Source organism: Paroedura picta, chromosome 13, assembly GCF_049243985.1.
Source record: "Paroedura picta isolate Pp20150507F chromosome 13, Ppicta_v3.0, whole genome shotgun sequence".
Classification (NCBI taxonomy): Eukaryota; Metazoa; Chordata; class Lepidosauria; order Squamata; family Gekkonidae; genus Paroedura; species Paroedura picta.
The window spans coordinates 38,744,421-38,815,579 of record NC_135381.1 but is presented as its reverse complement, the minus strand read 5'-3'; the positions used below and the strand labels follow the sequence as shown (position 1 = coordinate 38,815,579).

Here is a 71,159-nt window from a genome sequence, read left to right as displayed (position 1 = left end):
GGGTTAGGGTTACCGAAATGACGTAACACTAAAAAATAACATACCTCTGGCAATTCCTCACCTTCTGGCTCTCTCGCCTTCTCATGCTTCTTAGGAATCCACATGCCTGCTTGAAATGGTGGAAGAGAACAACACTCCACGGCTGCATGTGTGTGCCGAATTACACACCGGCGGCCGCGCCTCCCCCCCCCCCCCATATCGCAGCACTGGCTGCGTCAGCCTGGAACATCTGATTCGGACACTGCCTCACACAGCCCTCACACATCACTACAGACTAACATGTCTAACATGTATAAACTAGTAATCAAGCCCGCTGTATGACCAATACAGCGGGCGCTAGATACTCACAGTATTGCGGGGCCTCCCCCGGGCGGCAGTCTGATGGTGGCGGCTCCCTCGGGCGGTGGGCTGACACAGCGAGGGGCGCGGCCCCCGGGCAGGGAGCCCCCAGCAGCCGCACTCCGCTTTGCGCCTCCACGCGTCAGGCCGCCGGCAAAGGAGCAACTGTGCGCGGCTCGGAGTTGCTCGGGGCTTGGAATCGGAGGGACCAATCGGCAGGCGCTTTGCGCCTGCCGATTGGTCCCTCCGATTGTCTGTCCGGAGGAAGGGTCCAATCCAGACCTTTCCTCATCCCGGACACATCCCGCCCCAGAACCCCTTACCGCTTTATTTAGTCTGCAGTGCCCACGGCATCGCGGGCAGTGTTGAGATAGTGAGATGTATTAGTCTAAGAAATAGCTGGTCAGACAGTAAGCATTGTGGCTGAAACAGAGTTTGAACCTGGGTCTCCTTAATCTGAGTCCAACTCTCTGGGCATTTCTGTACCCAATAAAAATAGTGAAATGCTTACCTTTGGTTGTCATTATATTCCATCCCCTCCATATGACGTTGCCAGCATGCACTGTCTGGGCAGGAAATGGCTGGCTACATCCTTCATTTTAAAGCACTAATTGGTGAATCCCAAAAAGTGGATTCACCAATTTATGTAGCACTATCTAATGGAGAGCAACCAGCAGCCCAGCAGCCAAAGAAAGGTATGGAGGCAATTAAGCACTATTTCCGCCTCCAATGTCCTGCCCTTACACCTGCCTCCCTCTCTTTTTTCCCCGGGGACAGGAGGCTTTTTTTTTTAAGCAAACTGTCTGGAGCAATGAATAGAGATACAAGCATGCAGGCAAAGACAAAAATAGTTTTCTCCCAAAATTGTAACACAAAGCATGCCTCTCTAAAGTCTCCCCCCCCCCAAAAAAAATCAGGAACAATTTTTTTAAATCTTAAGTTTCAAGACTCATGATTCCATAATGGGTGGCATTAAAAAAAACATTACGCATCTATGATTAGATGCATAGGCATTTCAAAGGAAAAGAATTTAATTTTTAAAAAATTAGCGGGCTTCGTGGACCCTTTAAAACGTTGAGAAAGGGGATTGGTTGCCTGACTTGATTGACAGGCAGAAGAGAGTCATGTATAAAACATGTTGTTCTCTTCTTCCCTTTAAAGCAACGCTTGTGGAGGGTGAGAAGCGCAAAAAGGTGGCAGAGATGAGCAAGACAGGAAAAAGGGGAGGAGGGGCCGAGAGGCATGATTATATTTAGCGTTATGCCATTTGGCTAGAATAATGCTATTTTTACTGCTTTGCAGAAATGACCTCTATCTCCCACACCACACAGCTGCTAAGAGCCTCTGTAGGGAGCAAAATAGGGCATTAATACCTAGATGGGCTAGATATTACAGAAAGTAAAACTCAGAGCTGGGCTGCTTCTTTAATGGCAAGCGTATTGATACGATGTCATCATTGGCTTTGCTTCCACTTCAGAAGCTGCGGTTGAGAGTATTTTCAGAAGGGAAGAGAAACGGAATACAGGGTTTCCTTTTGTCCAGTCTCGGGCTGTCGTCGCATTTCGGAAGACTTCCTCAAGACGGTTTGAAAATCTGTATTATTGTCAAGAGTTTGCCAGGAAGCCCTCTCCTCAGACCTGGGGGGATATTCGACAGTCAGAAGAGGCTCGTTTCATTTCTAAACGTACTCATGACTTCCTGTGGTTGTTGGCATTTCAAAGAATGGAAATTGTGGTGAGGTAAGGTTTTGTCTTCTGTGCATATTTGTTGGGGATGAAAAGCTTGTTAACTGAACGTGTTTGTTTGCTGCATGCTTAGGACCAGAGACTTGGTCCTTAAGATAATTGCCAGGAAATCAGTGGAGCTTACATCTGAGTAAGCACGTAAGGGTCAGCTAGACTACGCGCATTGAATGTGACAGGAGTCGCAGTCTAGCTGAGGCATTGTTCTGGAAAAGATCGCCACTTTTCACCATCAATTCATCTAAACTTTTATTCATTTACAGTTTTGCAATCAGCAACTTCTAACCTTTTCTTCTTATGCAGCATATCCATGGGGGTTCTTGGAAAGAAAGAAAAGAAACAGAATAGGAGATTATATCGGCTAGGGGGAAAGAAAGGATTGTATTCATTTGGTATTAAAAATAATAGTTTACTGAAACATTTAAAGTTCTTGACATTTTTTCTGACCAAGGCATGCTAATAACTGCTAATCATTATATTATATATATATATATAAGACTGGGTATTTTTCACCCAAACAATTTAGGAAACAATTTTGAGGCAGCAGTGGAACTTTCTTTCAGCTCTCTCCCCAAATTTGCAAAGCCTGGCATTCAATTGACACATAACTCATCTCAAATCTTGAAGCTCCTTCACTTGGCTGTGGTTGACAAAAGGCTTGGAAAAACAGCGTTTTCACGCCTCGTTGAGGGAGTTGCCCAGGCTTCGGAGTTTGTGAGTTGGCGCTGCTGTGAACAGGAAAGTTCTTGGACCACAGAAACTCGAGCCATGAAAACTGCTGTGTTTTCTGCCCTAAGGGGAAAACAGCACCCTGTTATGCCCCACTGGTTAATGCAGTCATATTGCAAGGTTTGACTTATGACTTGTACTTGGACCAAAATGGTGGGGTTAACTTTTTAAAAACCTAAATGGCATATCTGTTTTGGCACTTCAACTTTTCCTCCTTTCGTCACCCATCAGGGCACAGTCACTTGTTTCTGATGCACACTTTGATTCTCCACATCTGTTGGTTGTGGGACGTGGCTGGTGGAAGGGATCGGTGGGAAAGGATGTCCCCTGAGGGGCATATCTCTGCATACTCTGCCAAGTTGTTCAAAGGGGTGGTGCGACCCATGCTGAAACCTACAATATCTCGACCATTTAAGAACAAGGAAATATAACTAGAGGATCGGGGTAATGGGGAATCTCTATGGTGGTTGGGAGCAAACTGTAATGTTACTGCGTTAAAGAGGCAAAAACTTTCCTGAGATTGGCAAGGGGAACAGAAAGGGGATGTAGCTCAGTGGCAGAGAATCTGCATGGCATACAGAAGGTCCCAGGTTCAATCTCTGGAATCACCAGTTTAAAGGATCAGGTAACAGGTTAAATACCCAGCCAGTGTAAGTACATAAGACTGGCCTTAATGGGCCAATGTTCTGTTTCTGCAGAAGGCAGCTTCTTGTGTTCATGTACAAGGGCATCTTAGGTTCGTTGTATCCTATCTTTTCTGTGTGCTCAAGACAAAACGTATCTTGGGATGCAATTTCAAAAGCAAAGAAAATCAGGCGATCCACAAATTTCATTTTTTCATATATACATATTGCAATTTCATTCAATTATGTATGTATGCATGTATGTATGTATGTATGTATGTATGTATGTATGTATGTATGTATGTATGTATGTATTATATTTATTGATATACCTCCCTTGCTTGCAGCTCAGGGCAGTTTACATTGAACATGGGGAAACATATGCATAAGTACAGTGTAATTCATAATAAGTACAATTCATAATAGCGTCAAATGAAACAACAGCAATAATATGAATAAATAAATAACAGTGATTACAATAACATTCCAGTAACTAGTGGTAACGACATTAAAATATTAAGTGTAATCTCGTGGTTGGTCAGTTCATGGGCATGGATTCTGGGGGGCTCAGTAGATGTTGCTGGTCCGGTCGAACTCAACCAAATGCCTGGCAGAAGAGCTCCTTTTTGGCGGCCTTATGGAATTGTAAAGGTAAAGGTAAAGGTCTCCCCTGTGCAAGCACCAGGTCATGTCTGACCCTTGGGGTGAGGCCCTCTAGCGTTTTCATGGCAGACTCAATACGGGGTGGTTTGCCAGTGCCTTCCCCAGTCATTACCGTTTACCCCCCAGCAAGCTGGGTACTCATTTTACCCACCTCAGAAGGATGGAAGGCTGAGTCAACCTTGAGCCGGCTGCTGGGATCGAACTCCCAGCCTTATGGGCAAAGCTTTCAGACAGCATGTCGCTGCCTTACCATTCTGCGCCACAAGAGGCTCATTATGGAACTGTACTAGCTTACAATTGAAGTGGTGTGTTGATGCAGCTGTCTGTACATATAGAACTGTACTAATATATTTTCATTTCCTCTCATGCATTGCTAGATCCAAGTCGGTGGGGGAGGGCTGCATACTGCACACAGCCCTGAGTTTTCTATTGGTGGGAGGAAGTAAATCTTGGGCCCACATCCTCTCCACCCATGCATATCGAATATTTTGTGTAAACAGATGCGTTCATGCACATCATCATACATATACTTCCTTTGATCACTGTCCCCAGCAAATTGCTGCCTGAAAGTTTATGTTTCAGATGTTTTATTCTGAAATGTATTTAACATGTTTTTTTTTCTAGGATGTCATTAACCAAAAAGGGAAGGGAAGTGCTTTCTTGCTTTTTAAAAAAGCACAAGGTGGGGTATTCCAGCATGTAACAGATGAAGAAGAGGGGATTTGAACAGAGGTCCCTTAGAGGTCCTTCAGTGGTCATTAGCTACAAGCTACAGATGGAACACTATATTTAGAAAACAGCAAAATTTGAGTCCAGCGGCACCCTTAAGACCAACAAAGATTTATTCAAGGTGTGAGCTTTCATGTGCAGGCACTCTTCCTCAGACACTTCCTCATGTGTGTTGGTCTTAAAGGTGCCATTGGAGTCAAATTTTGTTGTGCTACTTCTGTTCAACATGGCTACCCATTTGGAAAAGTGATGTTCTGTATTCTTGGTACTTGAGGGGCAAGCGTGGGAGGGCTTCTGGAGTTCTGGACCTGCTAGTAGTCTTCCTGAGGGATGTGGGTTTTGGCCACTCCATGACACAGAGTGTTGGACTGGCTGGGCTTGATCCAACAGGGCTCCCCTAGTGCTCTAATGTAAGTTCTCTGGAAATATGTTACTATGGAAAGGGATTCTTCATCACTGGGCTTTAGTATCAGAATGATGCTGGGAAATGCTGGAGCAGAGGTCCTCAACCCTTTGAACCAATGGACACCTTTGTTATTCTGACACAACATGTTGCAGGAGATGGAGCCAAAAACAAAATGGTAGCTGCCACTTACCTTCAGTCACACAGTAAAAATCCTTGAGCTGCCAATCAATTTTCCAATGGCCAATCAGAAGCTTCACCGAGCAAAAGCCCATCAGGCCTCATTCATTTTCTAAAATCGCTTGGTAAACACCATCCCTTGGTAGACCATGGGGGGAGGGGGGGAGGTTCTGTACTGGAATATGTCCTGCATGTGTTGCGAGTTGGTTCTAGGTTTGGGGAGGGTCCTTGGCCAGTCAGCCAGAGATCTCTTGCAAGTCTGGTGTCTCTAGCTTTCACAGGATCCGTGCTATGACAGATAGTCCTTTTGACAGATGCAGGTTCTGGAGGTTCAGGAATGTATAAAATTAATCTTGTGGAAGTTAGAGATAGCAGAGTCACATGTGACCCCCCCCCCCAGTTGCTTCCCTAACATGCTGTCCAAATTCTGCCCCACCCTCCTGTTGCGCTGAAACTTGGAAGCTTGAGCGGAGACAGTTCATTTGGAAATGTATCTGTTCACAAGGGAGCACAAATCTCCATCAAGAGCTCGAACGTTCATGGGAAAGGAAAGCTTGTGGAAAGTTCATGACTGGTGACCTGTCACGAATTTCGTTTTGCGAACCAGCCAAAATTGGTCAGTAGTGTTAGTTTGTGAGCTGGTTCATGCCCATCCTTAGTCACAGCCACATGTTGTGGGTTCCATTAACACGGACCATTTAGGAAAACAGGGCAGGGGAGAATCCAGATCAGGAGAATGTAAACCATGTGGAAAAAGGTAAAGGAATGTGTTCCGGCATTTCTCCCCCACAGTTCATTTAGGCTGCGTGTAAATCTCCTAGAACACGGGTAGTCAAACTGCGGCCCTCCAGATGCCCATGGAATACAATTCCCAGGAGCCCTTGCCAGCATTCGCCGGCGAATGCTGGCAAGGGCTCCTGGGAATTGTAGTCCATGGACATCTGGAGGGCCGCAGTTTGACTACCCCTGTCCTAGAAGGAACGAGGCACTCTTTTGCACAACTATGCCAGGCTGTAACCAAAGTCAATTCCTCCACTCCCAGAGCTTTATAGAGGTTGACACCCTTGGCATGGGAAATGACTCCACAATTTCTGAGTCACCAGACCCAAAGGAGCACTCCTCAGATGAACTTGTGGAACATCTGAGGGTGCATGAAAATGTTTCTGGTTATGAATGAGCACCCTTCCTAATAACACCTAGGCGCCTGGGTGCTAATTCATCTCTCTCCTCCAGAGAAAGCAGAGAGAGCACAGATACCCCAATACCAGTCAAGAAAAAGGGAACATAACCATGTATTTTATTTTAAACAGGTCATTTGACTTTGCAAAACAATCCTTCCTCTCTAAGCTTCTCAAGACACTTTTCTCCCCCTCATTTGTTGAGATGTTTCTCAGGGGCCAATAGGAACGCAGAGACTCCTTTGCAAGGGCCGGGGGTTGTGGTGGGGAAAGGGCCAGACTGGGATCCAGAAGTGGCTTGAATCCTCCACTCATGGAAACTGGCTGGGAGGCCTTGGGAAAGCCACACACACACAACACAAGCCACCTCACAGCGTTGCTGTGAGGATAAAATGAAGGTGAGTAGAATTATGTAAGCTGCTTTGGATCCTCCTAGGGGAGAAAGTATGCTGAAATGTTTCAAATAAATAATACTTTACAAGAAAAAAAGTAGTTATCTTTGCATGAACACTCCAGGAGAATAATTCTAGGGGGCCCCACTAAGTAGGGTCAATTCTTTGTGGAATCCACAAATTGTTGTTCTGTTTTCAAACTGTTCGAACTTCCATTTTGGTTTTGTCTTTCCAGTCCATCAGAGGAACCATCACATGCCAGTTAACCACAACCAGTACCCTCTAGGCAGGGGTAGTCAAATTGCGGCCCTCCAGATGTCCACGGACCACAATTCCCAGAAGCCCCTGCCAGCGAATGCTGGCAGGGGCTCCTGGGAATTGTTGTCCGTGGACATCTGGAGGGCCGCAGTTTGACTACTCCTGCCTCTAGGCATCCTACCCTTTTCTCTCCCTTCCAGTTCTTGTTCTTTAACATCCAGCCTGTACGGTCAACTGCGTTACTTTGGTTGGTCTTAATAAAATGCATTGTGTAGTTCTTGATGTCAGATTTTACTATGGATCAGTCAGGGTCTGACATCCTGTTTTCTAATGTCTTCTGACCAGGGTACTTCCAGCCAGCCTGACCTGCCTTCTGAGGGTGCCTCCCTGGAATCGCAATGCCCAACACGAGTTGGTCACCGAACTGCACCGATCCCCCAACAAATTTCCACACCTCCCTCTACGCAGCCACCTACACGGTCCTCTTCGTCCCGGGACTCCTCGCCAACGGCCTTGCCCTTTGGGTGTTGTGCTGCCTCATCAGTAAGAAGACCAAAGCTGTCGTGTTCATGATCAACTTGGCTGCTGCCGACTTAGCGCACGTCTTCTCCTTGCCTTTGCGCATGTACTACTACTTCAACCGTGTATGGCCTTTCGGGAGCTTCCTCTGCCAGGTGTGCTTCTACCTCAAATACCTCAACATGTACGCAAGCATCTTCTTCCTTACCTGCATCAGCATCCAGAGGTACCTCTTCCTGCTCCACCCTTTCAAAGCCAAGGACTGGAAGCGCAGGTACGACATTGCCATCAGCGCTGCCGTATGGACCGGGGTGGGGGCCGCTTGCCTGCCCCTCCCAATTCTCAGGAGTTCTGACTTATCCAATGACACCAACACCTGCTTTGCAGACCTTGGGATGAAGAGGGTGTCCATGGGAGCCTCGGTCACTATGGTGGTTGTTGCCGAATTCGCTGGGTTCGTGGTCCCCCTGGCCCTGATTCTTTACTGCACGTGGAAAATGCGGCAATCCTTGCAGGAGCTCCGCACCCCTCTGCAACCCACCAGTGAGAAGCGGAAAGCTTTGCGCATGATCTTGGCATGCGCAGCCGTTTTCTTCATATGCTTCACACCCTACCACGTGAACTTCCCCATATTTATGATGGTGAAGAGGGAAGCCATCCTGGACTGCACAGTGCGGCACAGAGCTTTGTACTTTCACCCCGTTTCTTTGTGCCTTGCAAGCCTGAACTGCTGCCTCGACCCGATTCTCTATTACTTCACAACGTCGGAGTTCCAGGAACGGCTTCCCTGTTGCAGCAAAGTGACCCTCTTTAGCCGCTTTACCAACCACGACAGCAACAGCGTGGCCTCCTCAGGTGGGGAGAATTGTGAAGAGGGTCAGAGGAACAGGAACATTTTAATGGCCTATTTTTGGACTCGGAGGCCACAGAGGTGCGAAAGAGATAGCATGGAGTCCCCTCTGTCTTGTTAACTGAGGCCTGGCTCTCTCTTGCGTGTACTTGGCTTGCTCTCACATTGTTTACTTGACGTGTAATAACCCTCAGCTCAGTGTGTGAACACAGTGATGTGGGAGTTGGCCCCCACAAGTCATCGTTGAGTGCTACAACCAGCGAGGGAGGCCCACAGACATGTGAACCACCCTTAAGATTATGTTGAGAAACCAATGTATCCTTTTCTTCCTCCATCCCTGATAACCTAGGCCAGGGGTAGTCAAACTGCGGCCCTCCAGATGTCCATGGACTACAATTCCCAGGAGCCCCTGCCAGCATTCGTTGGCAGCATTTGTTGGCAGGGGCTCCTGGGAATTGTAGTCCATGGACATCTGGAGGGCCGCAGTTTGACTACCCCTGACCTAGGCTCTGCACCAAAGTTTGGTTGAAAGGATATCCTTTCTAGATGTTTTTGTACAATGTTTTAATGCTGCATTGCAGCGCTGGGTTCTACCACTAGATGTTGGTGTTGTATTGTTTCCTTTGGCATTAGGGAGAGCACATAGCATTTAAGGATTACAGGGTGCTAGTCCTCATGCAATAGAGGTCTATCTGCATGGCAAAGAGAATGGCATAAAACAGAAGCCACTTTTGTTGTCATGGACAGCTTGTGTGGGGCAAAAGGACTGTAAGAGGCTCAACGAGTGTCAAAGAAAACACTCTAATTTCAGGCTTTGGTCAGCTTGGCTGGACTTCCATTAAGGCAGCTGTCCCCAACCCGCGGTCTGGGGACCGGTACCGGACCATGGATCAGTCGGTACTGGGCCGTGGCTCCTCCTTGTCCTCCCCGGCTGCTGCTTCGCGGCCTGCCCTGCTCACCTTTAGTGTTCTCCGGCAGCCACCATAGCTGGGGCGCCCCCTCGGCCTGGCTCTGTGCATCTGCTGCTGGCAGCGCCCCCCAGTGGGCAGTGGGAAGTCAGGGGCACCAGTGGGAAAGCAAGCGGAGCAGGGGCTCAGGCAGTGGTGGCAACGTCCCTCGGCAAAAGACTCCACTCCCCCGGGCCTCAGTAAAATTGTCAAGCGTTGACCGGTCCCCGGTCATAAAAAGGTTGGGGACCACTGCATTAAGGGACCAATGAAAGTGCAACTGCTGGATGGAAACCATGGGACAATACGGTGTTATACAGCAGCGAGAACAGTAGAGTATATCAGAACTATGTGTCGCCCACCTGCCAGGAAGTGCTAAGGCCAGGCCTGCTAGCTCTGGGTTGGGAAATACCTGGAGATTTTAGAGGTGGAGGTGAGAAGGGAAGGGTTTAGGGAAAGACCTCAGCAGTGTATAAAGCATACAGTCCACCCTGCAAAGCAGTCGTTTTCTCCAGGGGAATTGCTCTTGGTTGCCTGGAGATCCATTTGTACCAGCAGGAGATCTCTCTGGGTCAGATCCCTGGATGGAGGAGCAGTAGAGAAAGGGGAGCCCTGTCTCATGGCATTCCTGATCCCTAAAAGGCCTAAAAACAATGTGAAACAGAGGAGAGAGGGGTGGAGAGAACAGAGAGCCCTGAACATAGAGGGGGTGGAGAAGAGAAGGGAGCTGCTGCAGAGAGAGGCACATGCACATTAAAGGCCCATTGAAACCAGCTGCTCATTCTGACCCCTCCAAAACCCTGGAGGAACCTTTCTTTAAAAAACCCATGAGAGTATTTGTGCTGACTGACACATAAAAGAACACATTCAGATTTAAACTCCTAACTGATGGGAAAGCCTAATAGTGGTCCCTGGCCTGAAAGAACGGCATCTGGACATGACTCCGACCTTGTGGAAACAGTTGCCAGCCGAGACCAGGGTCCTGACGGAACTACCCAAGTTCTTCCACCAGGCGTTTGGTTGAGCCCAGGACAAGCCGATACATTCACATGGGCCGCCCACCTTCCCTCTCCAAAACAAAACCCCACGTCCGAAATACGCGGAGAAGTAGCGGGACAACGGAGCACTCGGCATATTTATTGTTTTACTGTTTTTATTGTATTTTAAACAGCATTTTTAACATGCTGTAAACATCTCAGAGTCTGTTTGCAGGGAAGGGCAGTCTATAAATTGAATAATATAATGAAAATAAATAGCCCACAGTCTCCTGATCTCATCAGATCTCAGAAGGTAAGCAGGGTCAACCCCGGTTCGCCGTTGTATGGGAGACAGCCAGGAAAACCACTCCAGGGTCACTCCGTAGAGGTAGGCGATGGCCGACCACCCCTGAACAGCTCTTGCCTTGACAACCGTACAAGGTTCTCCTAAGCTGGCTTTTTGCGTTGCTTCTATTGTAACCCTGACCGCTTATGGTATTCCTTTTTCTAAGTAGGGTTATTTCGTGATGGGTTCTCCATGTTTAGAAATTGTTAAGCAGAGGCTGGAGAGCCATCTGACGGAGAGGCTGATTCTGGGAAGGCTCAAGGGTGTGGCAGGTGACAGTGGATGAGCGTTTTGGATGTGAGTGTCCTGCATAGTGCAGGGGGTCAGACTAGATGACCCAGGAGGTCCCTTCTAACCTTATGATTCCAAGATTCTAAATTCCATCTCAAAATCCGGAAGAAGTTCCTGACAGTTAGAGCGGTTTCTCGGTGGAACAGGCTTCCTCGGGAGTTGGTGGGTTCTCCATGTTTGGAAAATTTTAAGCAGAGGTTCGATCTGACGGAGAGGCTGATTCTGTGAAGGTTCAAAGGGCGTGGCAGGTGACAATGGACGAGGGGTAGGGTTGTGAGTGTCCTGCATAGTGCAGGGGGTTGGACTAGATGAACCAGGAGGTCCCTTCCAACTCTATGATTCTATGATTCGATGATCGTTCCTTTTCTAAAAATTGGCAGATGTGTGGCTGCAGAAAGATAGATGTCCCTTTTTCATCCCAGGCAGTGACAGAATATACTGTATACTGCCGCCAAGCATGGCCACAATTGCTGGGCATTATGGTGTGTGTTAGAGACGGAAGCATCTTATGGCCACAGCTCTCCCTCCCTACTTCTAGCTACAGGCGACTGTTCCCTGTTGGATGAATGACTTCCTTTCACCGACAATAAGCGCTTCCCTCTCGGAAACGGGCCCCAGCAATAACAAATGGGGCAGACCAGATGGCCTTCCTCAGAGCTGCCATCCTCGCTTCCAGGCAGAGAGGACATGGCTGAAACAGGCCTATTCTTGGACCAAGGCGCTGTGAACCCCACACCTTCCGCTGCTGCACACGGCAGGAAAAGGATCTTTTCTTCTTGCCTGCTGAATGCTAAACTCATTCTGGCTGCAATAGCCTATCCTGAACTGTTTCATAAAAGGAGGAGGCATTTGTTCTTAGGGAAGAACCTCTTGACGGTCAGCATGTAAAGGACCGAGAACATGTTGTCCATGCAGTTCAAAGTACGCAGCGTGAGTTACAGTATGTGAAATGGGAAGGTGTAGAAAAGGAACAGGTGGTTTTTATACCCAGCGTTTCACTACCCAAAGGAGTCTCAAAGCATCTTACAATCGCCTTCCCTTTCCTCTCCCTACAACAGACACCCTGTGAGGGAGGAGAGGCTGAGAGAGCCCTGATATTACTGCTCGGTCAAAACAGCTCTACCAGGAGTCTCAAAGGGGCTGACAATCTCCTTCCCTTTCCTCTCCCCATCACTTTGTCCCCCCACCACAGACACACTGTGAGGGAGGTGAGGTTGAGAGAGCTCTGAGAGAAAGTAGAGTGACCCAAGGTCACCCAGCTGGCTGCATGGGGAGGAGGTGTGGGGAATCAAACCTGGCTCCCCAGATGTGAGGCTGCCACTCTTAACCACTAGGCCACTCTGCCACTACCCAGTGCTCCACTGTTCATGCATGAGCATGGACATGGATAGTTATTAGAGTCTAGATGCAGCCAGTCCCTACTTTGAAAACCAATGTGTGTGGCATGTTGGACTAAGACTAGGGAACAGGCTTGCCAGCTATGGGCTGGGGGATTCCTGAACGCTTTGAGGGTCGACTCTGGAGAAGGGAGGGGCTGCAGTGGGGAACAATGTCATAAAGTAGATCTGAGTCCATCTGCCAAAACAGCCATTTTCTCCAGGGCAGGGGTAGTCAAACTGCGGCCCTCCAGATGTCCATGGACTACAATTCCCATGATCTCCTGCCAGTGAATGCTAGCAGGGGCTCCTGGGAATTGTAGTCCATGGACATCTGGAGGGCCGCAGTTTGACTACCCCTGGTCCAGGGGAACTGATCTTCAACTCCTGGAGATCAGTAGCAATCCAAGGAGATTGCCATCAGCTGGAGCCTGGCGATTCTAGCTGGGATCCCTGGCTTCAAATACTCACTCAGCATGCCAAGGAGAAAAGTTTTGAGGCTAGTTTGTTTCACTGATGTGTTCGTTGTAGATGTATTGGTAAGAATCAGTGTTCTGTAGAAATCAGAGGAGTGGATCAGGATCCAGGAGACTTGAGTTGGAATCCTGTCCCCCTACTTTGGTAAGCTTACTAGGTGACTTACTAGGTGACACAAGATGTCATAGTCCCATTGTATACGGCACGGGTCAGACCACACCTGGAGTACTGTGTGCAGTTCTGGAGGCCTCATTTCAAGAAGGATGTAGATAAAATCGAAAGGGTACAGAGGAGAGCGACGAGGATGATCTGGGTCCAAGGGACCAAGCCCTATGAAGATAGGTTGAGGGACTTGGGAATGTTCAGCCTGGAGAAAAGGAGGTTGAGAGGGGATATGATAGCCCTCTTTAAGTATGTGAAAGGTTGTCATTTGGAGGAGGGCAGGATGCTGTTTCCGTTGGCTGCAGAGGAAAGGACACGCAGTAATGGGTTTAAACTACAAGTACAACGATATAGGCTAGATATCAAGAAAAAAAATTTCACAGTCAGAGTAGTTCAGCAGTGGAAGGGGCTGCCTAAGGAGGTGGTGAGCTCCCCCTCACTGACAGTCTTCAAGCAAAGGTTGGATACCCACTTTTCTTGGATGCTTTAGGATGCTTTGGGCTGATCCTGCGTTGAGCAGGGGGTTGGACTAGATGGCCTGCATGGCCCCTTCCAACTCTATGATTCTATGATTCTATGACTTTGCTCTAGACATACACTCCATCCTAAGCTACTTAGAATCATGGAATCATAGAATCATAGAGTTGGAGGGGACCTCCAGGGTCATCTAGTCCAATCCCCTGCTGAATGCAGGAAATTCACAACTATCTCACAGGGTTGTTGTGAGGATAAAATGGAGAAAAGAACAATGCAGGCTGTTTTGGGTGCCAACTAGGGGAAAAGGTGGGTAAAAAAGGACGCAAATACAAGTATTTTACATAACAGATCTTCCATATTAAATCTATCACTTGACGTCTGAAAAGCTACAGATAATCATTTTGGCTGTCAATCAGATGTACAATCTATGAAAAACAGGTGCAAACATCAATGCAAGAAAAGAGATACACAACTGCTGTGCATCCTGACTCTCTTGGTTTATTTTAATTTCCATTCTCTTTGGAATAATCGCACAAATACAACATCATTAATGCCATTGCTGCATACTTAGCATTCAGCAAATCTTACTGAAATCTGATATCCCACAACCAGAACACAATTAGGAGGGGGAAATGGAATTTGGGAAACTGATATTCATGGAAAAACACAAAAATCATTATCTCCCATATATCGCACCGTCTTGGCTGTTGCAGGAAATATGCATGTCTAAATGGAAGAAAATAGAGCCACTTGTGGCGCAGAGTGGTAAGGCAGCCGTCTGAAAGCTTTGCCCATAAGGCTGGGAGTTCAATCCCAGCAGCCGGCTCAAGGTTGACTCAGCCTTCCATCCTTCCGAGGTCGGTAAAATGAGTACCCAGCTTGCTGGGGGGTAAACGGTCATGACTGGGGAAGGCACTGGCAAACCACCCCGTATTGAGTCTGCCATGAAAACGCTAGAGGGCGTCACCCCAAGGGTCAGACATGACTCGGTGCTTGCACAGGGGATACCTTTACCTTTTAAATGGAAGAAAATATTTTCACATGAGGTTTGTTTAAAGAAAGGTCCCCAGTTTTGTACATGGTCACCTATGCAAGATCAAAAAGTAAATAAAAGACACCACGGAATGTTTATCTGCTGTTAAAATACAAGGAATCGGGATTCTACTACTTCCAAAAATGTTTAGTGCAACTATTGAAGGACAATGCTTAAAGAATATCAAACAGAGGCCAAAGCAGAACAAGTAGTACATCTAGGAAGTAGAATCGGAATTAACCTGATCCTGGGGGAAAAAAATAGAATTTAACATTTTGTACTTCTAGAAGACACGAAAGACCCAGGATAGAGTTCAGACCCTATAGTGCTATTGAGTCCAATAAATAAATAATTATAATTATAAGAGAGTCCTTCTGGGGTCCATAGGTTTCTAAATGTTTTGTTTAAATGTATGAATCTCAAAATAACTCAGATCATTTATTTCATGTATTTTTTCCATCCAATGTTGCATCGATGGAGCTTCTATCATCTTATACCATATATGCAAACAATGCTCTGAAATTCTAATTTTGATAAGTCTTACTGTATATATCAGTGAGCAGGGACATACAATGATATAAATAGTTTGCTTCGAATTACAGTTTGACAGGTATGTGAATTTCTTGTAGGGTGCAGTCTTAACCCAGCTGAATTCTTGTAACTCCAGTGTTAAATGACAAATAGAACAACATCCACATTTAAAGTACCCAGAAGCAGATCAGGAATTTCCTGGTCTGTTCCTAGAAAAGTCAGGATGGATTAAATGGTCTCTCAAAGAACTGGTTCTGCTAAGAACAAATATAGGGAGGGCATCACAACCTGGCAAACTCTGAATATATGCCAGTGTTTTCTAATAGAATTTCTTATTGCTGAGGAGATGTGTGCAGACTCCCAAGGAACATACAATTCTGACAGTGCTAGAAGATGAGTCCTCTAGTCTAAGAGAATCTTCTGCGGCATATTCTGAGCTGAAAAATGCCAAGCCAGAGCATCGACAGGGACTTTGTGTGTCTCTCCTTTGAAGAAATTCTTCAAAACAGTCTCGAAAAATAGAATTGGTAAGTTTCTTTTAGGTATTTCATTCTAATATTTCATTCTAATTCTCCCCTGAGCCTTCGGGGAGGGCGGTATATAAATCTAAATAAATAAATAAATAAATAATAGCATTCTTACGATGAGCTGTTATTATAAATATTATTTCTATTACTTTCATTTCAAAAAGAAATCATTTTTGTGAATGTAGGAAGGTGAGTCATGGTTTTGAACCTTTCATTAAGAAAACAAACTCCTTTTGCTTTGTACTCCCTGGAGGTTGGCAATGCATCCCTAGCTATGAAGCTCATTGGGTTACGTGAACCAAAGTCCGTAGCCATCGTAATGGAATCCATTAATAAAAGCGGAGCCAGCTCATGTCAAGTCTGTGTCTCCCATCTGCCCTTTTCATTTCAGGAGACACAGAATTGGGTTAACTGTTGGATTTGTAACAAGATCGCTCCGATTAGGAACACTCAACCCTGCTGTTGTCTTCATCCTCCTCTGGCTTGTTTTTGATCTCTAGACTGAATAGGAGCAGTGCATCAACATGATCATAGAATCACAGAATCATAGAGTTGGAAGGGACATCCTGGGTCATCTAGACCAACCCCCTGCACTATACAGGACAGTCACTGACCTATCACTCATCCACTGTAACCTGCCACCCCCTTGAGCCTTCACAGAATCAGCCTCTCCGTCAGATGGCTCTCCAGCCTCTGCTTTAAAATCTCCAAAGTTGGAGAATCCACCACCTCCCGAGGAAGCCTGTTCCACTGAGAAACCACTCTAACTGTCAGGAACTTCTTCAGGATGTTGAGATGGAATTTATTTTGAATTAATTTCATCCCGTTGGTTCTGGTCCGTCCCTCCGGGGCAAGAGAGAACAATTCTGCTCCATCCTCCATATGGCACCCTTTTAAATACTTGAAGATGGTTACCAGATCCCCTCTCAGTCTTCTTGTTGTTCTCATCATGTTTGTTCCATTCCTATATTGTTCTTCTGTTATGTCCTTCTGTCACTATGGGCCTGATGCATGCACATCTGCCTGGTTATTATTGTTATGTACGTGGACATTGTGCGGTACAAAGCAGGGTTCACAATTGTGGCAATCACTGACTATTTCAAGACTATGGGAATGGACCAATGAACTGCTCCTGTTAAGGGCCAATCAGGTTCTTTGTTGGGCAAGCCCAAGTGTATATAGGTTTATGTTGGGCCCATGTTCCTCATTCAGTGTTGGGAGTTGGTGTCAGATTGAATAAATTGCTCATTAATTTCGAAGAACTTTGTGGCCTGTTGTCTACCAAACCTGCAGACCTATCAATTACCTCTGGAAAGCGGGGTAGGGAGACAGAAGATGGGCAAAGAGAGGAAGTGAGACTTTGGGGCTATCTGTCTAAAATCAATAAGAGTAAAGAAGCAGAGAGCAGGTCCGTTTTGAGTGAGGAAACAACCGTGCCCCAATTGGCTCTGAAAACCTTTAAAAAGATAGCCAGCCTAAGTGTAGTTGTGGTAGTCAAACTGCGGCCCTCCAGATGTCCATGGACCACAATTCCCAGAAGCCCCTGCCAGCGAATGCTGGCAGGGGCTTCTGGAAATTGTGGTCCATGGACTTCTGGAGGGCCGCAGTTTGACTACCCCTGGGTTAGACTCTCAGGCTGGAATCTTGGATCATGGCTCTGCCATGGGAACGTTTTGGTCAGTCACTCCCTCTCTGCCGAACCGACCTCACAGGATTGTTGTTGTAATGATCAAATGAAAGAGGAAATTCTGCTTAGGGCCTCCAGTTGAGAGAAGGCAAGGTATAAATAAACAGGTGAGTGAATGAGCCTGTAATTGGTGCACTTACAATTCCTCATTTGCACAGAGCTCAAGATTAGCACTATTGAGTCCGACTACATAACAAAGGGGAGAGTAGCGGGAGGCCTGAAGTGGTGATCCTTGGCACGTGGTGGTATTGGGGTGTCCCTCTTTTCAGTGGGGCAATGTTGGAAGGCATGCCCAACCCACTGGGTCTCAGTAAGAGTTGGGCTGAGCCTCCTCCGCAATCCCGTTATCCTCTCATGTTATTCGCTCATGTTATCATCATGTTAATGTTGTTGTTATAATGTTATTGTTATTATCACCTATTGTTACCATATGTTATCTGTATCTCCCCCCCCCCCCGTTTCCTGTAAACTGCCCTGAGCCTTCGGGGAGGGCGGTATATAAATAGAATAAATAAAAATAGAATAAATAAATGCTATTACCAGTGATACGGATCTGCCAATCGCTGTGGTTAACCAGCCTGGGTCAATGTGGAATAACAAACCCCCGTTATCTACTCCCACCAAGAGAGACCTCACTCATAAACCAAGACACTGACCTCTCCGTAGAAACGTCTTCCGGTGAGCAATGAACCTCGGAAGACGGTGTGCAGAGGGACCAATGCCGTCCACCACAAATGGCCACATCCCATCATCAATCACAAGGTGTGCTGCCTCTTGGAAAAAGTTAATGCATTATGGGCCAACGAGCCTGCGCTTTTCAGAAGCGCTCTGACAGTTTTTACCACCAGTGCTTTTGCTCCCAGCTGCGCTTTGAAAGCTGTGAGCGGTTGCAGTTTTGTTTTCTATATTAAGCTGGAAATGAGCAATTGAACATCTTTGTCGAGAGACAAGGGCTCTCAGGGTTCAGTTGAGAAGCTGCAAAGGTAGGAGGCTTCCTTATTTCATTCTCTAAAATGTTCTTTTACCTAAATGTGGGGGTTTTTTTGGTGGTGGTGGTGGTGGGGTCTTATTAAAAGATGCAGATGAGTCTTATCTAGATGTAAACTACTTTCCATCCCAGGAGGTTCACGTTGTACTTATGGGATTAGCAGGATGGGATCCTTCTTCTCCCAAAGAAAATGAGTCCTGGTTAGTTTTCAGTGAAAGAAATGAAAGGGTGTGTGTGTGTGGGGGGGGAGTACCCAAACAACACAACATCAAGAGATGTAACTGGAGGACAATACACAACACACAAGCAGAAAGAGCTGCCAGAAGGCAATTCTGGTTATTGTGAACCACACACACACACACACACAAAAACCCACACATGGGATTTAGTCCACTATCTATAGAAAGGACAAGACAAAATGTTACACGTCCCTTAAAACGTTAGAATATTTTTCAGAAACATGGCTGCAATTCACAGCCTCATCGTGCCTGTGGTCTTTGTTTCCATTGCATTTTGAGTGTAAGGAACACATGAACAATGTACTAAAAGAGAACTGTGTTGATACCTACCTGGCCCTTTTCTTTCAGTATGAACTTGGGGCCAATTTCAGTAACGGAGGTGTCTGTGAGAAAAACAGACCCATAATGCTACCCTATATACTTGTCAGAGAGCTTCTTGTGGCACAGAGTGGTAAGGCAGCAGACATGCAGTCTGAAAGCTCTGCCCATGAGGCTGGGAGTTCAATCCCAGCAGCCGGCTCAAGGTTGATTCAGCCTTCCATCCTTCCGAGGTCGGTAAAATGAGTAACCAGCTTGCTTGCTGGGGGGTAAACGGTAATGACTGGGGAAGGCACTGGCAAACCACCCGGTGTTGAGTCTGCCAAGAAAACACTAGAGGGCGTCACCCCAAGGGTCAGACATGACCCGGTGCTTGCACAGGGGATACCTTTACCTTTATATACTTGTCATGATGCTGGTCCAAAGATGAGCTTTTTCAGAGCTCCCTCAGCCCCACCTCCCTCACAGGGCGTCTGTTGTAGGGAGAGGAAGGGAAGGTGGTTGTAAGCTGCTTAGAGATTCCTTCGGGCAGTGAAAAGTGGGATACAAATCCCCCCCTCTTCTTCCTCTTCTTTTTCTCCTCAAGAGTGTCAGGGGTCACCATAGAGTCAAGTGGGTAGCCAGCCGCATTAGCCTGAAGTAGCACAACAAAAATAGAGCCCAAGAGCACCTTTAAGACCCACAAAGATTTCTTCAGGTGCAGGCACTCTTCCTCAGAGGTCACCATAGATGAGCACTGCCAATCTGGAGATATTGTAAGCAATTTGGACTGTAAACCATAGAGGGGGAAGCTTTTAAATGTGACACTCTCACAGGGTTGCCGTCTGTTAGCCTTCACGTTTCTGTGTGTGTAGCTAAACATAACCTCATGCAAACAATTGTGGAATTCCTGTAATTGTGAAATAGCTTTTACATGCTAATTGTGGTTATTCTCTTAAGGCTCCGATTTGCCTAGTAAAGCTCCTGTATCTTCAACTGCTGTAGGGCAGCCAACAGTTCAACTGATGCAGTCTTCCATGTCCTTGCATCATTCTACTGGAGATCCTCCCCTTGTTGAATTTCTGTCTGTTCCACAATGGTTAAAGCGTTTCCTTCTTTACCCCACAGGGGATTTCACCTTAGGTTTACCTCTGCAAGTCTTAAGAGATACCACTGAGACTTATTAAGCAACTGCTTTGGGTGACTCATGGACTAAGCAGCTATAAATTCTGCATTTTTCTATTGCTCGTGTTTTTAAGAGCCAAACTGCTCCCATCTCGTGGCTTTTACCAAGCCCTAAACTGCAGATGTCAATATCTATTTGGCAACATGACATTCAGAGAGCACGAATTACAGCAAATCGGCTCTCACAAAAAACAGCAAAATTTAACAACTGCCACATAGAATACAAGAGCAGCTGTTCTGGATTAGTCCAAACCAGAGCTACCTTGGTGTAGTAGTTAGGAGTGCAGACTTCTAATCTGGCGAGCCCCACCCCCCCACCACCACCAATGCAGCCAGCTGGGTGACCTTGGGCTCACCACAGCACTGGTAAAGCTCTTCTGACGGAGCAGTGATATCAGGGCTCTCTCAGCCTCACCCACCTCACAGGGTGTCTGTTGCGGGGAGAGGAAGGGAAGGCGATTGGAAGCCGCTTTGAGACTCCTGGTAGAGCTGTTCTGACTGAGCAGTAATATCAGGGCTCTCTCAGCCCCACCTCCCTAACAGGGTGTCTGTGGTGGGGAGAGGAAAGGGAAGGCGAATGTAAGCCGCTTTGAGCCTCCTAGTAGAGAAAAGTAGCATCTAAGAACCAACTCTTCTTCTTCTTCTTCTTCTTCTTCTTCTTCTTCTTCTTCTTCTGATCTATCTAGTCTAGCATCCTGTTTCACATTGAAGGCTTTGTGCTGGGCCCCAGGCTGGAGTTTGAGTTGGGGCAGATTGCCCCGCCTCTTCCTGTTCCTGCATGAGGGAGCATTTCGCCCAGTGCACCATCCTGGATGTGTGCTCCCGCATGGGAGTCAGGGCAATGAGGTTTGCAGTGCAGAAACGGTCACAAGAGGCAACAAGGGGCTGGCAGGCTGGCAACGCTCTGCCTCCCTGCCAGTGCCATTTTGAAAGCGGACCTTCGCTCCAACCCCACTTAGCTTACGGCCACTTCACAGTTTCACCATTAAAGGGGAAGATATATGGTTTGAATCCTCCACCGTCCCTCTGAATTAAAGCATGGAAGATGGATTGTTTGGATACTCCTGGTTTCGTGGGGAGGCTGGTGAACTTGCAGAGGGGAAATCCCATGTGAAGCAGCTTTACTCATTGGCGACAGTCTCTGTAATACTCAGCATCAACAAAAATAAGCTTAAAGAATGCTGAATAATTTTTAAAAATTCCCATCAGATGTTTCCTACAGCACTCGCTGGAGTTTCCACCGTCTCTTGGTCTATAATGCCTGTATTTTATTTATAACTTCAAGAGTTATTGTTTAAAATTTCCAGACTGGCAACTGTTAATAGGGTTCCCTGTTCCAATCGTGGACTGCAGTTTCATGAGACACAGGCTGGCTTCACAGAAGACTTAACGGGATATAGCGGTTACAGCATTTAACTAAGGACAGGGAGACCTAGGTTCAAATCCCACCCACAGTCATGTCAATGTCTGTAAGAAGAAGAGTTGGTTCTTTTCTCTACCTGAAGGAGGCTCAAAGCGGTTTACATTCACCTTCCCTTCCTCTCCCCATAACAGACACCCTGTGAGGTGGGTGAGGCTGAGGGACAGCTCTATCAGTGCTGTGGTGAGTTCAAGGTCACCCAGCTGGTTGCATGTGGGGGAGGAGTGGGGAATCAAACCCGGCTTGCCAGACTAGATGTCTGCACTCCTAACCCCTAATCTCCAACGTGGCCCAAGGTACAAACTTGCTTTGATGGGGTCCTTGTGGCTGCCCCGCCCCCAAAGCCACTGTTTTATAAAAACATAAGAAGAACCTTTCAGGATCAGACTAGTGGTCCATCCAGTCCAGCTTCCCATCTCACAAAGTGGTCAACCTCTCCCTCTGGGGAGCCTTCCCTTGACATTGCCTCCTGGCTCTGGGAATCAGGAAGCTACTGCCTCTGAATGTGGAGGTTCCCTTTAGCCATCATATTCTCTTTTGTCACCATGACTAGTATAACCATTGACAGACCTCTCCTCCACGACCCCACGATTTTCTACACCAGGAAAGCCACAGGCGGTGGAAAAGAGAGCCACATTGAAGCCTCAGGACATTTTTGGAGTGACTTTAAAACGGGGAGAGTATAGATGCCAGCCTGCAGGTGGGCCTTGGAACTCCCTGGAATTATAGCTCAGTTCCCCTGGAGAAAATGGGTGCTTTAGAGCAGGGGTAGTCAACCTATAGTCCTCCAGATGTCCATGGCCTACAACATGAGCCCCTGCCAACAAATGCTGGCAGGGGCTCATGGGAATTGTAGGCCATGGACATCTGGAGGACCACAGGTTGACTACCCCTGCTTTAGAGGGTGGACTCCACTGAAGTCACTCACCACCCAAAATCCCACCCACTCCTGGTTCCACCCCCAAAGTCTCCAAGTATTCCCCAATCCAGAATTGGCAACCCTAGGGACCACATCCTCATGGTGGCTACAATAACCCTTGGAGGTAGAGTAGACTGAAAGTGTGCAATTAGCCCAAGGTCACCCAGCCGAGTGAGAATCCTTGACTGACACCCATCTCTGCCATTGAAGCTTGCTTGAAGCGAGCTCCTCAGAGGTGTCCCATGGCTGGAGGCTTTCCAGAAGAACCTATGTTTGCCCACTGGCCCCGGGAAGGGTGGTGGGAGGAAATAGGAGGAGGGATTGTGCCACACAGGCCCTTCCCCCTTATTGCCCCCAAACATTGCCAGCTGCAGCCTGCCAACTCTAGGCCACTGTGGATGGAGGTCCACAGCTTACCCAGCCTCCAGTCTCTCCAGCAGAAGAAGAAGAAGAGTTGGTTCTTATATGCCGCTTTTCCCTACCCGAAGAAGGCTCAAAGCGGCTTACAGTCGCCTTCCCATTCCTCTCCCCACAACGGAGAGGCTGCTTTAATGTGGAAGCCTTCAAGTCCCAAATCCTAGCAGGCAATGACTTGGCTCTCTTTCCTGGAACATTGAAGGCTGCCAACTCCATGTTCGACAATTCCTTGAGATCTTGGTTGGGGAGAGCCTGGGGATGGCAGGGCTTGGGGAGGAGGAGGAGTGCTGCAGGGATATGATGGCGCAGAGTCCATCCTACGAAGCTGCCCTTTTCTGCTGAGTTCCTTCCCCAAGCTCCACCTCCAGATCTCCAAGATCTTCCCAAACGGCTTTGGGCAATCCTAGATTTTCCTGGAATCACAATTAGTGTCCAGACTAGAGAGTCCAGGGCCACTAAGGACTTTGAAGAATATGACAAGAAACAAATAGTCACGGCTGCCAACTCCAGGTCAGGAAATTCTTGGAGACTTGAGGGTGGAGACTAAGAAATGCATGGTCTGTGGCAGGACCTTAGTAGGACTCACTAAGGCAACTATTTTCACTTGTGATCCGGGAAGATCTCCTGGCCCAGACTGAGGTTGTCAGCTGTACCAGTAGCCACAGTAGCTCTTTTAAAACACAAAAGCTGCATGCATTTTCTGGCCTCGACAGTAAACAGGTGGCCACATTCCCATCCAGTTGCAGATGCTGTGCAGCGATGGTAAAGGTAAAGGGATAAAGGTATCCCCTGTGCAAGCACCGAGCCATGTCTGACCCTTGGGGTGACGCCCTCCAGCGTTTTCTTGGCAGACTCAATACGGGGTGGTTTGCCAGTGCCTTCCCCAGTCATTACCGTTCACCCCCCAGCAAGCTGGGTACTCCTTTTACCGACCTCGGAAGGATGGAAGGCTGAGTCAACCTTGAGCCAGCTGCTGGGATTGAACTCCCAGCCTCATGGTCAGAGCTTTCAGACTGCATGTCTGCTGCCTTACCACTCTGCGCCACAAGAGGCAGCGATGGTAGGAGAATCCAAAATGCATTCATGGCATCTGAGGCTGTGATTCTCCAGTAAAAAGATCCTGGGATCACAGCGAATCCATTCAGTGCACTGTGATGACACAGAAAAGTGCAGCTTGCATGTTCAGAGGGCTAGAAAGAAACCGAATCCTAACACCCTCGTGACAATTGACTGTGAACCTCGGTTGGGAAGTCAGCATGTAGTTGCTGGTCACCTTGTCCCAAAAATGGTACCGATGAGCTGAAGAAGGTTCCCGAATATGATCCTGTGGTTTTGGAGCACCTTCCCTCTGAGAGGAAGCAAATGACTTGGAGGGTTTTTTAGCTTAGAAATAAGAGAATGAACCATGCTGGACATGCACAGAATTATCCAGGGTGTGGCTAGAAGTTTTTCCCCTCCTCTCTTTTTTATTTTTTATATTTATATACCGCCCTCCCCTGAGGCTCAGGGTGGTTTACATGGAAATGGAGAAAATCAGTACAAATTATATGGTAGATTGAACAATAGCAATACAGTCATAACGGAAGAACAATATAGTAATGGAACAAGCATGATAAGAACAACAAGGACACTAGAAGACTGAGAGAGGATCTGATAATCATCTTCAAGTATTTAAAAGGCTGCCATATGGAGGATGGAGCAGAGTAGTTCTTTCAACATCCAGAAGAAGTTCCTGACAGTCAGAGCAGTTTCTCAGTGGAACAAGCTTCCTCGGGAGGTGGTGGGTTCTCCATCTTTGGAGATTCTTAAACAGAGACTGGATAGCCATCTGACAGAGAGTCTGATTCTGTGAAGGCTCAAGTGGGTGGCAGGTGACAGTGGATGAGCGATAGGGTCGTGAGTGTCCTGCATAGTGCAGGGGCTTAGACTAGATTACCCAGGAGGTTCCTTCCAACTCTATGTTTCTATGATTACAGAACATCCATTTAACTGTAACATCTGATAGCCTTGTGGGATGGACATGTCATGGTTTTTGTGGGAGAGGGGCTCAGGGGCCAGAAGAATTCTAGCTTACCGTACAAGAATCGAGGAGCAGTGAATGCCGGTTGCATTTCTCAGTACTCTTCAGCAGTGGTCCCCAACCTTTTTATCACCGGGGACCAGTCAACGCTTGACAATTTTACTGAGGCCCGGGGGGGGGGGGGATAGTCTTTTGCTGAGGGATGTCGCCACCGCCTGGGCCCCTGCTCCACTTGCTTTCCTGCCAGTGCCTCTGACTTCCCACCATCCACTGGGGGGCGCTGCCAGTAGCAGTTGCACAGTGCCATGCCGAGGCCACTGGAGAGCATCAAAGGTGTGCCGGCAGCAGAGTGGCAGGGCAGCCCCCGAGGCAGCAGCCGGGGAGGAGGACGAGGAGGAACCGTGGCCTGGTACCAACTGATCAACGGACTGGTACTGGTCCCTGGACCGGGGGTTGGGGGACCATTGCTCTTTAGCATGAACATACAAGACTTGCTGGTAAATGTCACCATGATGGTCATTAATGTAAATGGATTAGAGAAATTCTGTCTATTGGTTACCATCCCCTTTGATAACTGAATGGAATCAGCAATTGGGAATAACTGTGAACAGCTCCAAATTCTGGAGAGGGGCTGCGGGGGAGGACAGTAATCTTCGGGATCATGGTTTGGTGCACAATATGTATAAAAGGTTTGATTGGGAAACTAATCTCCATTTTCCCTTTTCATTTGAATTCTGGGTCCACCTTCCAGCATTCAGCAATTTGTTCTTGCTTTGGACTTTGTTTCTGCTTCTCTTACTCTCTCCTGGGAGATGAAAGATTCCATACGCTGTTCTTCAAAGGATTTAAGTTTAGGTAATGTGCCCCTATCCATCACAACAGTTTGGTAACTAATGGCACCGGACCATGTACTGACAAAGAGTCAATATGTTATGTATCGTGACTCCTGAGATAAAACAGAGCAAGAAATAAAGTGACATTATGTTTACCTTTTATGAAATCGATTGATCAAAAATATGGCAAAGCTTCTCTGAAGTTTCCTTACTGGGTCAGGAAGACAAATTGTTGTTGATGTATCCCATACCATTGCTTAGATTAATTGCTTGGGCTATTTCCCCACCAAACCCTCAAAAAATCAGAGAGAACAAGGGGGTCTCTGGTTTGTCTGAATTCATCCAGATTTGGGAATAATTTGTTATATTCTGATCTCATTTTTTTTCCAGCCCAAATTTATTTATTTATTCGATTTTTATACTGCCCTTCTCGCATGGCTTGAGTAGCAATTCATAGGAATAAAAATATTACAAATAATAACTCAGATTCAGTACAAGTGGGCGAGGGCTAGGATGGCCAAGTCCAGGTGGGAAAATTCCTGGAGATTTATGGGTAGAGCTTGAGGATCAGGAACTGAAGGGAGTTCAGCTGAGTATAATAATGCCATACAAGCCTGGGTGGACTCTCAGCTGAGATGGAGCCAGAGACAACGCAGGGTATCTGACAATATCCTGCCTTTAGATGGAAAGTAGAGGGGTGGGGGATTTTCAGCTTAAGCCGGTTTCAAGTCTCAGCTCAGGCAGGTTTATATTAAAATGAACCCTACATTTTGGTCTTCACAGCTGGCCAAGTTGTCTCCAACAAGGACACTATGAGACAACATTCTGGAATCTCTGGTCACCCCTGGGTCCATCATGCTGGGTTGGATCTGGTCATGGTGAGGACACCTCAAGTGGGATTTTGTCTGGAAACCTGTGGTGGCCTTGACAGCCTACCCACCTACCCCACACTGCCAGGGTTTATAGGCAGGGGTCATGCCAAGGCCAGGAGGCCCATAGAAATGTTTTCCATGATGGAAGTATGGCTGGTGAGCTACGTCTACTTTTGAGACTCACCCAGCTGCACACAGGGGTCTGTGAGAGGGAGTGAAGAGGATAGCGAGAGGACAAGGCTCCTTCTGTTGCCCTCCTTGGCCAATGGTCAGCTGTCCCCACCCTCTTGGACTCCTCCCATGGCCAAATATCCTGCAGGAGGAAGAGCCAGGGCTCCAGTCAGACCCGCAGTTGTGCAAAAGTGCCATTATTTTGTTATATCTCAAAAACGTAGTTTCAGTATTTTCCTGACGCAAACTACCTTGTGAATTTCATAAACCGGCAACAGAAAAAAAGTCTTCTGAAAGTCACCATTGCGATAATAACGCAGCTGGAAGACTCTGAAAGCTGGTTTACGCAACCCTGGTGACTCTCCATGCATTTCACTGTCATGTTTCTCATCCCACTTTTCCAACCAAAATCAGCTCCCAAAATGGCACAAAAATCGAACCTCAATGACAGTGGTTTGAATCCTGAGGACCTCCCCTGGTGATCTCTCCTGTCCACTAACCTGGGCTTTCTCTGATGAAAGTGATTTAGAGGTGCCAGCCTCAAGGCGGGGTCTCGGGGACTCCCAGAATTGCAATTGATCCCCAGTCTGCAGAGATCAAGTCCCTGGAGACAATGGAGGGTGGACTGCACGCCATTGTATCTCACCAACATCCCTCCCCACCCCTAGTTCTGGTCTCCCCAAGCTCTGCCCCCTAAATCTCCAGGAACTTTCCATTCCCAAAGCTGACAACCCAAACAGGATCTTGCATTGAAGGAAATCTTCTTGGTCCAGGGAAAAGTGTCACCGTTAGCAGAACATATCTGTGGGATCCAACCTAACAGGTGCTGGGATGGATACAAAATTCACATAAAAATGTAGGGAATGCATTGCTGGGCCAGACCAGTGGCTTGTCTTGTCCAGAAAACCCTTTTACACAGTAGTCAGCCCATTACTTCACAGGGCCAAGAAGCAGCCTTCTCCTGATTCTAGCATGGGTGTTCTTCAGAACTTTGCTATCTCTGAATATAGAAGTTGAACCAGACTTGAGTACAAACATGAGAATTCCCCTTGGGATATTATAAAGAGCTATAGGCAGACACACTAAGCAAGGCACCTCTGTTTGATAGATCTTTGCTTGTTCAGGGACTTCCTGGAATATGTTGTCCTGGTATGGAATATTTTATCAATTCTCTGGAAAAGGTCTGGTTTAGGATTCTATAAAGCAGCTATGTAAATTTGTGTTTGTCTCTGCCATTGTAGGGGAGAAAGCTTGATGTGAAGGAGGCACTCCCAATGGAACGGAAACCCCTCCTATCATTCCTGGTCCAACACCGGCCTGTTTAATTCAGCATCACCTTCATCATGTGCAGCTTCATGTTTCTGGGCCTAGAGAATGCATACTTTGGAAAGCCCATGAGTAACAAGAAGAATTAATGGTTTCTAATCTCTGTGACACAACTTCTTCCAACATCTACAAGGATGCCATGGTCAAAAAGAGTAAGGAAAAGCAGTTGTAAATTAACTGCCCAGGAAAACGGAAGGCTTTCCTATATATGCTTTCAGAACAAGATTTAGAGGAACAAATGCTAACAAGCACTCAAATAAATATTTTTTTTTCATTCATCTCCAAAGATACTTTGACTTGGTCGGGCTGTCCATCCCATAAGGCCTCAGGAGAATGCACAAAAGGCAGCAATCCCATTTCTGGCTTCGCAAGATGAAGCTCCACTGTGAGATTTCGAGGTAGCAGAATCTTTCGTAAGCAACGTTTCCATTGCCACTGACACTTCTGCTACAATACGAAAACCAACATGGCAGCGATAGGCTCCGACTGCAACGGAGAGAATGACTTTTCAAAGCGCTTCTATGCCATCATGTACACCATCATCTTGGTTCCTGGACTCATCGGGAACATTTTAGCACTCTGGGTGTTTTACGGGTACGTAAAAGAAACAAAACGGGCCGTCATTTTTATGATCAACCTCGCAATTGCAGACTTAGCGCAAGTTTTATCCTTACCTCTGAGAATTTTCTATTACCTATCAGAAAGCTGGCACTTTGGGAAAGGGGCGTGCATGTTTTGCTTCTACCTGAAATACGTCAACATGTACGCCAGCATCTACTTCTTAGTCTGCATCAGCGTGAGGCGTTTTCTGTTCATCATGTACCCCTTCAAGTTCAACAACTGTGGGCGTATCTACGACGTGTATGTCAGCATTGCTGGGTGGATTGTGGTCTGCGTCGGTTGTTTGCCATTCCCTCTTCTACGACTCACGTCTAACGAGACTCACAGCGGTGACAAATGCTTTGTGGATCTTCCAGTCACGGCCATCAATGGTACCGTCAGCATCACGATGATGACCCTGGGTGAGCTGGTTGGGTTTGTAACCCCTTTGCTGATCATCCTGTATTGTACGTGGAAGACGGTCTTGTCTCTCAGAGAAAAACATTCCGTTCCCCAAGACCTCGGAGAGAAAAAGAAAGCGTTGAAGATGATCTTAACCTGTGCTCTGGTCTTTCTGATTTGCTTTGCCCCTTATCACATTAGCTTCCCCTTGGACTTCTTGGTGAAAGCCCAAAGAATCCAAGACTGTCATGCTAGAAAGGTCATCTTGATATTCCACACCATCGCCTTGTGTATCGCCAGCCTGAATTCTTGCCTTGACCCGGTCATTTATTACTTTACAACAGACGAGTTCCGAAGGAGGCTTTCAAGACAGGACTTACAAGACAGCATCCAGCTCCATAATACACTCTATGGGAAAACCACTGGCTCCACACACATCACTGACCCAGCATGAATGCTGGAACGCCTGCAAATTTCTACTGACCGAGCAAGGATAAAGTTCCATGTGGCTCTGCCTATCGGTTGCCTTTAATTGAGTTGATCCGTTGACCCAGATAAATGAACGTCAACTTTTGCTTGCACATACCCCCTGATACTGCTTAACACAAATGCAGCTGCCTTACAGAGAATCAGACCATTGGTCCATTAAGACCAGTATAAGACCAGACTGCAGAACTTCCCCAGAGTCTCAGGGTCTTCCACATCACCTACTGCCTGGCCCTTCTTAACTGGAGAAGCCAGTAACGGGAATTGTCTGCATGTCAAGCAGAAGCCTCTATCACTGAGCCCTGGGTCTTCCCCAAGGGTCTGTTTCATTCAAAAATGACATTTTATTCTGTTCCGGAATGCTAATATCTGTCTCAGCTGATGGTATTGATTATCCAGGAGTGGTACCAGGTCAGTGCATGTGGTCATTACTCTTTCTTCAGGTGATGACTTAAAGACTAACAAAATTGGTGGTGGGGGAGGAGCTTTCCCGAGTCTTATGAAACCTCATTCCCCTGCCAGCAATTTTGTTAGTTTTTGAGGGGCTTCTGGACTCTGAAGAGCCTTTTGTGGCGCAGAGTGGTAAGGCAGCAGACATGCAGTCTGAAAGCTCTGGCCATGAGGCTGGGAGTTCGATCCCAGCAGCCGGCTCAAGGTTGACTCAGCCTTCCATCCTTCCGAGGTCGGTAAAATGAGTACCCAGCTTGCTGGGGGGTAAACGGTAATGACTGGGGAAGGCACTGGCAAACCATCCCGTATTGAGTCTGCCATGAAAACGCTAGAGGGCGTCACCCCAAGGGTCAGACATGACTCGGTGCTTGCACAGGGGATACCTTTACCTTTTTTACTGGACTCTGGCTCTTTTCATTCCTCATGGCCAGCCAGTGGACGGAATGGGCAAAGAAATAATCCCATGCAGCCTGCAGCATGGAGCAGGGCAAACAAACTTTCCGATGATAATACCCTTGATACGAGACTATGCAGCGTGTTGCTTTTGGTTTTTTAATTTTTTTTTTTTTGGACCTGCCAAAAATACTGTGAAGTGTCTAACTGTTAATTTAAAATTCTTGATGGAAATTATTTATATTAAAAACATGTTTTCTTTTTTATATAAGAACCCAGTGATGCTCCCTGACATACAATTGAATGCTGAATTAAATCTTTGGGTTGATGTGCTCTGTACATATCTTGGTAGCCTGCAAAACAAATCGAGTTAAGACTGAAGGAACGGTGTGTTTCTACTTCCATGGCTATGCCTTTCCCCAGGCAGGAGTAGATAGGGATGGGATCAACCTTGTTTGGATAGTCTTCTTAACTTCAAATTGGGAAATTCCAAGAAAATGGGGAGGGGGGGCAAACCCTGAGGAGGAGGGGGTTTGGGGAAGGACAGGATCTCAGTGGAAAATCATGTTATGCCCCCCCCCCCTCCAAAGCATGGATTTCCTCACAGAAACTGACCTCTGTCATCTGGAGATCAGCTGTAATTCTGGGAGAGCCTGAGGAGGGCAAAGGAGACGGACTTTGGTGGTTATTTATTTGATTTTCATACTGCCCTTCCATGCAGCTCAGGGTGGTTTACATATAACATTGCGGGGAGGATACATAGAATGGCCTAACATATAACGTAGTCAGAATACATCAACAATAGTTCAACAGTGGTTTTGAACAACACAATTTCAGTGGTCTTAATCAACAACATAATGGAACAGCAACTTAGATAAAGCCACCCCAGAGAGGTCCGGCAGCTGCTTCAGGCCATGATGGGGATGTCTGAGGAGGACCTGTAGATGTTGTTGGGCTTGGTTGGTCTCAGGCAAATGCCTGCTGGAGGAGCTCCCTTTTGCAGGCCCTGTGGAATTTTGGGGTCCATTCCGCACAACTTTAATATAGCACTAGTCTTGCATTTTGTTTTCGCCACTAAAACTACGTTCCGCATGACGTCGTGAGCAATCTGCAACATTCCTGCAACACTAATGTGAAAATCGCTTCGTTGTAGCGATTTCCGGGGAATCCAGAAAAGTGGATTCACCCTCAAAAAATCTCTACACTCCTGCCAACAACCTGAAACACTTGCGAAAAAGACCTGTGCATTCTCAATGTAGCGGTTGTAACAAAGTCCCTCCCCCTGGCTCTCTCCTCCGAACGTCCGGTGAAGTGATCACCATTTTGTTTCCTTGGAGCGAGTGGGGAAAGTAATGAGCCAGCGAGGCTTCTCCGACTACAGTCCCTCCACAGAAGTGCTTTAAAGCTCCCCTAAGTCCCCAAGCACAACACAGCCCCGTTCGCCAGTCCCCTTTAATTTCGGCCAAAAATTGCACCCGTGCAGGGAGGGAGAGATTTTTTTCTACTCGGGGGAGCGTGGTAATGATGACTTGCCAGCTCACACACCGGCTAGATAGGTCTCTACATAAGGAAGAATCAAGGCATATTCGTTGAAACGTGTGTGTGTGTGTTTTTTTAAACTGTGCTTAAAGGGAAAGGGGCTTTTCGGGAGCATGATAACAACCGTCCATTGGCTATTCGTTTGATTGACGGCCAGGGACGGGAACAAGCACAGAAAAAATCGCTTCCTTTCTAGCGATTCCTGCGAGACCGGAAACCTGTGGGGAACGAATGAAACGCTACTGGATTCCACTACAAATGCAGGTATGAGGAACGCCGAGATTCCACTATTTAAAATACCATTATTGCTTTGTGAAACCAATTGGCAACATTGGTCCTTGTGCGGAATGGGCCTGGGAGTTCAGGCAGGGCCCTGATCTCTTCAGGGAGCTCAGTGCCCAGAGCCTAAAGTGTCCCCTTTTTCTCCAGGTGAAGTGAACTCAGTTCCTGGAGATCAGCTGTGATCCCAAAACATGGATCAGATCTGGATTGGGCCTTCTCACACCTGGGGATTTTTGTTTCAAAAACCGTTTTCCCATTGAGAACATCTGGTTTGACAAAACTTGGGGCAGATCCAAAAACTTCATAATCCAGAGTGAGGCCCTTCCTTTCCTTTAATGGTTGGATCTCACCCGGAGAATCTTATGATGGGTCTCGCCTGCCTTCTGCTCCTCAGCTAATCTAATCACAGCTTCTTTGTACAACATGCAGTTTGGCCCTCAATTTTAGAAAAAAGTTACTATTACATTTTCACTGGCAACAATAAGCTGAGAGTAGAGTTGGCAACACACACTTTACAAGAAAGCTGCTACCAAATCGGATGCCAAGTTCCATGCTATTCACAGCGGCCAGGAACTAGCAGAAGAAATTCTCCTGGTTTTGCAAATGTGCTTAATTTATGGAAACTTCAACTCACTCGTGCTGCATTTTGTGGCACAACTTATTTTTAAAAGCTCAAGCTATATATAGCTGTGGTTAAAGGGGACTTTTACTAGCAGAGCAGGGACTAAGGAGAAGCACAGAAGCACAGAATCATAGAGTTGGAAGGGGCCATACAGGCCATCTAGTCCAACCCCCTGGTCAACGCAGGATCAGCCCAAAGAATCCTAAAGCATTTGTACAGTAAATGCTGATGTGATTCACTTGGGAATACAAACACAAATCAGTATTTAAAAGGCTGCCATATAGAGCAGGGGTAGTCAACCTGTGGTTCTCCAGATGTGAATGGACTACAATTCTTATGAGCCCTGCCAGCATTTGCTGTCAGGGGCTCATGGTAATTGTAGTCCATGAACATCTGGAGGACCACAGGTTGACTACCCCTGATACAGAGGATGGAGCAGAGTTCTCTGTTGCCCCAGTGGGACGGACCACAATCAATGGGATGGAATTAATTCTAAAGAAATTCCGTCTTTAAATACTTGAAGATGGTTATCAGATCCCCTCTCAGTCGTCTCCTCTCCTGGCTAAACCAAGCTCCCCCAACCTTTCTTCATATGTCTTGGTCTCCAAACCCCTCACCATCTTTGTTGCCCTCCTCTGGACACGCTCCAGTTTGTCTCCATCCCTCTTCAACTGGGGTGCCCAAAACTGAACACAGGACTCCAAGCGAGGCCGAACCAGAGCAAAGTACAGCCGTACCATCACCTCCCATGATCTGGACATGATACTCGGTTTGATACAGCCAAAATTACCATTTACCTTTTTAGCCACTGAGTCACACTGCTGACTCGTGTTCAATGTATGGTCTAATAAAATCAGAGCCCAGTAGCACCTTTAAGACCAACAAAGATTTATTCAGGGTGTGAGCTTTCGAGTGCAAGACTTGACTAAATCTTTGTGGGTCTTAAGGATGCCCCTGGACTCTGATTTTATTGTGCTACTTCAGACCAACCTGGCTACCCATTTGAATCTAATGTATGGTCTATTAAGACTCCAAGATCCTTTTCGCACATGCGACTGCCAAGACAAGTCTCCCCCATCTTATATTGGTGTATTTGGTTTTTCCTACCTAAATGCAGAATTTTACATTTGCCCCTATTGAAAAAATGGCTACAGTAGAACCACCAAATATCTAGGAATTTCCCAGTGATGACTGGTCTGAATTTGCAGCTTGGCCATTTTCAAAATTGTCCCCCACAACACTGAATTTGTGTAGCACACATAGAATCATAAAGTTAGAAGTGACCTCCATGGTCATCCGGTCCAACCCCCTGTTCAGTGCAGGAACTCACAACTACCTGCCTACCCACAGTGACTCCAATTTCATGCTCAAGTGATTCCCCCCCACCACTAAAAATCTCCAAACTCCAGCCTGGCCTGGAGGAAATTCACCTACCATCCCACAGTGGAAATCAGCAATTCTCTTGGTCTGCAAGGAAGGGCCACAAGAGACAAACACTGGAACATCCCTCCCTGCCCACCCACTCACAATCTGCCTAAGTTCATAAAATTTCTGTCAGATGACTATCTAACCTCTGCTTAAAATCTTCCAAAGAAGGACTAACTACCACTTTCCAAGGAAGCCTGTTCCACCGAGGAACCGCTCTGTCAGGAACTTCTTCTGGACAGTTAGCCAAAAATTCTTTTGAATTAATTTCAACTCATTGGTCTGACCCTCTGGAACAACAGAAAGCAACTCTGCTCCATCTTCTATATGACAGCCCCTCAAGTATTTGAAGATGGTTATCATATCACCTCTTAGTCACCTTCTCTCCAGGCTAAACAGACCAAGCTCCCTCAAACTGTCTTCATACGACTTGGTCTACACACCCCTCACCATCTTCGTATCCCTCCTCTGGACAAGTGCCAGTTTCTTTACACCTTTCTTCAGTTGGGGTGACCAAAACTGAACACAGCAAGTGAGGTCTGGACGCTATACTTCTTCGAATACAGCCCAAAATCCCATTTGCCTTTAAAGCTACTGAGTCACATTGCTGACTCATGTTCAGTGTCTGGTCTACTAAGACTCCCCCCCCCCCCCGATCCTTTTCACAAGTACCACTGCCCTTCCTATAGCGAGGCATGTGGTTTTTGCTACCTCAATGACACCACAGAGTAAATTCAATCCTTGACTACCTACAGTCGGATTAGGGCTATCAGAACCCCCCTCCCTCCCCCAGCATTAGGGGTTGGGGATGGGCAAACAGGGTGGACAGTTCCAGGTGGGGAACCCCCTGGCTCTTTGAGGGTGGAGGCTGGGGAAGGCAGCGACCTCAGCGGGGTACAGTTCCAGAGTCCTTCTTCCAAAGCAGCCATTCTCTCCAGGGGAACTGATCTCTGCTGTCTGTAGAGGAGCTGCCATTGCAGGGGGCGTGTGTGTGTGCGCGCATGATATCCTTCCTAATTCGGATCGCGCCCGTTTCTCTTCTGCTGCCCGAAGCTGCTGCTGGCAAGCGGCAAACCGCAAAAGGTGCCAGGAAACAAGAGGAACTGCCTCCGCTTCTCTGCAGCCACAGAACGGCAGCTGGTAGCGGCCAGAGGGAGGCGGCCGCTCAAACGTGCAGCCACCACGCCCCGCACGACCTGCCCTAAAACGCCTGGCGCCCCGGCCTCCTGGAGGGCAGTCCCCTGCATTGGGAAGGGGGGCGGGAGAAAGACTGGTGCCCACTGGGAATCCAAAGCCATGCCCACAAGGCCGTGCCCAATGAAAGAAATAACAGAAAAAGCAACTTGTTGCATCTCTGGAATCCTGGAACCCTGTTAACCATGATAGAATCAGAGCCCAGCCAGGCACCTTTCAGACCAACAAAGATTTATTCTGGGTGTGAGCTTTCGAGGGCAAGCAATCTTCCTCAGACTGCACTTGAAAGCTCCCGCCTTGAATAAATCTTTGTTGGTCTGAAAGGTGCCTGACTGGGCTCTGATTTTTATTGTGCTGCTGCAGACCAACATGGTGACCCATTTGAATCTGTCCCTATTAACCATGGTACGCAATAGAAAAAGAACGGGGAAAGAATTTGGAAAGTGAAGAAAAAAGGGAGGAGGAACTAATTAAGATGTTTCACGGCGGCTCTGGAATGTATTGCGGCCCCACCCACCCACTCCTGAAATTCCTGCGCTGTAGGGCTTCATGAGACGGGACTCCTTCCAAACCACCCCGCCCTGGAAGTAGCCATGTTGATGAGTGGTAGCAAAATAAATGGAGTTGACATCCTCCAGCTGGCACCCGGAGATGCCCTGCTATTACAGAGGATCTTGGAGACAATAGCTGTTTTAGAGGGTTGTCTCTGTGGCATTATGGCCTACCTAGACTTCTCCCCTTCTCAAATGGCACCCATATAAGAACCAACTCTTCTTCTTCTTCTTCTTCTTCTTCTTCTTCTTCTTCTTCTTCTTCTTCTTCTTCTTCTTCTTCTTCTTCTTCTTCTTCTTCTTCTTCTTCTTCTTCTTCTTCTTCTTCTTCTTCTTCTTCTTCTTCTTCTTCTTCGTGGACAGCTGTGTTCTCATGTGACCCATGACTCAGACACTACTTATGTCAGGTGTGTGTATCCCAGCCTTTCTCAACTGTTTTACCATAGAAACCCCTGAAAACATACTTCAAAAAACTTCAGGCTTCAAAAAACCCCAGAAGTAGCTCGATCGTGCAGAATATGGTGGGGAAGCATAGTTGCGTACGTGCCCACACAGGGCCCAACCCCTCCAGGTCCACCATTGGCCAGTTTGGGAGGGAGTGGTGAGTCAACATGACCATATATGGTCTAATCACTCAATGAATGTTAAAATTACAAATTAATTAACTCCCACCCATTCAGGAAACCCTTCCAAGGCATCAAGAAACCCCAGGGTTTCAGAAAAACTTGGTTGAGAAAGACTTCTATTGGGTCACATCTCTCCAGGGTTCCGAGTCTATTGCTTGATCCTTTCGCCTACAGATCTCAAGGACTGAACCAGAGAGTTTGTGCATACAAAAGAGGTCCTCACTCATTGAGCTGGAATGGTACACCCTAGGTGGGATGGTTGACCTCTTCCAACTTCAGAAGGGTCACACCAGGAGTGATAAAGGAGTCAGTCAAAGCAGCCCTGAAGGTTAGTGGGGCAACAACACACAAACCAGAGAAGACCATTGTCGTTTCTTCTGCGTTGCAAACATCATCAGCATTTGCATTGTTTCCCTTGTGCCATTTCACACCCATTATATGTTATACCATGTGAAAGTAACTGGGAGGGGTAGGGGTGTTAATTTTAACTGAAACGGAATGACATTAAATGAGAAGGAAACGGATGAGAAAATACACCCCGCAGTTTCCTTTCTCACAAAGGAAGAAACAAACCGGGGGGGGGGAGGTGTTTGAATCATGCTAGACAACTTCCAAAATTTGAGGACATCCTGAGTTCAGACTATATGACCGTGGGCCTCTCTTGACCCGCATATCTGGCCATAGAGGATTCTTAAGGAGAGGGGACAGAGTCATTAACAACTTGTTATACACTGCTCCAGCCCTGAAACATCTGGATTTTGGCCACTGGGAGACACAGTGTTGGATGGGCCACTGGCCGGATCCAACAAGTCTTCTCTTATGTTCTTAGGGTCACACCATGTAGGCGGTTCAGAACTCATGAGAAGACCTGGAAGAACTGGAAGAGAGCAAACGTTATTCCGATCTTCAAAAAGGGGAGGAAGGATGACCCGGGAAACTACAGACCAGTCGGTCTGACCTCTGTTGTGGAGCAGATATTAAAGGGAGCGTTCTGCAAACATCTGGAGGACAATTTGGTGATCCATGGAAGTCAGCATGGATTTGTCTCCAACAGGTCCTGTCAGACCAACCTGGTTTCCTTCTTTGACCAAGTAGCAGATTTGCTGGATTGTGGAAATCCGGTTGATGTTGTTTACTTGGATTTTAGTAAAGCTTTTAAGGTTCCTCATGATGTTTTGATAAATTGAAGGACTGCAATCTGGAATTTCAGATAGTTACGTGGATAGGGAATTGGTTAGAGAACCGCACTTAAAGAGTTGTTGTCAATGGTGTTTCATCAGACTGGAGGGAGGTGAGTAGCAGGGTACCTCAGGGCTCGGTGCTCGGCCCGGTACTTTTTAACATATTGATTAATGATCTAGATGAGGGGGTAAAGGGACTACTCATCAAGTTTGCAGATGACACCAAATTGGGAGGACTGGCAAATTCTCCAGAAGAAAGAGACAGTGTTCAATGAGATCTGAACACAATGGAAAAATGGGCAAATGCGAACAAAATGCAATTTAATAAAGATAAATGTAAAGTTCTGCATCTGGGTCAGAAAAATGAAAAATATACCTACTGGATGGGGGATACACTTCTAGGTAACACTGTGTGTGAACGAGACCTCGGGGTACTTGTGGATTGTAAACTAAACATGAGCAGGCAGTGTGATGCAGTGGTAAAAAAGGCAAATGCCATTTTGGGCTGTATCAACAGGGGCATCACATCAAAATCACAATATGTCATAGTCCCATTGTATACGGCACTGGTCATACCACACCTGGAGTACTGTGTGCAGTTCTGGAGGCCTCACTTCAAGAAAGACATAGATAAAATTGAAAGAGTACAGAGGAGAGCGACGAGGATGATCTGGGGCCAAGGGACCAAGCCCTATGAAGATAGGTTGAGGGACTTGGGAATATTCAGCCTGGAGAAAAGGAGGTTGAGAGGGGACATGATAGCTCTCTTTAAGCATTTGAAAGGTTGTCATTTGGAGGAGGGCAGGATGCTGTTCCCATTGGCTGCAGAGGAAAGGACACGCAGTAATGGGTTTAAACTACAAGTACAATGATATAGGCTAGATATCATGAAAAAAAATTTCACAGTCAGAGTAGTTCAGCAGTGGAATAGGCTGCCTAAGGAGGTGGTGAGCTCCCCCTCACTGGCAGTCTTCAAGCAAAGGTTGGATACACACTTTTCTTGGATGCTTTAGGATGCTTTGGGCTGATCCTGCGTTGATGGCCTGTGTGGCCCCTTCCAACTCTGTTTCTATGATTGTATGATTGTCTGATTCTACGATTCTATAATTCTAAGCCTTGCAGACATCTAAAAAGGTTCATCTGAGCTTGCTCAGGATGGTTGCGGTGTGTGAGGAGTCTGTATTAACAGACATCAAGCTGGAAGTTTCAGGTCACTGGGCTTTTGGAGCTGCTGTCTCCAAATTTGTAGAACAGTTTGTTTTTATACCCTGCTTTTCACTGCCTGAAGTCTCAAAGCCTTCTCTTCTTCTCCCTACAAGTACCCTGTGAGGGACGAGGGGCTGAGAGAGCCCTCATATTACTGCTCTGTGAGAACAGCGCTATCAGGGCTGTGATGAGCCCAAGTTCACTCAGTTGGCTGCATGTGGGGGAGCGTGGAATCAAATCCAGTTTGCCAAATTAGAAGCTGCTGCTCTTAAATACCACACCAAACGGGCACTACAGATGTTCTCAAATTGCCCAAATGGACAAAATCTGGGTTTCTGAGCCTAGTTCTCCTCACTGGGGATAAAATTGCACACACAGAAACACAAACACACAGTCTGACACCAGTTCTAGTTAAAATAAAGGCTTATTTTTGCATCAATTATGTATAAATGGCATCAAGGACTTTCTAATGCTTCTCGTTTCCTTCAGGCTAAATGGGAACCTGAGCTCCAGTGAGTATGCACCCCCACCCCTTTGATCTTTGAGGAGAATAACCGTTCTTGCCTTGTAGATGCAAATCAGTATACCGGTATTTATATATACCCGCTAGACACATTCATGCATTTTTTGCATCACCCATCCAAGCGGACGATCCGTCTTCCTCCACTTAATCCTCACAACAACCCTGTGAAGTAGGGCTGGCCGATGGTCGCTCAGGAACGGCGCTGCCCTCAGCTTGGATGAGTGGCATTAGAAAACAATCAGGTACTCTGACTGTTTCACCGCACACCAAACCTGTAAGGTAAGGATTAACCTTACCCTTCAACTCCATAGTAACGAAACAGCAGCGATCAATAAACTACTTGATAGCAAGGATCCCGAGCGGACTGCCCGCATTGCAAAATTTTTAGCAAAGGTTTTTAGTATTAACTCCCTGTTTTTAACAAAATTGAGTAACTCTGCCTGACTCTTATAATTGTACCATTTTGTATCTCCTTACCTGTATTGTTTTTTACGCCAATAAAGGCTTTTTGTATCTATCTATCTAACCTTACCCCATATCAAGACCATAAGAGAAACCATGTTGGATCAGGCCAGTGGCCCACCCACCCCTAAAATACATGTCACACAGTGGCCCAAACCCAGATGTTGCCCACCCAGATGTTGCCCTCCAGAAGCCCTTCCACCCCCCACAAGCACCAAGAATACACTGCCTCGATTGAAGGTGAGGGGGGGCAGTGAGTTCACTGTGCAGACGAGATTCAACCTATACTGCACTAAACCTCAGAACATGACTCTGGATGCTTTTCATAGCCCCCACCCAGGAGGATCTGGAAAAGCAGCTCTCCATACCGGGGCCCATTCCGCACACATAGCATAATGCACTTTCAGTGTGCTTTGGCAGCTGGATTTTCCTGTGCGGAACAGGAAAATCTACTCCTAAAGTGCATTGAAAGTGCATTATCTATTGTGTGCCCGGTAAAGCCCTGATTTCAGAACAGGCCCTGGTTCAAAGCTATACTTTATTGCAAACCAGAGAAAGGAAAAAGTTAGTAGCCCGCAGATATTTATAACCTGGCTTGCATCACAAGGCTATTTGAGAAGTAGGTCTGACGAGTTGGTCGGTGAGGGGAAAAAAAAAATTACCCAACTTGGCTCGCTGCTGCAGAGGAGAGTAGGAAAAATCTAGTTTGTTTCAGAGCAAGCGGCTGGCAGTCATCCTAAATCTCACAGCATAGCTCTCCCACCCACCTCCTGCACTGGGGTTTTCCCCTTGCACAAACCACACTAGACCCTTTACCACGCACATGTCACTTTGCGCAGCTACTGGTTCCCCACCCACCCCTCCCAAAGCACAAATCTCCCTTCCCAGGCAGCCCTTCAGCTTCTAGGCCTGTTACCATCTCTACTGTATGTTTCTCCCAGTCTTGCTGCAAGCAGCTGAGGAAAGCAGAAACAGGTCTCCCTCCATTTTATCTTCACAACCACCCTGGGAGGAAGGCCAGGCTGTGGGCAACCAGCTTGTGAGGAAATGCCTCCATTGCTCTTTCAAAGGGACAGGTTTTTTCCCTCTAGGCTGAGGAAGAAGGGGCTGCTAAGCCCCTGTTCACCTCCCCTTTCACGTTTTCATCTGGCCAGGTAGCAGGTACCTGGAGGGGGGGGGAGGGAGAGCTTCTCCTTCCTGGGATTCCTAGGTGAAGGGCTTCCTGTGAGAGGGGACAGGAGAGTATATCTGATTCTGAACACAGGATCTTTTGGGGGGCTTCGGCTGTTGGTCTTTGCCTGCTGATCACCAGGGAAGGAGCCTACTCTTGTGAGGTGAGCAGCCATCTTGGACATGTGAGCAAGGCAAGGAGACGCTGGAAGCTCTTTAAGCAAAGGTGCCTGCCCTGTAGTTAGCATCAGGGATGGTATGTGTACCAGAGGGACAGAAGGACTGCGTGTCATCCAGCTTCTTTTGATATCTTTTGCTTAACTCTGTGCTGTGCTAAATAAACCTTGTTTTCTAACGAAATCTTTTATAAATGGGAAGTGGGCCATGGTTCTCTGATCCACGTAGGAGAATCATGGTCACAGGATATTCAAGTGATTCAGAAAAGTCTACAAAACTGCAGCAGGTGGCGTTGCTTTTTGTGGCATGGCAAACCTTCCTTTTCAGCCTTAGGTGTTCACTACTATAGGGATTTCACGACTTTATAGTTTTTTGGCTCAATGCAGGTATAAAGAGCGTATGTTGTTCTCCCCTCCATTTTATCTCCAGAACAACCCTATAAGGTAGGTGAGGCTCCGGTCAAAATCATCCAGCAAGCTTCTATGGAACTGGGTTTTCTAGTCCCATGCTGCAACTGCTACACCCCACTGGTTCTCCAGGGCTGGCCATAGGCAGGCATGAGCATGATACAAATTATAAAGATGCTTCCTGTTTATCCCTGTGGCAAGCTTGATTGTTGGTTTGCATCCATTACCCAGTACAAAACACGTTTTACATCGACTTTATTTGGTTTCTTGCACCATCTAGTGGACAAATGCTATTGTCTCTTTAAGAATGTATCCAACTTACCTGGGATACGGACTTGAATGGCACCATTGGTCTCAATTACCCTAAATCAAAACTACACCATAGGTGTTTCAGATTAATCGATTCAGTCTGAGTTGATTTGGAATTGAGGACGGTCTGAATTGTCTTCTAATAGGGATCTTTTAAAGGTAAAGGTGTCCCCTGTGCAAGCACCGGGTCATGTCTGACCCTTGGGGTGACGCCCTCCAGCGTTTTCATGGCAGACTCAATATGGGGTGGTTTGCTAGTGCCTTCCCCAGTCATTACCGTTTACCTCCCAGCAAGCTGGGTACTCATTTTACCGACCTCGGAAGGATGGAAGGCTGAGTCAACCTTGAGCCGGCTGCTGGGATCGAACTCCCAGCCTCATGGGCAGAGCTTTCAGACTGCATATCTGCTGCCTTACCACTCTGCGCCACAAGAGGCTCATAGGGATCTTTTAGGGAAATACTTAAAACATTTTTCTGCTGCAACACTGTGTTGTTTTCCGAGCTTCATGGGAGGGCAGCATAGAAATATAATAAATAGAATAACAACAAGAGGCCCTCAGTTGCTAGAAATGCTATCTAGCCTCCACTTCCAAGATTCTAACGTTTCCCAAAAACTTTCAAGCATATCTCCTGATCGAGAACCAGAAACTAGACTGTATTCTGGAAAAATCACATTCTAGTTTTTCTTCTAATAAAAAGCAGAGACATCACCCTGCCGACAAAAGTGCCTCGAGTCAAGGCAATGGTCTTCCCAGTTGCAATGTATGGCTGTGAAAGTTGGACTATAAGGAAGACCGAGCATCAGAAAATCGAGGCTTTTGAACTCTGGTACTGGACAAGACTAAGGCGAACAAACCAGTCAATCCTAGAGATTAGCCCTGACTGCTATTTAGAAGGCCAGATCCTGAAGACGAAACTCAGGTCCATTCCGCACGACTTCAATGTTACAAAAGGCTTCCAAATTGTAAACGCTACTAATTTGCAGTTATGCACGACGTCGCACACAATCTGCCACACTCCTGAAACCGATCCGCAAAAAGCGATTCGTTGTAGCGCTTAAAGGGAAATCTAGAAAAGTGAATTCACACTCCGAAAAGCGCTACACTCTTGCAAACAATCTGCAACAGTAGTGAAAAAGACCTGTGCGTTCCCATTGTTGCGGTTCCAGCCAAGTCCCTCCCCCTGGCTCTCTCCTCCGAACTTCCGGCGAAGCGATCATTTTTTTTTTCTCGTAGTGAGCAGAAAGCAACGAACTGGCGAGCCTTCATTCACCCAGTGAGGCTTCTCCGGCTACAGTCCCTCCACAGAGCTGCCTTAAAGCTCCCCTCAAGTCACCAAGCACAACACAGCCCCGTTTGCAAGTTCCCTTTATTTTCGGCCAAAAATTGCGCCCATGCACGGGGGGGGGGGGATTTTTTTTCACTCAGGGGAGTGTGGCAACAATGAATCGACAGCTCACACGCCAGCTGCCAGCTAGATGGGTCTCTACGTTAGGAGGAATCAAGGAATCAAGGCATATTCATTACAACGTGTGTTTTTCTTATTTAAAAAAAACTGTGCTTAAAGGGAAAGGGGCTTTTCGGGAGCATAACGGCCGCCCATTGGCTGTTCGTTTGATTGACGGCCAGGGGTGGGACAAAGCACAGAAATAATCGCTTCCTGGATAGCGATTTTTGGTGAGACTGGAAACTTGTGGGAAACTATTGAAACGCTACTGGATTCCACTACAAAGGCAGATATGCATAACGCTGAATTGCACCTTTAAAAATAGTGTTTCCGCTTTCAGGGACCAATTGGCAACATTGGTCCTTATGCGGAATGGGCCTCAAAATACTTTGGCCAGCTCATGAGAAGGACTCCCTGGAGAAGAGCCTAATGCTGGGAACGATTGAGGGCAAAAGAAGAAGGGGATGACAGAGAATGAGGTGGCTGGCTGGAGTCACTGAAGCAGTCGGTGCGAGCTTAAATGGACTTCGGGGAATGGTAGAGGACAGGAAGGCCTGGAGGATCATTGTCCATGGGGTCGCGATGGGTCGGACATGACTTTGCAACTAACCACAAGTCTTTTTCTGGTCTTCCACAGATACCAATAGCTCAAATATTTTCTGTGTACAGGAGCAACAGGCTAGAAACACGGCATTGTGACTAAGCCTTCTCCATGAGCCCCAAGCTCGCATCAAGAAGGGAGGCCACTACGATAGTCTTAGAGAAACATTTATTAGAGGGATGCAGGATTCGTGTGATATATAAATTCCCTTATAAAACACTCCGCTTAGCAGCTCTCTAGCAATCCCTTTACTGTCTTGCACCGCAGTCCTCCACAAGGCCGATCCTTGACGGCACTTAACAACAACTCTTAAATCTTCTTGCTCATAAAAAGTTCTGATCTAAAAAAAATGTAGCCTGGGAGGGAGTTTACAGCTACAGAAACATCGATAGTTGGTCCAGGCTGTAGTTACATATGCTGGTAATCAAAGGTTACACCAGTTTTAAGATATCAACCAAAAAAAAACAACAACAACAAAAAAAGCCATGAAAGCTTTAAAGACTAACTGTACCAAGATAGAACTAAGTATCTCCAAAACAAAAAGAAAAGAAAACAAAGAGAAGAGATCGTAAGGTAAGTTCAGGAAAGGTTCCAAATATACATACAAGTTCAATACAGTAATTGCACAAAATGGAATTTAAAAAAGCCAAGCTAACTGCTGATTACCAAGGTTAAATTTACATGCTTCACACAGGAAGTTCAAATAAACCTTAGACATCTCGGCGTGGTCTTTCCTATCAGGAGACAGAGTGCAGAGCTATTAGTCAAGCTATTCAAAAACTGTGCAAATCATGGATTAATAAAGTTAGTGTCATGTTGTGAAGTCAGCTGATGATTAGGCTACAGCCGTATGCAGGAATTGGGCACTGTTTATATAGGGAGTTTTTCTGCTTTTAAAAAACCCTGAAACATTCCTGATTATCAGGAAAAGTGAGCAACACCACGGGTCCAAAGTGCGCCCCCCTCCCCAACAACAACATAACACGGTGACTTTGGAATGTGCCTCCCCCCCCTTTCTTAAATCTAAGCAATGCACAAAAAAGCATAAGGCTTTTGATTATCACTGCACTTTTTTTTTTAATTCTGAAGTTTAAACTGTGAAGCTTGGACTTCTCACTGAAGACGCGAGATTTGTCACGTTCCAGCCTGCCTTTTTTCACTGCTGACAGATCTTGGTTTCCACAACAAACTCATTTTCAAAGTGCCGGATTGAGTGGCACTTCTCAGCAGAGCGCTTTTGGAGACCTGAGAAAAGAGAAAAAAAAAACGGAAACAACTGAGGTGAATATACACCAGAGAGACTTGCATGTGTTCTCCCCTAAAATGAAGAGTTGGTTTTTTTTATACTCTGCCTTTCGCTGCCTGACGAGTCTCAAAGTGGCTTATATTTGCCTTCCCCTCCTCTCCCCACAACAGACAAACTGAGAGGGAGGTGAGGCTGAGAGAGCTCTGGCAGGACAGGACTGTGAGAGCAGAACTGTCAGAACCTGTCTTGCCAGACTAGAAGCCTCCGTGTCTTAAGCACTCTCCGTCTGCCTACTGCTCTATGTATCATTAATCTACACCTGCCAGGAACTTGTTTTAACAGATGCCCTCTCATGAACCCGGAAGCACAGATCTGTAAAGGTCAGGGGCAGCAGCACTTGGGATCTTGAATTTAATTTACAAACTAACAGTTCCCAAAATTCTGTGGGGAAGCAGAGAAGTGTAGCTACATCCTTCGTTTCTGTACTCCAGTGTCATCTTTCCCTGTTCTTATAATGGGAGCAACCACAGTGTAGCACTATAAGGAAATAATCAAAAGCTCCCTTGCCCAGGTGCTGTGGGACAGATCAAATGCAATGTTATTGTCTCCCCACCCATAGATGGCTTTTGTTCATACAAGTTCTGTGATCCCCAGCACAGTCATAGAACCACAGAGTTGGAAGGGTGCTTCAGGGTCATCTAGTCCAACTCTCTGCACAATGCAGGAACTCACAACTTCCTGCCTACCCACAGTGACCCCAATTTCATGCCCTAGTGACCGCCCCACCACCAAAAATCTCCAGAATCCAGCCTGGCCTGGAGGGAATCCATCTACCATCCTACAGTGGCGATTAGCAATTCCCTGGATATGCAAGGAAGGGCTACAAGAGACAAACTCTGGCATATCCCAGTGTTTTGTAATCTAAGGGAGCCTTTTCTTGTAGGGGTCCTGCAGAAAAGCTGGCTGGATAAAACACAATGTTCTTTTGTGGGCTTCCTGTAAGAGGGCTAAATTCCACTTTCAGCTTCCGATTTCTACTGGTGGGTCAAGCCCAACAGACATCCTGAAATACTCACCCAATATCTTATCTCTACGTTGAAGTCTGAAAGTTTCCTTCCCTGCACAGAGCTGATAAATGAAAATGCCCAGATCTGACACATTATCAATCTCTTCTGTCACCACCATTTCTTCACGAATAAGGTAAGTCTGAGGCAGATAGGACCCAGTCTAAGGAAAATAAAAGGATGGGAGAAGAGACAAAATCTACACTATTATCGTATTAAAACAGAAATGTTCTGAACACGAGAACACCTGCAAATCATCTTTTAAGTGAGACTGAAACTGAAAAAAAAGCTACAGCTGTCAGAGAAATAAATGCCAGATCCCTGCTTAACTAGCACAGCTCAGATTAATCTCTCTCTACATAGAACTCTCCATCTGCACACAGAACTTCATGGAAATATCTGACGTGAGGCAGCCGAAAGTTCTATCAAAAAGCAGAAGGAGCCATTTTGATTCTTAGCAAGGACACTGCTCTTGAAAAGCAAACAAACATGCAAGGCACAGTTGTCAGGCAAGCCTGTTCAAAGAAAGGCACCACCTGTGCCATTCTGGATACCAGGCCTATTTTATTATAGCTACATTACAATTGATAAGACATCGTTTCAGCAATACCAGGCAATTCCTGAGTGCTCAGAAGGCCACAGAAACCTCAAGTTAAAGCCAAGCATTGCCCATGGCATACAGATTACAGCAGCAAGGGGAACAAGCGATTTTACCTCTGCAGAGAAGCAACTCTCTTTTACCCGGGGCTGGTTTGAGAGATAAAAATCATACATACTGCTAATTTTGCGAAGAGGTCTATCAGGTTCCGTGGTGGCATGACAATGGAGGTGTTCAGAGGGATCACGTAACAGTTACCCAGCTGGAGGTCAAGGTAGGCCGTCAGAAGCTATGAGGAAAAGACATACAAGGATCTACTGGTTAAATGTATTTTATTCCTGCAACATCTGAGTGGGAATGTGTACCAGACTGGTGTGGGTAGGATGCCAGCTATGGTGAGACCGGCCACACGCCTCCTTGGATCCTGGTGAAGGCAGATGATGAGAGGATTGGGAAGCCTCTCTGGGAGACTGTGAACTTGTTCCCATCTTCGGAGACATTCCCAGAGAGCTTAAAGGAGGTGGTGTTTTGGTCTTTACACGGACTTGATCCACTGGACCCCTCCAATTATCGCTCAGCCTCACGTTTAACATTCCTGTGAAAGGCAACTGAGTGGACTGCTGCAGGTCAACTGCAAGCGTTCCTAGATGAAGCGTCCAGTTCAGTTTCTGGTGGCCCACAGGGTAGAAACAGCTTTGGTTATCTGCACAGTTGACTGATGAAGGCACCTGGACCAAGACAGGTCAGTGCTGCTGCTGATTTTAGATCTTACCACATGGGGATACAGGGGTCAGTCTTACAGTGGATGACCTCTTTGCTCCTGGGTCAAGAGCAGGGTAGCTATCGTGGAAGAACAGTTGTGCCCCTATGTCACAGAGCACAATTCTCTCCCCAATATTATTCAGCATCAACATGTGCTCTCTTGCACAACTGGTCCAGGGGTATGGGCTAGGCCTACAGTGACACCAGATCTGTTGATGGGCAGCCAGCCAGATACACCCCCAATAGAATGCTTATTTTGGTGAGGTATTAGAGCAGGGGTAGTCAAACTGCAGCCCTCCAGATGTCCATGGACTACAATTCCCAGGAGCCCCCTGCCAGCATTCGCTGGCAGGGGGCTCCTGGGAATTGTAGTCCATGGACATCTGGAGGGCCGCATTTTGACTACCCCTGGATTAGAGGTTAGCTTCTCATTGCAATGACGACCAGGGGTATACCATATTTATTTCTATGCCAGTCTGCTTTTTATAAGTTTTATGGGGGGTGGGGGAGAACAAGAAACTCTAGAGCTTAGTGATCAGTTGGTAACAATAGTTAGAAAGCATGGTCATTAAAACAGAAAGCCCTGGTTGCTGAAAAATAAGTCTGGGTCCTACATTTTTGAGGTGGCTCATAAGCCGAAGGATGTCTCTCAAGACCTGCCCTATAGAGTCAGGTGTGCCTCTGGTGTTTGGCAAGCAGAGAGTATGCAAAGCAGCCCAGGGACATTCAAAGACTAGTCAACTATGAAGACCAACTTCAAATGAGTAGCCGGTCTGAAGTAGCACCATAAAATCAGAGTCCAGTAGCACCTTTAAGACCAACAAAGATTTAATCAAGGCGTGAGCTTCCGGGTGCAAGCACCCTTCGTCAGACTATGATCTTCTTACATGACAGTGTACTTTACACAGAATTCAGTGTACTTTACAAAGAGAAACCAAAGTGTTGTTGGTAGAGAGATCAAAGGCACTGAATTCTAGGGGATTCATTGGCTGTTTTGACAAAGGATTATCATTGGCTGTATGTGGTTATGACAAAGATGTAACAGAAATGATTTTTGCTATATATTCCCTGTCAGAGAGCCAGTTTGGTGTAGTGGTTAGGAGTGCGGACTTCTAATCTGGCAAGCCAGGTTCGATTCTGTACTCCCCCACGTGCAGCCAGCTGGGTGACCCTGGGCTCGCCACGGCACTGATAAAGCTGTTCTGACCGGGCAGTGATATCAGCGCTCTCTCAGCCTCACCCACCCCACAGGGTGTCTGTTGTGGGGAGAGGAAAGGGAAGGCGACTGTAAGCCGCTTTGAGCCTCCTTTGGGTAGAGAAAAGCGGCATATAAGAACCAACTCTTCTTCTTCTTCGAAAGCTCACGCCTTGATTAAATCTTCGTTGGTCTTAAAAGTGCTACCGGAGTCTGATTCATTTTATTATGAAGACCAGCGTGTGTCTTGACATTTCGGTGCACAACTTTTCGGTGCACAAGCTGTCCGAGTTTAGTCTAGAGGGCCAAGTTCTGTGGATGTTCCACAAGGATTCCTTTAACTTCTTCAAAGCCCAATTCTCCTCCAAGACTAAGCACAGAATTAAGAGTCCAGGAGCATCTTTAAGACCAACAAAGTTTTATTCAGGGTATGAGCTTTCGTGTGCATGTGAAAGTTCATACTTTGAATAAAACTTTGTTGATCTTCGTTCTGCGGCTTCAGACCAACCCAGACACCCACTTGAATCAGCGCAGAGGTTTGTTTTTTTTGTGAACGTTGCTGCCAGTGTTCTGGGACTGCTAGATGTCCATGGACTACAATTCCCATAAGCCCCTGCCAGCAAATGCTGGCAGGGGCTCATGGGAATTGTGGTCCATGAATATCTGGAGGGCCGCAGTTTGACTACCCCTGTCTTATACTGTTAAGCCAGTTAAATACTCACCCTGTCGAAATCATGAACAATAGCTGCAGGATCGCTGTCAGAGAATTTTGGAACCGGGACATCGATGATTGCTATGTTATCATCCTCCCGGATGTCAGCGACTTCAGCAATGGGCAGGAAGTATGGCTCCGCAGCATTATCTGGATTGTCTTCTGCTCCATAGCATATTTGTCCATGGAACACCTTGTGCTAAAATGAAAGGAGTCACCTTAGGACGCTGTTAAAATGTAAAGCCGCACAAAGAATCCACATGTAATTCAAGAGAAGACTATGGAATTGGTCACGTGCTACGTGAATTTATCTCATTTTAAAAAAATGAAACAGGAGGGAAAGAAGCAGCACAAGCAATGGGAACAGACACCTCTGCCCTGAGAGTTTCCAAGTGGGTTTTGCACAGTCTTGATACCAGACTGGGTGAGAAACAAGAATGTCACAGTGGCCAACAGAGTGCTATTAAGGCAGCAGTGCAGATAGAGAGCTTAGATCTGGTCAGGGTCTCAGCATACATGGTGCTTTCTCCTGTACCATGATGAAGCAGAATGAGACCTGCAAAGCTGCCAGCATCACACAGCCTCCTGGCTGCCAGCAGTCCCTCTCAAGACAGTGGGTCCACCAGGAACACATCCTATAAATTGTGGCCACTCTGGCCCTCAGAATATCCCAGAAGTAGCAAATGTCACGACAGTCTATGCCAGGCTCTGTCAACCAGAGCTTCATGAAACCCTGGAGTTTCCCGACAGTCCTGGAAGGGTTTCCTAAAGGGATGGGAGTTAATTAATCATTTATATATTTTTAAAACGTGTTAAAACATGTATCGGGTGATGTGATCATAATATGGTTATATCGCCCTGCCCTCTGCTCCCAAAGTGGCCGATGAAGGGCCTGGAGGGGGTGGGGAGGGGCAAATACACAACTGTGCTTCCCATCCCTATTCTGCATGAGCACAACACTTCTGGGGTTTTCCAAAGCCTGAAGAACATTCCAGGGGCTTCTCAATGATGCAAAAGTTGAGAAAGACTGGACTATGAAAATGAGCCAGGAGAGGTGAGGTGGTTTTGAAGATCTGCTTTGTTATTTGCTATTAAGTTTCATGATGCTTCACCAGTGTGTATCTTTGGAGGATCACAGACTGGGATACAGTTTAAATTCTCAATTCCATCACATCAAGGCTTGTATTTCTTGGCATGTTTTGCTTTGAGTTGCTTATGTGTGTTTTGCCAAGCTTCCTCCAGCAAAATAAATTGTTCCATTACCCTTGGCATGAGGTACTTATAGATGCAGGCTCCACCAACCACCACTCCTGCTAAGATGAACGCAACACCCAGCAGGGTCAGCAGGCATCTTCCAGAGGAGCTTTCATGGCTGTGAGTTGCAACCTCTGGATCCTATGGGAAAAAAAAGAAATAAAACCAAGTTCATTGCCATCTCAAGGGAAGCTGTTCTAAGGAATTATACGTGACCCTGAATCAAAAGGCAGAGCCTCTCTTCGAAGTGAGAAACAAAATACCAGGCAAAATGCATTCTAGGAAGACTTTGAAATAACGACTAAGTCATCTTAGCATCAAACAACATGGAGTTGATCATCTATCTTAGGGGTAGTCAAACTGCAGCCCTCCAGATGTCCGTGGACTACAATTCCCATGAGCCCCTGCCAGGGTTTGCTGGCAGGGGCTCATGGGAATTGTAGTTCATGGACATCTGGAGGGCCGCAGTTTGACTACCCCTGATCTATCTGAAAGCCTTTCAACTACATAATTGAGTAAACAGCCCCTATTAACTTAACTGAATTACAGCAAGGGGAATACTAAAACATCAAAACTATGTCTTACTAGCTTAATAAAACACTGCAATTCACACAAATTGATGGGAGCCATGTATCCAATAACTTGCTTATTGTTAAATCATTTAAAAACCAGAAGAAATTTAACGAGGTAAATGCTCTATTAACCTTGATGTTTACATACTTAAGCATGGGGCTACATGCCACAATTAAGGAGTTAATTCCTGTCACTTTCTTAATCTAGTGCTTTGGGCAGTTTGTTCCCCCTTATAGTAAGAACAAATGCTGTTATTTCACTGCTAGTAATGCTACCAGCTTTTAGTGAGCATCAGTGTACAGGGGGTGAGCATAGTGCAGGGGGTTGGACTAGATGACCCATGAGATCCCTTCCAACTCTATATTCTAAGATTCCATGAGAGGTGCTGTACAGTGTGTAAATTATGGGATAAATGACAGCCCACCATATGTTTACAACATACCACCTTGGGGTTCACAATTCCAGATGCTTCAAGAAGTCCAGTACACACATTTCATCCCTGAGCTTCCTAAACATAGTAGACCGCAAGTTCTGTGTCATATCGTGCATGGAAGTTCATCATGTTCAGAACCATCAAAATTCAGCAGTTGAGAACTGTATAAGTTGCTGTTCTTAAACTTTTCTAAGAGGGCAGATAGGAGTATGAAATCACTCTAGCAAGCTCCTTGGGACAGCCTAGTGAAGACATATCTGGGATGCAAAGATTAGATTCTCAACACTGATAGTAGCTGGTCACGTCAGTCCCTGTGCCCTAATTTGATACCCTTAAGGTAGAACAGAACATCTGTCTTGCTGGATCACAGTCCTCTCATACTTCTACACAGGAAAAATAGTTTCATTCAATGTTAGAGAGCACGCCATGTGTTCAACAGAAATCCACCAATTCAGTTTTACAAGATTGCACACTCAAGACTTTTCTTAGGGTTTCGTTTTACGTTAAATTATCACTGCTTAATAATCTACCATATTAAAACAGATTTTTTAAAGCTAGATTTCGTTCACCCTCACTTGTGAATTTCAGGTAAATAAAACCGCTAAAAATGCCTTTCTTTCTCACCCTCTTCCCAAGAATAGAACAGCATGACCTTGAGAAATAAAACTGAAGAAAGGCTTACACAACGATATTTAAACAAGCATGGCTTGTATCAGCATCCAGAGTTCTCTAGAACCTGAAAAATACTGTTCAAGCAACCATAAATGCCAGTAAATGTTAGGACTGCTGGCAGAAGTCCAAACACAAAAGAAGATCCTAGCAGTCCAAAGAAAAGTACATATCTAGCAAGTTTGGGCATTTTCCAAACTCACGTACTATACCAATACCACACTGAGGGCAAGCTGATATATAAAACACAAAAGAAGTTTATTTTGTGGACCTGTCCAGGCCCTCTGAAATGCAACACGGGCATCTAGCAATTGAGAACCCTTTCCCTGTGTGTAGCTACCTGCTGTAGCTGTACACAGCCAGCCTGGATGACAAGTAACTTGACCTTTGAAGCTGATGCAAAGCGAGGACAGAGTGCACATCAAAAAGCTAAGCAGCACAAGCAAAACAAATGCAGCATTCTGGCAGAATTCCGAAGCATTTGCAGGAACTAGAATTTCTAGTATGCTAAACTAGTGCCTGGTTTAGGTGATAAAGAACAAGCAACTAAATCCAGATAAGACAAGAGTCTACACCAGTGGTCCCCAACCTTTATTAGGCTGGGGACCGGCAGGGCATCGGGCCGCGCCCGCGGGGACCGCGCCCGCGTGGGCCATGCCCACGCTTCGGGCCGCGCCCGCGCATCGAGCCGCACCCGCGGGCTGTGCCCGCGCATCGAGCCGCGCCCGGCCGCGCCCGCGAGCCGCGCCCGCGGATCGGGCCGCGCCTGGAAGCCATGCCCGCTGATCGGGCCGCGCCCGCGAGCCATGCCCGCTGATCGGGCCGCGCCCGCGAGCCACGCCCGCGGATCGGGCCGCGCGGGCGCGGCCTGGACGGGCGCAGCCCGGCCCTGATTCCCTCTTCCCGCCCTCCCGCAGTAAGTAGCTTCCCGGGCCGCAAGCTTGCGGCCTGCGAAGTTTTTTACTGCGGGGGGGGGGCGGGGAGAGGGAGCTGCGGCCCGGCGCCATGGCCTTCGCGGCCCGGCGCCGGGCCGCGGCCCGCAGGTTGGGGACCACTGGTCTACACTATTGGCATGGCAGAAGCTTGGTGGGGTGGGGATACTCTGCCTACCATACCTGGTCTGAATCCACCTTTGGTAGACCACATGAAAGGATTGGTGGTGCTCATGGACCCACCCTAGTTGTCAGACACTTAGGTAAGGTGCAGTTCTTTTGGTTTAATTCTTTGATAGCATGTCTATTGTTAGCTGCCTTGAGCCTTTGTGGAAAGTGGCTAGATCAGGGATTCCCAAGCAGGGGTTCTTTCCCTTCCTGGCTTAATGGGCTCTGCCACAAGCTAGGGAACTGACTGTTTTTATTCTCTCTGCTCCCAAGCATGAGTACTGTCATGGTCTCTGGGCCTGGGTGGGGAAGGGACCTGCACACCTACTCCTGGATTAAACCACTTTCAGTCCTCCTTGAGCCTGTCTGTTCACAGGAGTGGTGATATGTATTCTGGGGGTCGTGGTGGGGAGGTACAGCCAGCTGACATCACGTCTGGCCAGCTGACATCACAAGACTGAAAAATTATTTCAGGGGCTTCTCCACAGTCAAGGTTGAAAAAGGCTGGGCAAGATTAAAATATTTAAAGTAAACAGTTATTTTCACATCAGTCAAAATAACTGGCCTCAGTAAAACACTGTGCAGATAGAAATGTTTAATTTGTCTGTTTCACTCAAACTGAAGACTGCCTTATAGACACTTATGAGCTTCCATGCATTGTCTTGGAGGAAAATACAGCAGTTTTGATTTCCTGCATGGTGTGTGTTTGTGGTTATATCCGTTCCACACAGCATAAAAAAAAATCCAGTGCCTGAGACAACCTAGATTTATTAGTGCCCTATCCTTTCTGCACCATGTGGTGTTTAAAGAGACATAATTGGCAAGTCACACCAAAAAATTATTCTGTGAAGATGTCTCAGAGTTTTGAGTTTTATATGGCTATGTCATCCTCTTAACAGATACTCTTGTTATTTTTGAGAGGTTTTTATCCCATTCCCCAAGTGAGAAGACAAAATTCAAACAGCCATTAAACTTGGGCAAGCTAGATGAGTCACCAGAAGATCTATGAATTAATTCACAGAAAATCTGAAATACAGTATTTGCTGGCGTATAAGACTACGTTTTTCCCATGAAAAACATGCCTCCAAGTGGGTGGGGGGGGTCGTCCTATACGTCGGGTGCACTTCAGTTGGGATAAACATAGCTGCCCATAGTACTGTAATGTAAAGTAACAAACTCTATATTTTGAGTGGAAATGTTGGGGGGTCGTCTTATACGCCAGCAAATACGGTAGCTTAATAGCAGTCACAATGCATATCTGCCCCCTGACTTTTTTCCATTTCCCCAAAATGCTATGTATGTTTCTCTGAACCGGGCAAAAGGAAGAGCCTTTCCCCCACCAGCTTCTACATGCCAATACAAATACCTGGGAGATCCATTTAGTATGGCACGTGTTATTCGTGCACAAGACAAGTTTCACTTCTCAATATTTGGCTACAAGTCTGTAGCCGATAAAACTTGCCTGCATTAGCATTTTGTACTTCAGCAGCTTTTCTCTGAAAGCACTCAAGTCTACATAGTGCATGCGATTGACTGAGTGCATAAATTAACTGGCAGTCAAAACTCCATTGGTATTGCAGCCACTGGTATTTTCAAGCAATAGCCTACAGCATTTCATTAGTGCATTAACAAAGTGCGTGTCTGAACACATCCAGCCGCCTTACACTCACTCACCAGCAGTGCTGAACCTGTTCTATTCTGAGACCAAGAATCTGACAGATCTCCGCCTCCACACTTGGTGCTACCCGATCACGACTAAAGCTAAATATTAAATGCATTTTTAATCCTGATGCTGTCCGATTAAAACACTGGCATGGCTGGCACATGCTGAACCACCTCAGTCCCTTCACCCAGGCCTTTCCTGCCACCCACAAGCTCATTTTCAGAGCCTGATTTTTTTTTGAGGGTGGGGGTGTTAGTGCAAGGGAAGGATACAGCATTCCTTTCTGCTTTACATAAGACTGGAACAGATTCTGAGGGCAGAGGTCTGCCACGATTGCATGGTACTTTGGTCTGACGGGCAGCAGATTCTAAGACGCAAAGGTCTCTCAAACCCTTTACTTGGATATGTCAGATTTTTTTATTATTATTTTCAGATTCAGAATCTGAATCTGAGAACCTCAAGAAAAGGAACTGGGAAACACTTGGGGGTGAGTGGGGGAGAGCAGATCTTGCACTCGCTGCAAAAGATGTACAGGAGGCTGAAACAAGAGTCAGTTCAACACATCAGGTCTGAAATGAACGTGGATAAGAGAGAACACCTCTGCAGTGGCACACTGGAATCTTTCCCACCTGATATTTGAAACATATTTATAGTCACCACTCTAGCTGCCAAACTGGAAATGAGACAAGGTTCACTGGCATGAAACTCCTGTTAAACGAGGCGGCACCTGATTCTATCTTGCCAGTTTGCTAAGGGAAGCCTCTGGCCAAAACGCTACATGGATGTGCATTCAGCGCTTGTTTCCATGTAAATGTCTTAGAATGGTTGGCCCGAAGATAAGCAGAAACTACAAATAAGAACACAATCCATGCAATATATTTTATTTGGGCTAGCCATATGACACCAAACTGTGACATTTTTTGAACTTTCCAGAACTTTCTCAGGCTGGATATATAAAAAAAAAAGGGGGTGTGTGTGCATGAAGAGGAAATGTGTCAGGATATAATATCAAGTCTATTCAAGTGCACATTAATACCACTCAGGCATGCTGTGCCTGAATCCAGAGACTCATTCAGTTCGAAGTCTAGTTTCACAGGGGCCATGGAAATGTCTGCCTGTCTATCAAGGTTCAATTACTGACAGCCCAATCCCATACATGATTACTCAGAAGTTAGCTCTGTATTCAATGGGGTTTGCATCCAGAAATTTTACTCATCTGGAACAGCTTCGCTGTATAAGTCCTAGGTGGGCGGAGAGTGGGCAGGGTCAGTCTGATCTTTGGACCAATCAGAAGGTGCGAAGCGACTGGAGCCGCCTCCAGACTTTGGACCAATAGGGAGGAGACACAGCCCCCCCCTAGCCCGGAGCAATCTGGCAAGCTCGCAGCCATTTTGCCCCTGGATGGTGACAGGGCCTGGGGGGGTCCTCCTTTCTCCCTTAGGGCGGGAAGCGCTCATGTCGCCTCACAAAGCTGACAGGTGGCTGGCAAGTGTGCTCCCTCCCTTCAGGCCTGCTGTGAAGGAGCCTCTAACAGTCCCTGAGGCAAGAGAGGTATTTCCAAGAGCAACACAGGGGAGTCTGTGAGCATGGGTGTGCTTTCCTTTGGGGGTGGGGAAGCTTTTCCCTTCTGCCTAACCGTTGGTTGACAGGGAGGACACAGAAAAGCCCCTTCTCACTTAAAATACTGCTCTAGCTGGCCTTGTGGCTAGAGGGAGGTGGCAGCCAAGTAACTCTCTGTAGAGGCCTACCACACAGGGTTCATCTGCACAATAACCCTATGCAGTAGGCCTCAAACCTGCAGAGTTGCACAGAAGACATACACATGGCTTGGCTGTTTTTTATCTTCAGCAGTAAGGCTGACCAGAGCATTATTTTAAGTGAGAATGAGCTTTTCTGTCAGTTTGGCAGAAGGGGAAAGCTCCCCCCACAAAAGGAAAGCACAAGTATCCCCACAGACTCCCCTGCATTGCTCTTGGAACACAAAACTGGGAGGAATTGGTTCCCATGTAATCTCCCCATAAGAAGAGTCTCCAGTCTGATTTGCCCTTCATGTATCTGAAGGCATGGCTCTGGAAAGCTCATCTGTAACCACTATGCCACAATTTCCAAAGGTCAGTCCTGACCCACACTCAACAGGCATTCCACACCACAGGTTATTGACACCCATATCTCCACACCCATGCCCTCATTTGCCACCACAACCTCCCACACAAAACACACATTCAACCCCATGCCCTTACAGACTGGACAACTCCCCTTCCTCTTCCCACCACCAAGCTCTAGTGCCCGTTGTAACGGGCTTTGCCCCTAGTAAAATTATAGTTTGCAAAATGAGAGTATTAAATACTACTTTTTGGTTTAGGACATTCCCCCCTCCCAATTTTACAATAAGTAATCCCATGAGCCCTTGGGAGATTTAAGTTAATATACATACATATACACATGTATATATGCACACCCATAGATGCTATTAACTCCATTTATTTTTTTAAATTACCCCAAAGCACCTATCTTATACTTTTAATTTTTATCTTCATAAACCAAATATGTCTGCACATGAATGAAGAACCATGAAAGGGGTAGGGAAAGCAAGGATGACGTTCCCTGCATATTTTGCCATGTTCTTGCACCTTTAAATCAATTTTTTTTCACACTAATCCACACATACAACAGATAGTAAAGATATAAAGTCTGTCTGTATTTGTTTGCCAGGATTTTAGCTTGTTTGTGTTTGGGATTGCCAGATTAAGAATGTAGGACAGTAATATAGGACACCCAACTATATAGTACTGTCAACAACCAAAGGGCAGAAGTTCCAAGAAAAATGTCCTGAAACAGCCTTAAGCACTCAGCACTTTTAGGGAAGTAAAAAAGGGAAGGTCTAGAACAAGCTCAATGTTTAAGCTTTTGTAGCTCCTCCACTAAACCTCAGCAATTCACATACCCTGTAACTACCCCCCAAACTCTCCTCCAACATGGGCAATTCCAAGCAACTCTTCTGCGTCACTCAGAAATGCACCCTCCTTGACAGGGGGCCAGGAGAATAAGGCTTGTAACAGAAGGGATCTCTTGCAACTCTTGTGTTCCCCATCAAGTTGCATTTACAGTGACACCACCCAGTTCCTTACTCCAGTCAAGGAAACCCCAGCTTGGACCAGACAGTTACGTTCATCCACGTGCTTGACATGGCTAACTGAACAGGCCAGCACCCATCTTTCAAGTCTCCAAAATCCACTACAGCTGGAGTCTGCATGCTGCTGGCAAGAACTCTTGGTAACTGTAGTCCATGAATGTCTGGAGAGCCAAGTTTGACATGCTGCTGGCAGGGGCTTGTGGTAACTGTAGTCCATGAATGTCTGGAGAGCCAAGTTTGACAAGCTGCTGGCAGGGGCTCATGGTAACTGTAGCCCATGAAAGTCCAGAGAGCCAAGTGTGGCATGCTGCTGGCAGGGGCTTATGGTAACTGTAGTCCATGAAAGTCCAGAGAGCCAAGTGTGGCATGCTGCTGGCAGGGGCTCACAGCAACCGCAGTTAATGCACACCTGGGCAGCCGGTTCATCCACCTCTGCTCCAGGCATATTAGCATCTATTAATCACTAGAACGTACCATTTCTTCCACCACAGTCACATCTGCCTCGCAAACCCCAGAAACACACAAACACACACACACCCGCCGCCCCAATGGCTATTTAACTAACGTGAATGTTTGTTTCATGCAGGGGTATTCAAACTGCGGCCCTCCAGATGTCTACGGCAGGCTGCCAGGTGCTCATGGGAATTGTAGTCCACGGACATCTGGAGGTTGAATGTCATTACCCCCTGCCCTGCACTGGCTAGGGAAAAATAATAATTAAAAAATGTCTATTTCTGTCTTGCCCTCCCGCACCAGAGAGACGGCCAGCGACAGCAGGCGCCCTTCCCTTCCCTCTCGAGGCGAGGGGCCCGGAAACCTGCCCTCGGCTGCAGCCGACCCCCATCAGCAGAGGGGCGCAGCGCCCGGCCAGGCGCCTCCCTGCTGATCTCCCCGCCGCCGCCGCCGCCATTTTGAGCGGCGCCAGAGGGGCCGTGGGGGGGCTGCCTCTCCCCCCGGCCACAAAATGGCGGCGCTGGCCCTCACCCCCCCGTCCCCTCCCCCCTCCCATGGCGCAGCCGCCGCACCTTGTCGGCCACCAAGGCCTCGGCCGCCTCCTTCTTGGGCTCGTCCTTGTGGGCGAAGGGCGACTGGAACGCGATCTTCACCATGGCTGCGCCGACGCCTCTTCTCCCCGCCGCCGCCGCCGCTGCTGTCGCAGGTGCCTAGGAGGGGGCGGGGCCTCGCGCGGGAGGAGCGGCGCGGCGGGGGAGGGGCGGCAGGACGCAGAACAGCCGCCGGGAGACGCTCCGCGCGGAGGGAGGGAGATGCGAAGGGGAGGTGAGGCGCATGCGCTAGGGAGAGCACTCTCTCTCTCTCTCTCTCTCTCTCTCTCTCGTGGATTCTATTTATGGATTTGGATTTATATACCGTGCCCTGGTAAACTCACAGCGGTTTACAACAGCAAAAGAACAAATTAAAACCCCATAAAACTTCCCTTATTATAACCAGCGAGGACTATTACAACTAAGATGGCACTGTTTTGGGGGGTAATTTTATTGGGGGTTTCATGCACGTTTTGTAACCCACCGCAAGCCTTTTTGAGAACGGCGGGCTAGAAATCTAATAAATAATAATAAAATCATCATCATCATTCTCGCAGAAAGTCTGGCTAGGGCCGGGTTGCCAACCTCCAGGTGGGAAGGAGAGAGAAGAAAAGCAAGCCAGCAGAAGGGCGGAAAGAAGGACGCTTGTTCTGCTGGTCAGGCGTCTGCAGGCGACGGCATTGCCCTTTTGCAATTGCAGCTCCCGGTCGGGATGCCCCTGGAGATTGTGGGAGGGGGGACTGGGGAGGGCAGAGTGTAGGGGAGATCCTGGAGATGCCAGAAGGAGGCTGGATTTTTAAAACTATTTACTGGGCAACTATTTTAAAAAGCGCACTCCAACTGCAGTTCTCTTTTCCAGGACTGAAGAGGTTCCCCCCCTCCCAGTGACATACTTGTGAGAAAACCACCTTGGGATCCACCTTTGGATCCTTTCCATAAGACCTGCTTGTGAGTAACTCTGCAGGGGGGATCCCAGCCCCCTGAGAAACGAGCAGGGAGGGGGAGAAGATGAAGGCAAACTGCAGCCATCCAGAGCAAGTTCTCCACTCCCCTAGCCTTCAAAGCCAGCCTTTAAACCTGCTTTCTCTTCGTCTTTCCCTGCCCTGCCCATTGATAGTGACTGGACTGGAAAGGAGAAAGGAGGAATAAGCCAAATAAGGGAGGCTGTGGGGTGGGGTGAGGGGCTTGTTGGCCTCCTTGCTTTCTTGTTCAGTTTTGGGGTGGGGGTTGCAGGGAGGGAGGACAGACAACAGAGAAGGCAGCCAGTCTCCTTCCCTGACTCACTGATGAGGCCAAGGCCAGAAAGCCGCCCCACCCTTGCCTGTCCTGTCCTGCCCATGCTGCAGCCAATTGAAGCAACGCTGCCTCTCTCCCTTGGTTGAGTGGCCTTTCCCTCACTTTCCCTTTGACCTTTCCTCCCCAAGTATGGTGCCGGCCCTTCCTCCTTCTCTTCACATCTTCCCTTCGCTTGTCATCACCAGACCCTTGCCCTCCCACCTCTGCTGTTCAGGGAGGGGGGCTTAATAGGGACTGCCCTTAGATATTACCTGACTGCCCATAGGGAATAGTAGGAAGCACCCTGGCCCACAGGGAACAATGGAAGGCATACTTGCCCATAGGAAACAAGGCAAAGGATTAGAACAAGACCCTCGCTCCTAAGGAAAGAACTCTGACTGCTGCTGGGCAAGGGAGGAGAGATGGCGTATTAACTCAATAGAACATCCATCTTTAAATGTATTGTGGATTTTGTGAGTTGGGTAATTTTTATTCTTCTATTATATTCTTTTATTGTAAACCACTGCGAGTCTTTGAGAGCTGCGGTATATAAGTCAATAAAGAAAGAAAGAAAGAAAGGAAGGAAGGAAGGAAGGAAGGAAGGAAGGAAGGAAGGAAGGAAGGAAGGAAGGAAGGAAGGAAGGAAGGAAGGAAGGAAGGAAGGAAGGAAGGAAGGAAGGCACTGCGGCCCGTAGGGAATGATAGGAGGCATGCTTGCCCGTAGGAAATAAGGCAAAGCACGCCTGCCCATAGAGAATAATGGGAAGCACGCTGGCCCATAGGAAACAATGGAAGGAATACTTGCCCTTAAGCAGTAACAGTCGTCATCCTTAAGAATAGGACATAACACCTGACAAGTTTGCTGTAGTACTAAAGGCGAATATGTGTTTTGATTGATGATGGAACCAAGAAATCGAAAGTCTTGAGCAATTTCAAATTCCTTGTTGTCAACCTTTACGTTGATTGATTTCCCAGTAGTTATTACTTTTGCCTTCATGGTGCTCAACTGTGGTTATGCTTTGGTGCTCTTCACTTTAACTTTCACCAGCACTAATTTCAAATCTTCAGTAGTTTGTTCCAGTAATGTGGTTTCATCAGCATAAATTACGAGTTCCGTCCGCCAGCTTTCTATGTAAATCAGTTTTCCTTATCATACAATCTGCATATAGGTTGAAGAGATAAAGATATAAAATACATCCTTGTGTGACATCTTTGCCAATTAAAAATTATTTTGTTTCTTCCTATTCTGAACTAACTGTAGCCTCTTGTCAAGAGTATAGGTTTCTCATCAAAACAATCAAGATGCTGTGGCACATCCATTTCCTTTAAAACCAATCATAGCTCTTCATGATCCACATATCAAAAGCACTGCTGCAATCTCTGATTTGCTGATTTCTTCTGCAATTCTTTGTATGTTCCAACATCTAATGTAAATGTGCAATACAGTCTCTAGTTACTCTTCATTTTCTGAATCCAGCATGGACATCTGCCATTTCTTGTTTTATATGTCTTTGTTATAAGATTTTAAGCATTTCTGTACTCATGTGAGAAATTAATGTAATGTTCCAGTAGTTGCTGCAGTTTTTGACCTCTCTCTTTTAATTTGAATGTATGTTGACTGCTTCCAGTCTGTGGGACATTGTTTTGTTTTCCACGTTCATTATGCCAGGAACCAAGCAGTTGAGACCCAGCAGATTCGCACCACAGACATCACTCTTGGGCTTCGGGAAGAAGCTTTAACTAAAAGCTTTTATTTGGAGAATCAGGACAAAGATCAGCACATTGCATAAGGTCTTAAACAGGAATCCTGACAGATGCTGAGGAAGGGGGTTGCATAGCATATATATCTTGGCTTGTGGAGGGGGGCAATGGGGCAGCGTTTGTTGGGAACACTGATTCACACAGAAAGAGCAATACAGTTCCCTCTGATCTACAAGGTGCCAAAACAACCCTTCCAGCCATCTGGTATTTAGTCTGAGTTCCCAGCAAGGACAGCCTTGTGAGAAAAGATAAGGAAGTGAACATGGGATGAGGCTTTGAAATGCAATCAGGGGATGGGAGGGGCACTCTCCAGCGGGATGAGGAAGGTGCCACAACTCAGCGGGAGATCAGGGAGCACAAAGCAATGAAGCGGACCTCAAGAGGGGGCGAAAACTAGGGGTTAAGAACTAGGGGTTCATGCCACGTTAAGGAAACCATCAGTTTCCTGGATGTTCTGTGGAATCTCTACCGGATGGGGGATACACTTCTAGGTAACACTGTGTGTGAAGGAGACCTTGGGGTACTTGTGGACTGTAAGCTAAACATGAGCAGGCAGTGTGATGCAGCGGTAAAAAAGGCAAATGCCATTTTGGGCTGTATCAACAGGGGCATCACAGCAAAATCACAAGATGTCATAGTCCCATTGTATACGGCACTGGTCAGACCACACCTGGAGTACTGTGTTCAGTTCTGGAGGCCTCACTTCAAGAAGGACGTAGATAAAATTGAAAGGGTACAGAGGAGAGCGACGAGGATGATCTGGGGCCAAGGGACCAAGCCCTATGAAGATAGGTTGAGGGGAATGTTCAGCCTGGAGAAAAGGAGGTTGAGAGGGGACATGATAGCCCTCTTTAAGTATTTGAAAGGTTGTCATTTGGAGGAGGGCAGGATGTTGTTCCCATTGGCTGCAGAGGAGAGGACACGCAGTAATGGGTTTAAATTTCAAGTACAACGATATAGGCTAGATATCAGGAAAAAGATTTTCACAGTCAGAGTAATTCAGCAGTGGAATAGGCTGCCTAAGGAGGTGGTGAGCTCCCCCTCACTGGCAGTCTTCAAGCAAAGGTTGGATACACACTTTTCTTGGATGCTTTAGGATGCTTTGGGCTGATACTGCATTGAGCAGGGGGTTGGACTAGATGGCCTTTGTGGACCCTTCCAACTCTATAATTCTGTGATTCTGTGATCTCATGACTTTCAGTGACTCATTATATGAGCTGGTTGATGACTGGCATAACTGGCTGTTGACACCCCTCAATGACATTGCACTCTATTGACCACTTTGACCCCGTCTCAAGCAAGTCCCCCAGCACACTGGGGAGTTATGCAAGAAGTAGGAGCTGAGACAGCTAGAGTGAGTTTGGAGGAAGACTTGTGATGAAGCTGCAAAAATATCTTAAAGGGTGTTTATGAGGACCTATGAGATGCCAGTGATGGTTGTGAAAAGAGAGTTCTATTCAAACACCATTGCATCTGCCAGCTCATGTCCAGCATGACTGTTATGTTGGGGACTTTCCCAGAGGGCTTAAAGTAGGCAGCAGTTAAGCCTTTGCTGAAGAAACCATCTCTGGATCTGTGGTGCCCTGCCAATTCTCACCCCGTCTTGCACCTTGGCTTTTCTGGAAATGGTGGTTGAAGGGGTAGCAATGGATCAATTATCATAGAATCATAGAATCATAGAGTTGGAAGGGGCCATACAGGCCATCTAGTCCAACCCCCTGCGCTTTCAGACACCACTGTTAGATGTGTGTACACAGCCATTTTCTATATCTCGGCGTGTAGCTTCGGCTTTGCGGTTTCCCTTGTGTGGAATTTTCGAACAAATCACATGACACGAGAGCTCCAATCAAGGCACCCCAGAGGGCCTGCAAACCAATCAGGAGCCCACAATCCTGCCTTCTTTCCTTGAAAGAATCAAGGCTTGGACACTCCTTTGCACCTCCATTTCCTTCCAGCAGCAGCCAAATCAAGATGGATTCTGCATCGCGATCCTCATCCGTTCAGGGCAGCGGCAGAGGACCCACTTGGAGGGAGACTGAGATCCGGGATCTAATGGTCATTTTCTCGGAGGAAAGAATTCAGGACTCATTCAGATCTTCCCATCGTAACAGGGAAGTATTTGAGCAGGTGGCAATGAAGATGAGAGAGCTTGGCCACCAAAGGACTGGTCTAGAGTGCTGGTCTAAAACCAAGACCATGTGTACAGAATACATGCGCTGTGTAGCCCACAACAAGAAATCCGGGGCGGGAAAAGTCACCTGCCCATTTTACGAAGTGCAGCATGCAGTGTACGGGGAGGGGGAGGGAGATGGGAGGCCGAAGCGGGTGGGAAGAAGCCTGAAGGTGGTCAGGTGGCCTGCCCCCGCACAAATCGAGCCGTCTCAGGAGGACGATCCAGAAGAGAGACCATCCACCAGGAGGATCCAGCAGCCAGTTCTGCAACAGCGAGAGGGAACAGAACTGATAACTCTAGACGTCCTTGCTATTATCCACAGAGAGGAGGAGAGTGTTTTTCCCCAGACGGCCCTTGCCTCGGGTAAGCTTCCTTCCTTTGCTGCTGAGTTTAGCCATTTCTTAGGTATATATTGGCAGGTGGAGAACGTTAATTAGTTGCAACGATTTCCTTTGTTAAGTTCATTCTGATGGGGATGTGGGTGCCATCCTATGCGCCAAAACAGTGAGGGAATCCAAGCCTCCCAAATCCATCCATGCTCGGGGGGGGGGAGGAAGAATAAATTAATATGAGGGAGGGGGGGCGAATAATCATTGCCGTGCTATTAAACAAGGAAAAAACATTATTTTTAGGCACAATTATCGGCCACATAAGATTGGCTTTCAAAGATACTTAACGCATTGCTGGCAGAAAACATCACCTTTCTTAAAAATCCCAGAGCGACTTACTTCTCCAAGCCGGTGTCCTAGGCACACCACCTTGCTGTAGAGCTCTGCCTCCATGGCAAAGCAGGACTCCTTGACGATCTCGCCCACTGTTGAAATGGCCAAGCCAAACTGTTGGGCAACAGTCCTGAAGTAGTTTGGGGTGGCAAGGTACCACAGGGCAGCCGCGACACGCTTCTCTACAGGAACGGGGATCCTCATGCCGGTACGCCGACATTGCATGCGGCCCTGGAGAATCTCGACGATTTCCATAAACGTTGACCCGGTCATGCAAAAGTTCATGATCCATTGGTCAACACTCCAGTTGCAAAACACAAAATTGTCCCACCAATCCTTTGACCTATCTTCGACCCAGAACTGCCTTGGAAAAAGCAGTTCTGAAAGAGCTTGCCACCTCCTCCTGGCCTCCACGCGAGCCCACTTAGAATTCTTGTGCATTAAAGCAGTGGTCCCCAATCTTTTTATCACCGGGGACCGGTCAACGATTGACAATTTTACAGAGGCCTGGGGGGGGGGTAGTCTTTTGTCGAGATACGTCACCAAAGCTGCCTGAGCCTCTGCTCCACTGGCTTTCTCTGCTGCGCCCCTGACTTCCTAGCAGCAGCTGCACAGTGCCACGCCAAGGGGGTGCCCCAGCCATGATATCTGCCAAAGAGCACCAAAGGTGAGCTGGTGGCAGAATGACAGGGCAGCCCCTAAGGCAGCAGCCAGGGAGGAGGACAAGGAGGAGCTGCGGCCTGGTACCAACTGATCTATGGAATGGTACCGGTCTCCGGACCGGGGGTTGGGGACCACTGCATTAAAGCCCTTCTGATTCTTGCAGTTCTCCTGATGGAGATCTTTTGCCTGTATACCAATGCATGAGCCATCATTCTCAAGACAGTGGCACGAACACGTCCCGCAAGGATGGCCATGCGTACCAGCAAGTAAATAATATAGTTCTCCATTGCAACATTGTTCTGGAAACAAAACACACACAAAAAATTACACAGGCAAAGGTTAACACGGCAAGTGGCGATCACTAACAAACAGAAATGGCACCCAGGTGTGTGCGTGACCGCCTATAAGCAGGTAATGTGTGGGCGTGTCCAGTGGGCGTATGTGCTTTGGTCTGGTTTACCAAAGAAAATGTTTTTCGAAGACGTGACGAATTACAGCTCTCTTTGGAGCAATGAGTAAGCGCATATTCGTTACAGCGTATGTTTTTGTGTTTTAAAAAGAATTAAAGGGAAAAGGTGTTTGCAGTTACACTAGCGGGTATCTCGGCTTCATTGGCTGTCCTGCTTGATTGATGGCCGGGGGCGGGATGAAGCGCAAAAAATATAGCATGCTTTGTGGCGATTCCGGCGAGACCGGAAACTTGTGCGTAGCAAAAATAGCAGCAAGTGGAGAGCCTTCTTGACGCTATACCTGGCTGTGTACGTTATCAAACGATACCAGTTTTTCTCGTAGCGCAAATTACTTTTGCTGCCATTTGGCTACATTGTAGCCTGTGCGGAATGTCCCCAAGTATTCCAGAGACTATAGCTTTCAGAATGCACTGGAATGTGGGCACATGAAAACAGGCAGGATAACACCTCGAAACCGCTCGGTCAGCTGCCTCTGTTGCTCCTGCTGTCATCACTTGGACAGTTTTGAACTGGCATGACTAGTTTTTTCTCCCTTTCTGGCCAGTGGCCAGATGGGGTTTTCTTCCTATAAGGGAGATCATAGACCAGTTTTTAACCTGTTCAAAGCCTTTGAAGGCAAATGAATTTGCTGCACTGTGTTTGTAAAAGGCTTGCAGCAGCCAGTTGTCCTGCAGAGGATTTTTGTGACCGCAAACCAGCTTCCTTGAACATCACAGCCATTGGCTTCCTTTTCTGCTTCTCTTTTCTGCTCCCATCTTATATGCTCTCAATTGTATTGAGAGAAAAAGAGCAGTGCAACAAAAGGCACCATCTTTCGCCCCTGTGTAGCAGAGAACTGCAAAGGAACCTCGGCAAATTCCTGTTTTCTTTACATCTGTCCCCTACAGTCAGCAGGTGGAGATGAAAGAATGTTATGCCTGTTTCATGAAAAGACAAAGAAGCCCTGCCTTACCCAATGACAGGAAGATCAGTACTATCACTTAATCAAACTATCACTTATTCATGTGGTCCTAAATGCCCATTATCTTACTGAACCTCACTGCTGTGATGAGACTTATCTATTTCTTCTTGTGTTTGCAAAGGAAGTTGCAAAATACAGACTGTCTTTTTTGAAATAATCTGATATGGAACCACAAGTCAGCTAGAGAAAAGTGATGGGGAAGGTCTAGGGCAGGGGTAGTCAAACTGCGGCCCTCCAGATGTCCATGGACTACAATTCCCAGGAGCCCCCTGCCAGGGGGCTCCTGGGAATTGTAGTCCATGGACATCTGGAGGGCCGCAGTTTGACTACCCCTGGTCTAGGGTGACTGAGGATTGCTAGCAGTCCTGGAGACAAATGCCCTCTTTTTAATAGACCCTTAATGTTTGAAAACAGGCAGCTGGAGCATTTCAACATACACAATAAAACAAAGATTAATTTAGAATTTAATATTTAGAACTTAATATTAGAAACAAGTTAACATTTAAAATCCTAGGAGCTCACTGTTTTCATTCCAGCGGGGAGGGGGGAGGTAAAGGTACTTCATAGTTGTTGTACTGATATGTTTATACTTGTATTATAGAAAATTGTTTCCCCCCTGACTTTACATGTTCTTTGTTTTGTTTTTTTTTGCTACCCAGGTGACCCCATCTCTTGTCCCTCCAGTTGGCCAAGAGGACAGGGGTCACCCCTTTTTGCATGGAACAAATCTGATCGGGGGGAGGGGGACTTCCTTCCCAAACCCAGAGCCAGATCAAGAAACTTGCTGTGTGAGAACATAACAGGCATTAGCAGGTCTCATAACAGCTCTTTAAAAAACAACAGCAACAACAAAAACTTTTGCTCACTTGGTGCATAACTTTCAGCCCCTTTCCGAAAAGGGAACCAACAACTTCTTTTTTCCGGCATGAACTGTTTTGCTGCGGACTTGAGAAATAGGAAGCTCTGTGATGAAACTATGTGCACGAGGCAGCGCAGGAAACAACTGTGCGCATGTGATTTAGAGAAGATACAGAACAGGAAGCCGCTGGAGTGGCTTCTAGATGCGGTAAAAGAAGGTGTTTTTTTTTAAAGACTGCATCAGCAGCTGCAGGTACTCGCTTGAGTGTTTGGGTTGCCACCTGGCTTCCTGGCACGGTTCTTTTCCTGCAAACAGCTGCTTAACAAACAGAATAATAATTCAGCAGTACGATGCTGATGTGGAGAAGCTGCGATGGGGGGGGGGGGAAATGCTCTTTAATTTCTGCCTAACAAGCAATTCTCAAAGCCCTCTTCATCAAAAGGGCACAAGTCTCTATTAATTTTATCTTGGCACAGCCTCTGTTCGCCATTAAGGAGTCTTGGGAATGGCCGTCTTATGTAAGACCTGGGGAGGGGAATGAAATCTTAGCATTACATTTGAGGGAGAAGCCACTGTGCTGGATGATTCTGGTCAGGCCCAGTTCAGATATAGGCATGCATCTAAGGCAGGGGTATGCGGCCCTCCAGATGTCCATGGACTACAATTCCCATGAGCTCCTGCCAGCGAATGCTGGCAGGGGCTCATGGGAATTGTAGTCCATGGACATCTGGAGGGCCACAGCTTGACTACCCCGAGCCCTAGACAACTTCCTAATATCAGATAATTTAATTTCTGGCAAGACATACATGTTAACAATATTTATATTGTTATTTATATTCCCACTTTATATTCCCACTGTCACGATGGGAGTTCTTAGTCTGAGGAAGAGTGCTTGCCCTCGTAAGCTCACACCTTGAATAAATCTTTGTTGGTCTTAAATGTGCTACTGGACTCTGATTTTATTGTGCTACTTTAGACCAACACGGCTACCCATTTGAATCTAACAATATTTTATGTTTGTTATAGGGATAGGACACAAGGGCTAAATTAGAGGATTTTTGCTTCCAAATTAATACTTTATGATAGCATAACTAACTATTTTACATCTTTTACACTAACAGAAGATTATACTATCCACTAACACTACATAGATAATTGAAGAAGAGCAATCCAAGAGTTCATAAAAAGATCTTACCCCAAAGATAAACAGGTCACAAACAAGGAGCCCCTTCTAAGCAGAAACTCCCAGACAATTCAGCTTCCCATACCTGTAGGTTTATAAAATACTCCCCTAAAATAATCTATATGTTCTATTCTGTGAAGTTGGACATTCTTTCCTATCTCAGGCACTTCCGCATATAATATCTGTTCTCCTGCCATAAGTGTGTGTCATTACATTGCTGGACACAGGGAAACATAAAGCCAGTCATCAGTCTACCTAGAGTGGGGTGTGGCCCACTCCCAACTGTGATGAATTAGCCAAATGGCATAGATGTAACATGCAGTTGGCAGACAGATGGACAGCTTAATGACTCCTTTGAGACTCCTTCGGGTATAGAAAAGCAGCATATTCAAACCAACTCCATCATCATCATCATCATCATCATCATCTTCTTCTTCTTCTTCTTCTTCTTCTTCTTCTTCTCGAGCATTCTTTATAACCTCCCGTCCATGTGACATGACTTTAGCAGTTCTCAAAATAAAACATGATTCACTATGTTTTTGGTACACATCAGAAAGTCTTTTGTTTTCAGCTACCCACTCCTGAGATTCTGGAATTCATTGTGTTTTGTTAAAAAGCAAATGAGGTGGTGGGGAGGCATGTTGGGTCACAAGTCCTTCCCCTCCCCCCTCATGGAAGGGCGAAGGCAGATTATCTGCCAGTGTGCGTAATAGAACCGGAGTGGTACAGCGGACTCTGATCTGGAGAACCAGGTATGGTTCCCCGCTCGCCCTCATGTAGTCAGCTGGGTGACCTTGAGCCTGTCACAGGTCTCTCAGAACTCACTCAGCCCCACATACCTCACAGGATGCATGCTGTGAGGAGAGGAAGGGAAGGAGATTCTAAGCTGCTTTTTGCCTCCTTCAGGTAGCGAAAAGTGGGGCATAAAAAAGAACTACTCCTCTTCTTCTTCTTCCTCATCCCTGTCCTTCCATGGACACATTCCTGGCTTCTACTCTGTTACAGATTTTCATGGCACCCCCTGGATTTCAGCCCTCAGGCATGCGATTATTGCAACTATCCATTTGATTAGTTCATTCTAGGGATCTCCATCGGTGTCCGTGAGAGCAGAGAGAGAACAGAGACAACACTGTGCAGGCAGCTGTTGCAAAAATAACATCATTTTAATTTGCACAGTCAATGGGATCTCCTGTGGCCAGTCAGAAACCTCGCTGGACAGCAGCCCCATTTGGCCACACCTTCTTCTTAAAAACACTACGCGGGCACCTAGAATGGTATGGGAGAGCTCCATAGCCCCTATGGGTGCCATGTTGGAGATCCCCGCCCTACATGATCTTCCTAAATCGGCTGCATCTTGCTGGCACTTTCCGCTACCACCGCACAGGGATATATGTACGGTTAATAGGCATCCATTCCAGGCATTCAGTAGTCATGTGAGCACCGTCTTCATGAACACTGCATCGCTGTGTTTA

At 46.9% G+C, this 71,159-nt stretch overlaps 3 protein-coding genes across 4 annotated transcripts; 2 read left to right on the top strand and 1 right to left on the bottom strand.

The window, feature by feature from the left end:
* Positions 1-1,938: 1,938 nt before the first annotated feature.
* Positions 1,939-9,000, top strand: LOC143822724 (putative P2Y purinoceptor 10). Of its 2 annotated transcripts, none has more exons than XM_077308215.1 (2): positions 1,939-2,078; positions 7,582-9,000. In XM_077308215.1, the coding sequence occupies exon 2, from the start codon at positions 7,635-7,637 to the stop codon at positions 8,724-8,726; it is 1,092 nt and encodes a 363-aa protein (XP_077164330.1). In that variant the 5' UTR covers positions 1,939-2,078; positions 7,582-7,634; the 3' UTR covers positions 8,727-9,000. The 2 variants fall into 2 exon arrangements, with proteins under 2 accessions (XP_077164330.1, XP_077164331.1); XM_077308216.1 differs by having other exon boundaries at positions 1,944-2,073.
* Positions 9,001-28,042: 19,042 nt separating this feature from the next.
* On the top strand, positions 28,043-30,753 carry LOC143822559 (putative G-protein coupled receptor 174). The gene has a single exon (XM_077307877.1). The coding sequence runs from the start codon at positions 28,590-28,592 to the stop codon at positions 29,577-29,579; it is 990 nt and encodes a 329-aa protein (XP_077163992.1). The 5' UTR covers positions 28,043-28,589; the 3' UTR covers positions 29,580-30,753.
* A 13,575-nt stretch (positions 30,754-44,328) lies between these two features.
* ITM2A (integral membrane protein 2A) lies at positions 44,329-59,780 on the bottom strand. The gene is made up of 6 exons (XM_077307258.1): positions 59,603-59,780; positions 51,016-51,147; positions 49,763-49,951; positions 47,262-47,372; positions 46,498-46,648; positions 44,329-45,420 (listed from the first exon to the last, which is right to left on the bottom strand). The coding sequence occupies exons 1-6, from the start codon at positions 59,684-59,686 to the stop codon at positions 45,332-45,334; spliced, it is 756 nt and encodes a 251-aa protein (XP_077163373.1). The 5' UTR covers positions 59,687-59,780; the 3' UTR covers positions 44,329-45,331.
* Positions 59,781-71,159: the final 11,379 nt, after the last annotated feature.

What these genes read in the sequence shown, in the direction of transcription:
- LOC143822724 (XM_077308215.1), top strand. Translation starts at nt 7,635, where the DNA reads ATGCCCAACACGAGTTGGTCACCGAACTGCACCGATCCCCCAACAAAT.
- LOC143822559 (XM_077307877.1), top strand. Translation starts at nt 28,590, where the DNA reads ATGGCAGCGATAGGCTCCGACTGCAACGGAGAGAATGACTTTTCAAAG.
- ITM2A (XM_077307258.1), bottom strand. Translation starts at nt 59,686, where the DNA reads ATGGTGAAGATCGCGTTCCAGTCGCCCTTCGCCCACAAGGACGAGCCC. An exon ending in AGGCCTTGGTGGCCGACAAG is followed by an intron (nt 51,148 to 59,602) that starts GTGCGGCGGCTG and finishes TTTTTCCCATAG; the next exon opens with GATCCAGAGGTTGCAACTCA. An exon ending in ATAAGTACCTCATGCCAAGG is followed by an intron (nt 49,952 to 51,015) that starts GTAATGGAACAA and finishes CTTTCATTTTAG; the next exon opens with CACAAGGTGTTCCATGGACA.